Below are 72,089 nucleotides of genomic sequence, written 5' to 3' on the forward strand. Positions count from 1 at the left end.
TATACCAATAATGATGTCTACTAAAAAAGAAAATAAGTGTTGCCAAGTGTGTGGAGAAGCTAAAAATCTCTGTATTGCTGGGAATCTAAAATGGTGAACTTGTTGTGGAAAACAGTACGATAGCACCTCAAAGAAGTAAACAATAATGGTATGATTCAGCAATTTCAATTCTATGTATATATCCAACTGTTTAAGTAGGGATTTGAACAGATATTTGTACACCAATGCTCACAGTAACATTATTCACAGTAGCCAAATAGTGGAAACATCCAAACATCCATTGACAGATGAATGGATACATACAATGTGTTCTATGCATAGAATGGAATGTTATTCAGCCTTAAAAGGGAATAAAATTATGATAAATACTACAACATGGATGAACTTTGAAGTCATTATGCTAAATAAAACAAGAAATACAAAAAAGGACAAATATTGAACCATTTCACTTATACAGCAAGGATAGTTAACTTCATAGAGACAGAAAGTAGCTTCATTGGTACCAGGGGCTGGAGAAGGGAGTAACGAGTTGTTTACTTGGGTGTTATTGTTCAGTCACTCAGTCACGTCTGACTCTTTGTGACCCCATGGACTGCAGCACACAGACTTCCCTGTCCTTCACAATCTCCTGGAGCTTGCTCAAATTCATGTCCATTGAGTCAGTGATGCCATCCAACCATCTCATCCTCTGCCATCCCCTTCTTCTCCTGCCTTCAAACTTTCCCAGCATCAGGGTCTTTTCCAATAAGTAGGCTCTTCACATCAGGTGGCCAAAGTACTGGAGCTTCAGCTTTAGCACCAATCCTCCAAATGAATATGTAGGGTTGATTTCCTTTAGGATTGACTGGTTTGATCTCCTTACAATCCAAGGTATTCTAAAGAGTTTTCTCCAACACCACAGTTAAAAAGCATCAATTTTTCAGTGCTTAGCTTTCTTTATAGTCCAACACTCACATCCATACATGGCCCCGGGAAAAACCATAGCTTTGACTAGATGGATGTTTGTTGGCAAAGTAGTCTCTGCTTTACAATATGCTGTCTAGGTTGGGCATAGCTTTTCTTCCAAGGAGCAAGCATCTTTTAATTATAGATTCAAGGGATTAGATGTGATAGATAGAGTGTCTGAAGAACTATGGACAGAGGTCGTAACATTGTACAAGAGGCAGTGATCAAAATCATCCTCAAGAAAAAGAAATGCAAAAAGGGAAATGGTGGCTGGAGGAGGTCTTACAACTAGCAGAGAAAAGAAGAGATTCAAAAGGCAAATGAGAAAAACAAAGGTATACCCATCTGAATGCAGAGTTCCAAAGAATAGCAAGGAAAGATAAGGAAACCTTCCTAAGTGTACTTGGTAGAGAGTTTTCGTTTCGGATGATGAAAATGTTCTGGAGGTGGATTTAGTGATGGTCGCACAACAATGAGAATGTACTTGATACCACTGAACTTTACAATTAAAAAGGATTGAAATTGTGAATTTTATGTTCTGTATATTTTAACACCACAAAAAATTTAAAACATCAGATAGCAGTGCCTCAGGTACTAAAGCAAAAGAAAAAACATTCAGAGAAAAAACAAGTCACAGAAGAATACGTGCATTCATACATTATGCTTCAACTTCTTTAAAGTTTAAGAATTGGTAATAATAAAAATGTTCTATATATAAACAAATACATCATGGATTCAACTCTAAAGAAAATCAAGATAAAAATTAATAAGAACAATAAGGCTGTACATGTGTGTCTGATTCATACAATTATGATATAGCTCACAAGAAAGAGTTTAAGAGAAAGGCTGGGGAAGAACATTAGTTCTGCAATGTGTAGGCAAGATTTTCCATCTAAAATCACCCAACATTGCCTAGTACAGGAAGAAAATGCTTATTGAGAGACCATCTCTAATATAAAACATTGAAACTTTCTTCAATTCTTCTTTTGTTAATAGCTTACTTTGGAATTAATTAAGAAAATACTGTGCCTCAAAACCTAGCTAACACAGGACTCACTTTATGTACATTCCAAAATTAGTAATAGTGAACTCAATTTTCTACTAAAAATACTTATTACACTTAGGTGACTTCTACATCAAGTGTTTTAGTCACTGGTACTAGCTCTGGTTTTTGTCATCTGAAACACTGAAAATTCTTTTTTCATTAAATGGAAAAAGTGTAGAAAATATTGCCATGGGGAGGAAAACAGCGAAAGAAAAATTTTAGATTTCTGTCATTAACACGGCTTAGACTTTACTTGTAATACAAGTTGTTGTTGTTATTTTTCAGTTGCTAAGTCATGTCTGACTTTTTGTGACCTCATGAACTGCAGCACGCCAGGCTTCCCTATCCTTCACTGTCTCCCAGAGTTTGCTCATGCTTATGTCCATTGAGTCAGTGATGCCATCCAACCATCTCATCCTATGCCTACCCCTTTTCCATTTGCCTTCAGTCTTTCCCAACATGAGGGCCATTTTCAATGAGTCAGCTCTTCACATCAGGTGACCAAAGTATTGAAGTTTCAGCTTCAACATCAGTCCTTCCAATGAATATTCAAGGTTGATTTCCTTTAGGAGGTTTGATCACCCGAAGACCTCAATTCTTTAGCACTCAGCCTCTTGATGGCCCAACTCTCACGTCTGAATATAACTACTGAAAAACCGTAGCTTTGACTAGATGGAACTTTGTTGGCAAAGTGATGTCACTGCTTTTTAATATACTGTCTAAGTTTGTCATGGCTTTTCTTCCAAGGAGCAAGTGTCTTTTAACTTAATGACTGCAGTCACCACCCATAGTGATTTTGGAGCCCAAGAAAATAAAATTTGGCACTGTTTCCACTTTTTCCCCATCTATTTGCCATGAAATGATTGGACCAGATGCCATGATCTTCATTTTTTGAATTTTGAGTTTTAAGCCAGCTTTTTCACTCTCCTGTTTCACCTTTATCAAGAGGTTCTTTAGTTCCTCTTCACTTTCTGCCATTAAAGCAGTATCATCTGCATATCTGAGGTTGTTGATATTTCTCCTGGCGATCTTGATTTCAGGTTGTGATTTGAAAATAAATCTGATAGCATTTCTCTACTTCCATAAAGACTGAATGACTTAATAAATAATTGTAAAGGAGTTTTATGTACAATGTGTCTCTATTAATATATCAACAAACTCTTAGTTTTGTGCCATTTTCTATAAACACCTCAGTCTGACCACCAGCTGGGGAATGAACTGATAATTTACTCTTTTAAAACACCTGATCTCCCTCAGCATCATTTTATAAAGTGCAAAGGAAAAAAAAATGTTAAATCATAGCTATATAATCCTAGCTAAGTTTCAGTAGATGTTTCTGATTCTGCAAAGTAGGAAGGAGTGACAGAAATAATATAATTTTTACAGAATCTTTTAAATAAGATCCCTACCTTTTCATTATGTATAAGCACTTTCTTCTAGAATACAGAAATCTAAATTCATATACTGAATAAATGAGGCAGCTGAGAAATAAAGTGTGATGGTCCTCAGTTAAACAAATGAATTAACAAAAATAAACAAAAATTGAAAAAAATGCTCAAATTTTAATAAGATTTCAAAAACACATAACTCTAGAGACAAATTCCATGTCTCAATGTAACAAAGAAAATTACTTCATATTTATAGAGCACTTTACATACAAACTACTTCCACATACTTATCTTACTCTATACTCATAACAATCTTATAAGTTAATATATTTCATAGCTGATAAAACATCTCAGAGAGGTTTGTGGCTTATCTGGTATCACACAGCTAATGAATCAGAACACCATATATCAGGCCAGATCTTTTTAACCTCAATAGTTTATTATCAGATTCCACACCTTGAAGGGAACAACAAGTCCAGACGCACTTCATATAGGAGAGAAATCACACGCTCATTCAGAAAAAAAAATGTTGCGATGAGGAACCAGTTTGATTAGCCAGATGGTTACTAACACCACCAGATATAATTTAACAATGTTTGCTTTTGAATTCATTGAATAACTAGATTTTTCAGAAAATAATCTTGGTTTTGTAACCAAATTTTAATGAAAAATTTAAAGAGGCAACTATTAGCAACCTAATAATATGCAAAGGGAAAAATAATTGAAACATTTCTTCTCTTCTTTTCTTATAGAATCAACTACCTGTCTTATAATTAAAGAGAATTTAGTGTGTGAGAGCATGTACAATCGTGTATGTGTGTGTGTGTGTATTTGTATAAGACAGAAAATTTTGTATACAGTATTAACATGTCATTTTATGATGCATGTTAACTATCATCTATCTATCCATCCCTGACAAAAATGATAAATATAAGTATCCTTAAACAAATATATAACTTTCTAATCACATATTCCCATTCTGAGTAATAATATTTAATATCTATATTGCAGCCTATGTGCTGGGAAAATCACACTTCAAAATGGTGTGTACTTAGGAATCAGTCAATCAGAAATATCCAAATTTGTATCTTTCAGTTTGAGCCTTAAAAGAATTGCTTCTCAGGAACAATTACATCAAATAATTCAACATCAGTAGTAGTCCAGAATTAGAGCTTCTATTTTTATTTAAATAACTTTGACTATGGTTGAGAGTACAAATATTATTCTATTTGACTAAGATAAAATACTAAATGTCTTTTTAATCTTGTGTTTTTGTGTTTTTCCCCTTTGGGCATGGTGTTTCCTTGGGAATACTGAATGAAAGTCAAGAGAAACATTCTCATAAGAACATGGGGAAGTGATCAGAATGGGACATTATTGTTCAAAGGCAATAAGAAGTGTATGTGTGCACATACATATGCATTTTCACAAAAAGTGCTTACAGTTTAGAAGTAAATATATGGGATTTTGAAGAATGAAATGAGAGCTTATCATCCTTTCATGGAAAAGACAATGGCTGTTAAGAGTATACTGGCCCAGTTTCTGGTTCCACACATGAGAAGATTAGAAGTCATCACTTCATCCTAACACAACTAAAAAGCTTAATGGACTAATAAATTCAACAATTACTTTTGGGCCCTAAGACAAAGGAGGATATCAGGTAAACCAGTACAGTCAATATTGGAGAGACCTAAAGCAAATTCAGGGAGTCACCATGTACCAGAGGAGACTTAGTAGTGGAAACCACCACAAGAACCCATGTTGGGTAGGAAAATCTTAAGTGTAATTGATGAACCTCTGGAGGCTCAGTGTTCACAATTCATAGAGGTAAAATTTCCAAGGCAGTTCAGTCATAAGAGGTCACCGATAACATCATAATATTTACCTCTGTAAGTTTGACCGGTTCTTTACACTAAATATTGGATAAAAATCTCCCTTTGCTTCTGGCAGAGGGAGGGAAAGAGAATCACTTTGAAATATATCAGAAAACTCTATTTTTATTAACAAAAAAAGATAATAAATATCTAATCAGACCCTAATGGAGAAGGCAATGGCAACCCACTCTGGTACTCTTGCCTGGAGAATCCCATGGATGGAGGAGCCTGGGAGGCTGCAGTCCACGTGGTCGTTAAGAGTCAGACATGACTGAGCGGCTTCCCTTCCACTTTTCACTTTCACGCCTTGGAGAAGGAAATGGCAACCCACTGCAGTGTTCTTGCCTGGAGAATCCCAGGGATGGGGGAGCCTGGTGGGCTGCCTTCTACAGGGTTGCACAGAGTCGGACATGACTGAAGCGACTTAGCAGCAGCAGCAGCAGACCCTAAACAGCTGGGTTGTTCTCAGAGACTAACTGGGGAAAGAGAAACACTCAATTCTTGTTACCTCTAGCCTTACATTTGGCCAAAGGGAACTATCTACCTCCAGTTCACTTTGTTCATGTTAATGTCCCACTGAACTGAGGAGAAAAAACTTCAGAAACTCTTGCAAAGTTTACAATGCAGAAGCATATGCTCACTGAGTGACAGACCTAACCATAGGGCTACAAGATGTTTTATCTCCCCCACTGACACATAATACATTAGTGAGATATATTTATGGTAGTTCCTTTTACCCAGTGTATTATGTACAGCTATCAAGAAAAAAAATTGCAAAGCCTACCAAGAGACAAAACACATACACACAATTTGGAGGAATATAGCAAGAATCATAACCAGACATATCAGGATTTTGGAATTATCTGTCAGGGAATTTAAAGCAACTATTATTAATATGCCAGGAGCTCTAACAGATAAAGTAGAATGCAAGAACAGATAGGCAATATTAGCTGGAATATGGAAATCCTTAGAAAGAACCAAAAATAAATTCTAGAAATAAAAAACACTGTAACATAAATGAAGAATGCCTTTGATATGCTCATTAACAGACAACATAATTGAGGAAAGACTATCTGAGCTTGAGAATGTCTCAACAGAAACCTCCAAAACTGAAAAGCAAAGAGAAAAACACTGACTTTGTTGAATGAAGAGAGTTGAATGAAATATTTAAAAGGGGAAAAAAAAAAACCACCAACCTTGAAGTCTGTAGTCTGTGAAATTATCTTCCAAGGATAAAAGAGAAATGAAGACTTTCTTAGACAAACCAAAAATTAAGCATTTTTTTTGCCAGTAGACATGCTTTTAAAGAAAAAGTTGAAAGAAGTTCTTTAGAGAGATGGAAATTATAGGTCAGAAACTGATCTATACAAAGTAAGGAAGAGCATCAAAGAAGGAAAAAGTTAAAGTAAAATAAAAAAATTATTTTTATTATTTAACTAACCTAAGAGATAACATTTTGTTCAAGGTAATAATGCCAACAATGGATTCAATTATGTATGATTGTATATGGTTATGTATACTTAACTGTAACTAGAATAAATGATAGCAATAATACAAGGGACAGGAAGAAGGAATAAGGAACTATTGTTATTATAAGATACTTGTACTACCATGGAATGGTATAAGATTATTTGAAAGTAGACTGACATTAGCTGTAAATATATATTTAATATATATTGCAAACTCTAGGAAAACCACTAAAAAATAAATATAACTGATATTCTCAGAAAGGAGAGAAATGGGAATATGCAATTAAATATGCAATTAAAACCATAAAAAACTGAAAAAGAATAGAGATGAACACAGAAAAAAAAGAAGAGGGGCAACAAATAAAAGCAATAATTATAGCAACAATATCAATGGTTACTTTACACATTAATGGTCTAAATGCAACAATTAAAAAGCAGCAATCATCAGGGTAGATAGATAAAAAAGCAGGACCCAACTATAGGTTGTCTACAGGAAATCCACTTTAAATATAAAGGCACACTTAGATCAAAATAAATACAGAGCAAAAATATATCATGGTAACATTTATCAAAATAAAGTGAGAGTAGGCATATAAATTTCTGACCAAGCAGACACAAAGCTAGAAAAATTATCAATGAAACATAAAGGTACTGAACAAGAATAAAGGGGTCACTTCTACAGGAAGATATAATAATCTTTAATTTATACACACCCTACAATAGCACATTAAACTACATGAAGCAAAAACTAATAGAATTTCAAAAGGATATATGACTCCATTCTTATAATTGGAGACATCAACTACAACATATATAAGATATCTTTATATAAGATATAAAGAAACTGCTTTATAAAAATGGACAGATCAAGCAGGAGGAGAATCAGTAGGGGCATAGTTGAATTCAACAACACCATCAATCACTGGATCTAATCTATACCTATATACTACTTTATCCAACAAGACCAGAATACATGAGTGCACATTCTTTTCAATTTCACATGTAACATTCACCAAGATAGATTGCATTTCGGATCACAAAACAAATTCAAAAATTTAAATATGATAGAAATCATACAAAGTCTGTCCTCAGACTATAATGGAATTAAGCTAGAAATTAATAACATAAAGATAACTGGAAAATTGCCAAATGCATATAGGGATTAAATAACATCCTTCTAAGTAGCACATGGAGCAAAGAAGGAATCTCAAGAAAAATTTAAAAGTATTTTTAACTGAATGAAAATTAAAACACAATTTATCAAATGTGTGAGATATAGTAAAAACAGCACTTAATAGGGCTTCTCTGGTGGCTCAGAGGTTAAAGCCTCTGCCTGCAATGCAAGAGACCTGGATTCAGTCCCAGGATCAAGAAGATCCCCTGGCAACCCATTCCAGTATTCTTGCCTGGAGAATCCCATGGAGGGAGGAGCCTGGTAGGCTACAGTCCATGGGAGTCACAAAGAGTCGGACACAACTGACCTACTTCACTTCCTTCCTTCCTTCTCTTAGCAGGAAAATAATAGCATTTAATGCATATATTAGAAAAGAAGAAATATTTAAAATCAATAATCTAATTTTGCACTTCAGGAAATTAGACAAAGAAGAGCAAATTAAATTCAAGGTAAGCAGAAGAATAGAAGTATTGCATTAGAAATCAATGGAATCAAAATAGGAATTCAATAGAGAAATCAATGAAACTAAAAGGTGGTTATCTGAGAAGATTAATTGCTACATCTCTATCTAGGATAATAAGGAAAAGAGAGAGAACACAAATTACTAGTACCAGAAATAAAAAAGGAGATGTTATTATGGACATTGAAAGGGTGGTGGTGGTGTTTTAGTTGCTAAGTCATACCTGACTCTTGTGACCCCATAGACAGTAGCCCTCCAGGTTCCTATGTTCATGGGAATTCTCCAGGCGAAAGTACTGGAGTGGGTTGCCATGCCCTCCTCCAGGGGATCTTCCCAACCTAGGGATCGAACCCAGGTCTCCACATTGCAGGCAGATACTTTACCTTCTGAGCCACATGGAAGCCATTTATTCAGTAGTGTGTAGCCTATACCTTCTCCAGCAGATCTTTACAATATTGTAAAGCAATAATCCTCTAACTAAAAATAAATACATTTATTAAAACAAAGAAAGTCATTGACTTTTGTATATTAACCTTCTATTCTGCAACCTTGCATCGTGGAGAAGAGAATCACTACTCTGGTAGCTCAATTGGTAAAGAATCCACCTGCAATGCAGGAGACTTCAGTTTAATTCCTAGGTCAGTAATATTGGCTGGAGAAGGGATAGGCTACCTGCTCCAGTATTCATGGGTTTCCTTGTGCTCATACGGTAAAGAATATGCCTGCAATGTGGAGACCTGGGTTTGATCCCTGGGTTGGGAAGATCCCCTGGAGGAGGGCATGGCAACCCATTCCACTTGCTCCTTGAAAGAAAAGCTCTGGCTAACCTAGACAACATATTAAAAAGCAGAGACACTACTTTGCCAACAAAGGTCTGTCTAATCAAAGCTATGGTTTTTCCAGTAGTCAAGTATGGATGTGAGAGTTGGACCATAAAGAAAGCTGAACACTGAAGAATTGATGCTTGTTGAGAATCCCCTGGACTGCAAGGAGATCCAACCAGTCCATCCTAAAGGAAATCAGTCCTGAATATTCATTGAAAGGACTGATGCTGAAGCTGAAACTCCAATACTTTGGCCACCTGATGCAAGGAGCTGACTCGTTGGAAAAGACCCTGATGCTGGGAAAGATTGAAGGCGGGAGGAGAAGGGGACAACAGAGGATGAGATGGTTGGATGGAATCACAAACTCGATGGACACAAGTTTGAGCAAGCTCCAGGAGTTGGTGATGGACAGGGAAGCCTGGCATGCTGCAGTACATGGGATCCCAAAGAGTCAGACATGACTGAGTGGCTGAATTGAACTGAACTGAATTGTGTTAGTTTTTGTCATACATCAACATGAGTCAGCCATAGGACATATGTCCCCTCCTCTCCCTCTTGGACCTCCCTCCCACATCTCATTCCATTTCATCCCTCTAGGTTGTCACAGAGCACTGGGTTTGAACTTTCTGCATCATACAGCAAATTCCCACAGGCCATCTACTTTACATATGGTAAATATAAAATAATTTATGAAACATAATTATATATGTTTCAATGTTACTTTCTTAATTCATCCCTCCCTCTCCAGGCCCCCCTGTGTCCACAAACTTGTTCTCTATGACTGTATCTCCACTGCAATCCTGAAAATAGTACCATCTTTCTAGATTCTATATATATGCATTAATATATGATATTTGTTTTTCTCTTTCCGACTTACTTTACTCTGTGTAATAGGCTCTAGGTTCATCTATCACATTAGAAAGGATTCAAATGTGGTTTTTTTTTTTTTATGGCTGAGAAATATTCCATTCTTTATATGTACCACACTTCTTTATCTATTCATCTCTCGATGGGAATGTTACTTCCATGTCCAAGCTATGGTAAATACAGCTGCAATGAAGATGTGTTTTTCTCAATTATGGTTTCCTAGGGATATATGTCCAGTAATGGCATTGTTGGATCATATGGTAGTTTTATTCTTTGTTTTTTAAGGAATCTCCATACAGTTCCTCATAGTAGCTGTATCAATTTACATTTCCACCAACAGTCCAAAAGAGTTTCCTTTTCTCCACACCCTCTCCAGCATTTATTGTTTGTAGATTTTTTGAAGATGGCCATTCTGACCAGTGTGAGGTGATACCACTTTGCAGTTTTTATTTGCATTTATCTAATAATGACCCAGTGGACTGTAGCCCACTCAGGCTCCTCTGTCCATTAGATTCTCCAGGCAAGAATACTGGAGTGTGTTGCCATTTCCTTCTCCAGGAAATCTTCCCAACCCAGGGATCGAATCTGGGTCTCCTGAATTGCAGGCAGACACTTTATCCTCTGAGCCATCAGGGAAACCCAATAATGACCAGTGTTAAGCATCTTTTCATGTGTTTATTAGTCATCTGTGTGTCTTCTTTGGAGAAATGTCTAGTTAGGTCTTCTACCCAATTTTGATTGAGTTGTTTGTTTTTCTGTCATTGAGCTGCATAAGCTGCTTGTATCTTTCAGAGATTAATCCTTTGTAAGTTGTTCCTTCTTCTATTGTTTTCTCCCATTCTGAGGGCTGTCTTTTCACCTTGTTTAGAGTTTCCTTTGCTGTGCAAAATCTTTTAAATTTAATTAGGTCCTACTTGTTTATTTTTATTTCCATTTTTATAGGAGGTGTGTCATAGAGGCTCATGCTGTTATTTATGTCAAAGAGTGTACTACCTATGTTTTCCTCCAGAAGCTTTATAGTTTCTGGCCTTACATTTAAGTCTTTAATTCATTTTGACTTTATTTTTGTGTGTGGTGTTAGGTGTTCTAGTTTTATTCTTTTACACATAGCTGTCCAGTTTTCCCAGAACTACTTATTGAAGAGGCTGTCTTTTCTCCATTGTATATTCTTGCCTCCTTTGCCAAAGATAAAGTGTCCATAGTTCTGTGGGTTTATCCCTGGGCTTTTTATCTTGTTCCATTGGCCTATATTTTAGTTTTTATGCCGGTATCATACTGTCTTGATGATTATAGCTTTGAGAAATAATTAAGTCAGGCAGGTTGATTCCTCCAGCTCCATTTTTCTTTCTCAAGATTGCTTTGGCTATTCGAGGTCTTTTGTGTTTCCACACAAATTTTTAAAATTTTTGTTCTAGTTCTATGAAGAATACCATTGATAGCTTGCTAGGGATTGCATTGAATCTATAGATTGTTTTGGGTAGTACAGTCATTTTCACAACATTGATTCTTCCAATTCATGTACATGGTATACCTCTCCATGTTCATGTCATCTTTGATTTCTTGCATCAGTGTCTTATTGTTTTCTGCATACAGATCTTTTGTCTCTTTAGGTAGGTTTATTCCTATGTATTTTTTCTTTATATTGCAATGGTGAATGGGATTCTTTCTTTAATTTATCATTATAATTTTTTATTGTTAGTGTATAGGAATGCAAGTTATTTCTGTGTATTAATTTTATATCCTTCAACTTTACTATATTCATTGATTAGCTCTAGCAATTTTCTGGTGGCATGTTTAGGGATTTCTATGTATAGAATCATGTAATCTGCAAACAGTGAATGTTTTGCTTCTTTTTTCAGTTTGAATTCCTTTTATTTCTTTTTCTTCTCTGATTGTTGTGTCAAAAACTTCCAAAACTATGTTGAATAATAGTGGCAAGAGGGGAAACCGTTGTCTTCTTCCTGATCTTAGAGGAAATGCTTTCAGTTTTTCACCTTTGAGAATGAATCACTTTCTTATATACTATCAGTTAACTAGTAGAATTTGCAATTAAAAGTAGAATATGATTTATATTAGTACCCCCAAAATAAAATAATTAGGTATAAATATTTTTTAATATACATAGTATATAAGAAGAACACTACCATACTCATAAATAAAATCAAATAAGAACTAAATCAATGGAAAGACATTCCATGTATATGAATAAGTATACTCAGTGTTATCAAAATATTAGTCCTTCCCAACTTGCAATCTGATTTGAAATACCAGGAAGTTGCTTAGTAAATATGGACAAAATGATTCTAAAATGTTTATGGAGAGGCAAAAGAAAGAATGTCCAACACAATACGGAAGGAGAAGAAAAATTTAAAGGACTGACTCCACTTGATTTCACTATAAAGATGCAGTGATCAACATAGTGTTACACTGGTAAAAGAACAGACAAGTAGATAAATGGAAACAAATGGATAGCCTAGAAATAAAGCCACATAAATAGAGTTAACTGATCTTTGACCAAAGGCAATACAGTGGAGACAAGACAGTCTTTTCATAATTGGGGCTGAAAGAACTAGACACACACAAGCAAAAAATGAATCTAAATATAAATCTTTCCCTTTCATATATATTAACTCGAATTATCTACCTATAATCAAAATACAAAAGTATAAAACTTTAGAAAATAACATAGGAGAAAACCTAGATGATGGCCTGACTTTTTAGATCTAATACCAAAGACACATGCTTCCCAGGTTGCACTAGTGGTAAAGAACCCGCTTGCCAATGCAGGAAACGTAAGAGATACAGGTTTGATCCCTGGGTCGGGAATATCCCCTGGAGGAGGGCATGGCAACCCACTCCAGTATTCTTGCCTGGAGAATCCCACAGACAGAGGAGCCTGGCGGGCTACAGTCCACTGGGCTGCAAAGAGTCAGACACGACTGAAGCAACTTACCATGTACACACATACCAAACACACAATCCATGAAAGAAATAATGGTTAAGTTGGACTTTATTAAAACTTAAAACTTCTGCTCTGCAATAAATAGTATCAAAAGAATTCAAAGACGATACCCAGATTGGAAGAAAACATTTACAAAAGATACATCTGATAAGGGGCTGTTATCCAAAATATTAAAAAAGACTATTAATACTCAGTAATAAGAACACAAACATCCCAACTTAAATATGGGCCAAAGACCTTAACAGACACCTCACTGAAGAAGATATAGAGATTGAGGGCAATCATATGAAAAAATTCTCCACATGTCATCAAGAAAATGTAAATTAAAATAACAATGAGATACCACTGTACACTTTTCAGAATGGCCAAAATCTGAACTATGAAATAGCAAGTGCTAAAAAGATGTGGAGCAACAGGAATAGGTGGTAGGAATGCATATTGTACACTCACCATGCAATTAATTACTGGTGGCAATGTATAATGATTTAATCACTTTGCAAGACAGTTTGGAGATTACTTACAAAGTTAAATATAATCTTACTATACAATCCAGTCATCATACTACTTGGTATTTATCTGAAGGATTTGAAAACTTATGTAACCAGAAATCTACACTTGAATGTTTAATTGCCAAAACACAGAATCATCTAAGATGTCTGTCAGAATGTGAATGGATAAATAAACTGTGGCACATCCAGACAATGAAACATTATTTAATACTAAAAAGGAGCTTACAAACCATGAAAAGATATGTAATGTCCTTAAATATACACTACTAAATGAAATAAGCAAATGCGAAAAGGCTCCATATTCCAATCACAGGACATTCTTGAAAAGGCAAAACTGTGGAGAGAATAAAACGATCCATGGTTTCCAGGTGGGAAGATGTATAGGCAGAACACAGAGGGCTTTTAGAGCAGCACAAATGCTCTAAATATTATTATAATAAAGAAAATATGCCATTATACATTTGTCCAAACCCATAGAATGTACAGCACCTAGTAAACCATATTGGAAACTATGGATTTTGTGTGTTAAAATGTGTTAATGTAGACTCATCAATCATTATGAATGTAGCATTCTGGTGGGAGATGTTGCTAATGGAGGAGGCTATGAATTGGGAGGGGTGGGGCAGGAGCTGTATTAGAACTCTCTGTACCATCTCCTTAATTTTGGTGTAAAGTTTAAACTGCTCAAAAAATTAAAGTCTTAAAAAAGAAGTACTCTGATCTTTCTATCTAAAATGGTGTCACTAATATTTGCATTATAGATAAAGACTAAATGCCTGATTTTTGACTCAACTCCACCCACTAGTTTATAAATGAGTAAAACATGGGCATACTGTCTTGCCTCTGTTTTTGTTATTGAATGAATAGCTAGTTTTACCCTCCACATCTCTTGTCCTTTGCGACCTTTTCTTGAGATATCCATAGAATTGCCTGTCAATTTATCTCTTCTCCTTAATTCCACTGTGCTCAGATTATTATTATAGCCATTTTCCCACTTCCTATCATCTACCTGATTTTGCTTCTTCAATCATAGACTCCAAGAGGTACTGCAAAACTCACCACTAATGGTATCTCTTAAATGGCCCCTAAAGATAAGAACTGCAGGATTATTATTCAAAGTTCTAAGGCAGAACAGGATTTAGAGCCCTAGAAACAAGACTTTACCTTTCTTAAAGAACACATTACATTTCATCAATTGACCTGAGGAAAATTATCACATGATATGATAGAATAGATTGGCTTATATAACAATCATTTTTAAAAACCACAATTGTTTAAAAAGAAATGGCTTAGCTTTTAGGGTATACCATTAAGAAACATAAACTAGTTCATTTCTCCTCAATTGGTTGATTTTTACTGTGTAAATGTACATAAACAGAAATTGTGTCTTACATATACTCTCATTAAATCTATTTGTTGAAGAACGAAGTGAGAAAGGACTTTCCTGCAAGCAATTACATAAAAAGCTGGCCAAATTCACAAAATAGACAGGATATAATCACTTTCACATTTGAAATACAATGTTTTCAAACTAAATAAAATTTATTGTTTTCAAATGTGTTTTTTAAAAATATATAATTCATTCATTCAACTTGTTTCTACACAAGCACAAAGTAACCAGTGTGACTGATAGTTGGTTCAATTACTGAAATGCTATTGAAATTGACTGATAATCCCAGTCAAAACAGTGAAACTATATCAGTTCAGTTCAGTCACTCAGTCGTGTCCGACTCTTTGCAACCCCATGAATCACAGCACGCCAGGCCTCCTTGTCCATCACCAACTCCCAGAGTACACCCAAACCCATGTCCATTGAGTCGGTGATGCCATCCAACCATCTCATCCTCTGTCATCCCCTTATCTTCCTGCCCTCAATCTTTCCCAGCATCAGGGTCTTTTCCAATGAGTCAGCTCTTGGATCAGGTGGGCAACATATTGGAATTTCAGCTTCAACATCATTCCTTCCAATGAACACCCAACTGATCTCCTTTAGGATGGACTGGGTGGATCTCCGTGTAGTCCAAGGGACTCTCAAAAATCTTCTCCAACACCACAGCTCAAAAGCATCAATTCTTCGGCACTCAGCTTTCTTCATAGTCCAACTCTCACATCCATACATGACCACGGAAAAAACCATAGCCTTGACTAGATGGACCTTTGTTGACTCCAGTTTGTGCTTCTTCCAGCCCAACGTTTCTCGTGATGCACTCTGCATATAAGCTAAATAAGCAGGGTGACAATATACAGCCTTGACGTATTCCTTTCCCAATTTGGAACCAGTTGGTTGTTCCACGTCCAGTTCTAACTGTTGCTTCCTTACCTGCATCTAAGTCTCTCAAGAGGCAGGTCAGGTGGTCTGGTATTCCCATCTCCTTCAGAATTTTCCACAGCTTATTGTGATCCACACAGTCAAAGGCTTTGGCATAGTCAATAAAGCAGAAATAGGTATTTCCCTGGAACTCTCTTGCTTTTTCGATGGTCCAGCAGATGTTGGCAATTTGATATCTGATTCCTCTGCCTTTTCTAAAGCCAGCTTGAATATCTGGAAGTCCACGGTTCACGTATTTTGCTGAAGCCTGAAACTAGATATATCCCCTTAAATCTCCGTTTTACCAAACTAACACTTTTGTACCATTTTATACAGTATCCCCACTAGATGGCAAACTTTAGTCATAAATACAGAAGTCATTTTAAAACCATTATAAGGTTTTTTGTTATAATGTGACAAAAATGGCTAGCAAGATGTTAACATTAATTTTAATCATAGACATCAAATTATCATGCTTAAGATAAAAAGATTAACAAGATATTTGGAGAAGTAGCTCTAAAATACTAAATTTGAGAAGGCAAAAGAAGATAATCTCCAAAGTAAGACATAAAATAAAAGGTGTGGCAGTACCAAGAAATCTTTCAAATCCTTGCTAAATCTAGCATTGCTGAACCCCTCTTCAGAGGAAAGATTGATCTTACACAGATGAGAAAGAAAACTATAAAAGAAATTATTTTACTAATTTGAATTCAGTTTCCATGATGCTTATTATAATTTTCATATTGGTAACACTTGATTGTCAGAAACACAGATAGTTGATAACAGGTTTAAAAAAGACAAAATATGGTAAAGGAAAGCTTCATGTGAAGTGTGAGTTCTAAATAATAGAACCTAATTTTCTGGTGAATTTTAAAGTTAGAGATACTTGAGAGATTTTGTTTGATTGCTTGTCTGTTTTCACTTACTATTCAATGCAATTATAACCAGATACATCTTTGAAAAACCATATGGCCACACATCTGAAAATCTAGCTGATTTTTTATTTACATTCCATAATACTAATACAAATATTTTGAAAGGTTTTCAAGTAGAGATTTTCTATCAGTTCAAATGCTAAATCAAGAAAGAGAACGTTTATGTGTTTGAAAATCATATATTGATTTTGAACATGATTACCTATACAAATATTACAAGATTTTCCGACAAGACTGTCTTACTGATTGGAAGTTAGCATTCTGTGTTTAGATGAATTTTCATTTATTTCTGTTATGCAAATATGAATAAGATAAATGAAAAAGGCAACCCAGATTGTTACTTAGAAATGTCCACTGACATAGTCTCTGGCTGTTAGTTCATTATATTTTCACTGGAAAGTAATTTAATCTCTGATTTTGCAGCTTTAAAGCAATTGTGCTACCTAATCAACCACTACCATCTACAATTCTTGATTCAGCAGATGCTGAAATTATTAATGAGAGAATATGTAATGGAATTATAGAAACTCACTCTTGCAGTTAGGTACAAAAGTATTTAAAGGTTATAATTCATAAGAAAATTGATAACTTATGGCTTTTTATAACATGCAATATAATTTATAGAATGTAGTACATTGTTGTGTATGCCCAGAGTGATATAAAGCCACTGGTGTTCCTGGATTCTGCTTAGGACCTCATGGATTGCATTGTCCAGAAGAACAGTTCCAAAAGGGAAGCACACTTCTATAATCAAACACGTAAACACACACACAAACACAGAGGAAAGGTAGAATTATAGCAATCTGTGTTACACATTTTTGGTATTTTTATATAATGGGTTTAGTTTAAAATGTAAAATTCTGCAATGCTTTTTAAGTGTGTTACATAATAGGAGAGAAAGCAGTTAGCTATTAAATAAAAATAACTTTATATCTGTTCAGTTCAGTTCAGCTGCTCAGTCATGTCCGACTTTTTGTGACCCCATGGACTGTAGCACTCCAGGCCTCCCTGTCCATCACCAACTCCCAGAGTTCATTCAAACTCATGTCCATTGAGTCAGTGATGCCATCCAACCATCTCATTCTCTGTCGTCCCCTTCTCCTCCCGCCCTCAATCTTTCCCAGCATCACGGTCTTTTCCAGTGAGCTAGCTCTTCGCATCAGGTGGCCAAAGTATTGGAGTTTCAGCTTCAACATCAGTCCTTCCAATGAATATTCAGGACTGATTTCCTTTAGGATGGACTGGTTGGGTCCTCTTGCAATCCAAGGAACTCTCAAGAGTTTTCTCCAACACCACTGTTCAAAAGCATCAGTTCTTCAGTGCTCAGCTTTCTTAATAGTCCAGCTCTCACATCCATACATGACTACTGGAAAAACCATAGTTTTGACTAGATGGTCCTTTGTTGGCAAAGTAATGTCTCTGCTTTTTATATGGTGTCTAGGGTGGTCGTAACTTTTCTTACAAGGAGCAAGTGTTAAGATTTACTTTATTATTATCAGAGGAATATATAGAAAAGTTTTTATTTGATATATATAGTACACTTAATCACAAAACAACACTTAAAAATCTCTTATGTCAAAAGAAAGTGTAACTACATTCATCCACCAGTATTGACCCCAAATATGAATTTCCAATGCTGCAATTGCAAACACACAAAACCTAAATTGTACAACTTTAATTATTATGAATATCAAACTTAGATGTAAAGGTTAGTGGTGACAATATTTTTATACTCACCCAGTCTTCACTTCCTTTTCATGTGCTTCAATTACCTACCCCTCCCTCCCTTTACCCCACTATATGTAGGAATATTGAATTATTTTTCAGATCCAAATGCCAATTTATAATGAAAAAGTAAATATCTTCTCTCATTATTTATTTCTTCTGGACTTCAGCCATTAATAGAAAATTGTCTTTAACCTAACCTGGTCAAAAAATACTTGTGGGATTAATTACTTCAGTATATTATTGGCATAATTGCTGGAGATAATTTGTCTCATTACATATTTATTGCTCAATGAAGAAAAGAAAGTCTGGTACACATTTGAAGGCAATGGATTGATTGATTTTTTTCAGAGACCGAGCATAGGTACAAAGTGGGAAGCCTTTCCATGGGTACCTGATGATTACTTCCCTTCTTTTTCTGTACTCTCTTTTCTAAGTTAATTTGTGGTTTACTTCTAGTTAGACTCAGGTTTTTGTTCATTTCAGTCATTTTTAATCTCTGTTTTTTTTTTTTTGGCTTTGTTTTGCTTTGTCATTGTCTTGTTTCAAATCTAGTCTCTCTTTTTCACTCTTCATTGAAATTTTAACAAATGGAAAATAGTGTAACTATCAATCTTACTGACTCATTAGGCAAATCAGAAAAAAACAGAGAAGCAAATATTTGTAGACTGGGTTTTCCACATAATCTCTTCTTCCTTAGCTATTTTTTTTCCTATTTCCACACATAGAAAATGTTTTTAATCTTTTGTCCCACTTTCAGGAAAACTCATATTTTGTCAGTTTTGAAAATACAAAAGACTCAAAGTATAATATAGATATATAGATCACAGCAGGTCAGAATATGTTTATGTCTGTTTATTTGACTCTCCTCACATTCCATCCCAAACACATGGGAAAAAAAAGGGTAGTAAAAAAAAAAACCTCAAAATGAGTAACCTAAATAGATTGTTGCACAGCCAAAATAGCAGGTAGAGTTTATTTTTGGCTGCTAAGAAAAAACTGTGTTAATCCTACGGTACCAGGTTCAGATAAATTTTAACCCATTTTAACCATCTCTCTGATACATGCACATATTTTCTTACTTGTAAATATAATCCAAGAAAAATCAGTGAGGTGTCTCTGATTTATAAAATATAAACTCATTATCATATGTATTGGTGCCACTAATTCTTACTGATAAAGCAGCATGTGAAGAGAAAAGAGAACTGGGAGTATAGGAATAAAAGTTAATTTTATAGTTTGATATGATATATGCAAACTGATTAGAATATTGGCTAATAATTTATTCCCATTGAGTTGTTGTGATTTTACATAGTCAGAACCATAAACATACAAGATATTAGAGAGAGCTCATGTCCCCAAGGACCCAGTCTTTTTTTTCCTAGTATGACCATTATGACCCCTTTTTCTCTGTTTCTTCTTCTTTATTGGACAAAAGGATAATATATGACTCCAAATTCACTCACAACCAGTTCTATTGGTAAAATTCATTTTTGAGAAATGGGAAATAAGCATCCCTCCTGATTTTTAATGCTGAACCAAATTAATGCCCAAAATTCATTAAAGCCCATGAAGAGTTCCCTATTTTCCTTTAAAGCAGAAATTAAAGGGTCATTTATAAGATGGAGTTCAAAACATACAAATTAAGCACATTATAACACTGAACCTGGAAAAGAAATCAAGACTACTCAGTGAAATAAAATAGACTAAAAGATGCCTTGCTTTTCTGTTACTTTGAAACAGCAAGGATTCTCCTGAAAGCACAGCTCTCACAGGAATACATCCACCTTTGTTTACCTCTAATTAAAATTGGAGGAGCAGAAGCAAGGGCATCTCAGCTGATCCTAATTACTAGGCAGATGTAAAGGAGCACTTGGAAATAGTTTCAGATCCATATACTATGGTTTAAAGCAATGAATAAACACTTGTATGCTGAAAAGAAAAGGCATAATCATACCCTCTTAGGCTGTCTCAAGCGGACCTATAAAGTGGCCTTTGAGGATGGGGTCAGTCTGCTGCTATCCTGTCTATTAGATTGTGTAGACTGCTTGAAAGACACAAGAAAAATTGTTGTAACATTCATCTTAATACCATTGGATGACAGCTCTCCATAGCTGCCACACAGAAGTCAAATAGCAGCTGTAAAACTCAGAATATTTTGAGATGGTGAACTTCCATGCCAGGGAATAAACTAGGCACTTCAACTGAGGGAGCACAAATCAGGGCTGTCATGGGCACTTGATGTTCCTCTTCTTGGAATGACACCTGTTTGGGGGTTATGCTTAGGTCAGGATTACTGACAACTTTTAAATGCATAAAACCCTAAGCAATCTTTATTTTGTTAACCCACTCATACTTTGAATACTGTTAAATTTCAGTTAGAAACAAATCCTTGAGATTAAAATTGGTCATTTGCACACTGTAAATAAGGTGTTCTTATCAATTTTTGGTTCACAGACCTCTGAATATCTCATGAAAATTTTGACTTTTTCTCGAGCAATTTCATATATTCATAAAATGTTGAATGCAAATATAAACACTTGCTGTAGTCTCTTAGGTTTGAGACAGGCTGCAACCTGCAAACTCTACTACAGTCCTTGCACATGGACAAACACTTCTTCCAGCAACAGAATATGAAGAGACTATAAGGGACTAAAAATAATTGCATATGTGTGCAGTTGGGACAAATTATGAACAACAAAATGCAAAAAAAAAGGCCAAAACCCAACCACCACTTCTGTGGTGAAATGAGCAAAAGCAGGATACCATGCATGATCCCTGCACACAGCACCACCAAGAAGGCGGACAGATCACCTAAGTCACCCATACAGGCCAACCTACTGATTTGCCCCACCCTCATCCCATTTAAGTGAACCAGCTAGCCCCCCTCACCACCATGAGGGACCAAGCAAGGGAACGTATTACTTAGTTTTGCTTCCTCTTGCTGCAGCACAAGTCACAATAAAGCCTTGCCTGAGTTCCTTCTCTGTTCTCATATTAATTGCTATTGATTAAAGAATTCAAGAACCCAGGGCAGTAACAGGCCCATGGACCTACATTAAGAACTGCTGATACTCAGTAGCAAGTGTGGAAATAAAGCATTCAAATTTCAAGGAAAATAATTTAAAATCATTGGCTTTCTTTGGCCAAACTATTCTGAGAAGATGATTTTGACAATGCTAAAATAGCTGAGCGCCAAATAATTGGTGCTTTTGAACTGTGGTGTTGGAGAAGACTCTTGAGAGTCCCTTGGACTGCAAGGAGATCCAACCAGTCCATTCTGAAAGAGGTCAACCCTGGGATTTCTTTGGAAGGAATGAGGCTAAAGCTGAAACTCCAGTACTTTGGCCACCTCATGAGAAGAGTTGACTCATTGGAAAAGACTCTGATGCTGGGAGGGATTGGGGGCAGGAGGAGAAGGGGACGACTGAGGATGAGGTGGCTGGATGGCATCACAGACTCGATGGATGTGAGTCTGAGTGAACTCTGGGAGTTGGTGATGGACAGGGAGGCCTGGCGTGCTGTGATTCATGGGGTCGCAAAGAGTCGGAATCGACTGAGCGAGTGAACTGAACTAAACTGAACTGAAAATAGCTGAAGTAAAGTGCCTGTATAATTCCATGATTCAAACCATATAAATTTATAAATTCTTTGGAGAACATATTGATTGAGTGACAAATCTTCTGCCAACAAGCTGAGGATGTCCAACCATTGGCTTGAATCAAAAACAGCTAGTGAAGATCAGCAATTATGGTCTGGATCAGAGAATGAGCACTATGTTCCCAAGGTGTACTTTACATGCATAATTACATGCAGTGCAAAACTTACTTTCTAAGAGTATTTGAATTAGGAGAGAGTATAATTAAATGCATAGTACTAGTTTTTACCTTGGAAATTTAAGCTGCAACTTAACAAAATGATTCTCTTCATCTTGTATTCCTCAGAAGATTCTAGTTTCAAGTTCCCTCAAGCACTTCAATCTGCATGATGATGATAAAGGTTTGAATTCCTGAGATTTTAAAAATAATTAACTCCATTCAGTTTTACCAGTTGTAAAATTAAAAATTATCGCCTCAACCAAGTCCTTACTTGAATAGTATATTTTACTGTGAACCATATTATAGCACTAAGCTAGATGTTTGATTTACACTTTTCTTTTAAACCTGTGCTTAATCCCAGTGCCCACAGGAGTATCTTATTCAGAAATGCATATAGTCCCGTAGAATATGGGACAATGTATCTCCCTTTTGATAGCACCTTTGTAATAAAACTCTACGGTCAAGTGTTCTCTGCTTTCTACTTCTAAAACCTACACACTATCTAGGTGAAACAATTTTTATATTGTCTTTAGTTGCTTTAAATAAGTGAAACAATTCACCACATCCAACCCTACTTTTATCTAAATCTTTCCTTGGTTAATACAACACACTCAGCTATGACCTCAATAAATCAAACATGACTGGTTACTTAATTGAACCACTGAAGAACTCTGATTATGTATTTTTTCAATGATTATGTCTGAAACTGATAGATATTCTTCTATGTAATACTTATTTAACATTTAACAGGAAGTTACTGCTCTGTATAATTCATCCCTTATTAAAGTGATGAATTCTTGTAAGGCATGAGATGCTAAAAGAATTGAAATGAGATTCAAACAAAAGTATTTTCTTGTACTTTTTTTGGGGGGTGTTTATACAGAGAGTTGAGAAGTCTATGTTAAGTGGAATGAAAGCAAGCCCTATTAGTTTCTTAGCAATTTCCAAAGAAAATAGTTCAACTCTTCTCAGCTTGAATCCTGATGCCTATGTCAAGCAAGCTTGATGAAAAATCCAAAATAATAGAAGCCTGACAATTTTAATTGTCCTATACCCCTGACCTCTGAACATAATAGCGGCTGAATAAAAATTGGGTATTTATAAACTAAGGAAATATGCACACTCACTATCTAGTTCTGCCACCTTTAACTATGTTGGCACTCATTTGGATTTTGCCTTGTTTTCATACTACAGCACTTGCTTTCTGGATGGATCACTTTTCTATTAGGCTTATTAATTGACTAAACTTGGTTTTTGCTTTCAATGATATTCCTTTGGGTTTGGTGAGTGTTGTTTCATAAAATAGCATCACAGCTGTGCAGTGACTAAGAGAAGCCTCATTGTACTATTGATTCTTTGGTTACCACCTAGCCCAGAAACTCCTCTCACTTAACTGAAAAACCAAAGTAATTTATAGTGGAATTTTCCTTCCTACCACTGACCTGGGTTCTTGTGTCTCTGGCATAAACACTCACATCTTCCTTACTATAATCTGAATGTTCATGTCTCTCTCTGTGAACAAAGAACAAAAAGTATGCTCACCAACCAGTTTTGTAAAGGTTAAGTCATAGCCCGCTGCATTCACTGACCAAAGTGCACACTGAGAGGAAATTAAGATAGTAACATGAAGAGGCACTCTGTGCTTCGGATAATCAGGCCCCTCACATAGTTTGATGTATATCAGAGGAAGAATATTAATAACCCCAGATTTTCACATCTTCTCATATGTAGAAAAACACTAAAATCACTAAATTGAGTTATCTGTTCCTTGTGATTAGCAGTAATCTTTTACCACTGTGTATGCTTGATTGTACATATTTCTTAGGCAAAAATCATATATAAACTGGATTTTTCTCACCTGTTCACAAGTGTTTCATCAGAGCTAACTGAGCAGCTGTCCCAGGCTATAGTTCCCAGCATAAACAAATAACTTATGAATTATCTGAATAAAACTTAAACTCACATTTCTTGTGTTGTATGTTTTTCTTTAAGCTGACACCCTCAAATTTGTATTTTGAGATCCTGACCCCTAAAAGTGATGGTATTAGGAGGCCTGGCCTTTAGGGGGTCATGAGGGCTTGGCCTTCAAAAATGAGGTTAGTGCCATTATGAAACAGGACTAAGAGAACTCGCTCCCCACTTCCACCACATGAGGATACAGCAAGAAAATGAACCAGGGTGAAAGACCTCATTAGACACTGGATTTGCCAGGATTTTGGTTTTGAACTCCCCAAGAATTTGAGAAATAAATCTCTGTTGCTTATAAATGACCCAGTGTACAATGTTTTGTTATAGTAGCCCAAATGAACTAAGACATTCTTTGGTGTTCAGACCAAAGAATTGGGATTTTGCCTCAATTCAACCTGACTTACACTCTAATACTCTGTAGGAACCAAGTTGTAGTCTATTGGACCATTTCCAGCTGTTTTTAAAATACATGGAGAGGGAGGTGGGAGGGGGGTTCAGGATGGGGAACACATGTAAACCCATGGTTGATTCATGTCAATGTATGGCAAAACCCACTACAATATTGTAAAGTAATTAGTCTTCAATTAAAATAAATACATTTTAAAAATAAAATTAAATTAAATACACTAGGGAAGGGATATGAAGATCAATTGCATTGTTAGTCTCCCTTGTCAATTGAAGGGATGACACTGTAAGTATACTGAGTACTCATTCAAGAAATGTCTCTCTCTTACAATTCCAACATCACATCCTTTTCACCACATTAGATTCTCTTGGACATTGATGCCTGCATTTGCCAAATTCCATTTTGAAAATGTATCATGGGACACTAGGCCAGTCCTCCTCAGCCCTTCTCTGAGAAAGCCTCTCCCCATGCTTCAGAAGCTTAGGTATCAGAAATTCTCAACACATTTCACGTAGGAACTCATCTCTATTATTCCACAGGTGATATTCTACTGCCACACATCTCCCTTCTATTCAGGTTCTAACGGTATCCAACCTGGGCTCAGGCTCATTGTCTGTGTTAATCTATCCTCACTCTAGCTCCTATCCTTTTCCTCCATAAAATTTCCTTGTATCCCTTCAGAGAACTGATCTTGCAATTTTAGTTGGGCATTCCCCAAAACATAAGAAATTCATAAAATGCCTCTGAATATTTGAGTCCAGTTATCTACAAGAATTAGTTCAGGTATCTAAAGTTAAGCTAAAGCTATGGAATTCAAACTTTACAGGCTCCATCATTACTTGAACAAAATATTTTACTACAAAGATCTATTTGACGAAATCCAAAGATCATGGCAAACAGTATAACAGTAATGTAGCTAAAAATCTGTTTTGAAAATCTGTATTGAAAGAAATGGTGATAGTATATAGATAAATATTGTGTTTATTTTTTCTCTAACTGTACAGTGATAACTGACATTTTTTTGTTTTGTAAGGGTACTAAACAACATGGATCTTGAAAATATTTTATTTTTTTATTATTTTTATGAAGGTTATTAAAAGTAGAAAACAGAGTTTTAAAAATTCTTGTCATAATAAGAGATTTACCTTTGAGACTCCCTTTCAAAATCACAAGGTCAGGGCCTTAATCCACATAGCAAATTTGCAATTTATCAATATCTCATGAATCATCTGATCTTCAAGGTTGTGTCTGCTGTTGCTGCTGCTAAGTCGCTTCAGTAGTGTCCGACTCTGTGCAACCCCATAGAGGGCTGCCCACCAGGCTCCACTGTCCCTGGGATTCTCCAGGCAAGAACACTGGAGTGGGTTGCTATTTCCTTCTCCAATGCATGAAAGTGAAAAGTGAAAGTGAAGTCGGTCAGTCGTGTCCGACTCTTAGCGACTCCATGGACTGCAGCCCACCAGGCTCCTCCATCCATGGGATTTTCCAGGCAAGAGCACTGGAGGGGCCATTGCCTTCTCCACAAGGTTGTGTCTAGGTTCTACTAAAAGCACTATACTTCATTTGCATTTACCTCTACAGCCATGAAATTAAAAGACGCTTACTCCTTGGAAGAAAAGTTATGACCAACCTAGATAGTATATTCAAAAGCAGAGACATTACTTTGCTGACTAAGGTCCGTCTAGTCAAGGCTATGGTTTTTCCTGTGGTCATGTATGGATGTGAGAGTTGGACTGTGAAGAAGGCTGAGCGCCGAAGAATTGACGCGTTTGAACTGTGGTGTTGGAGAAGACTCTTGAGAGTCCCTTGGACTGCAAGGAGATTCAACCAGTCCATTCTGAAGGAGATCAGCCCTGGGATTTCTTTGGAAGAAATGATGCTAAAGCTGAAACTCTAGTACTTTGGTTACCTCATGCGAAGGGTTGACTCATTGGAAAAGACTCTGTTGCTGGGAGGGATTGGGGGGAGGAGGAGAAGGGGATGACAGAGGATGAGATGGTTGGATGGCATCACTGACTCGATGGATGTGAGTCTGAGTGAACTCTGGGAGTTGGTGATGGACAGGGAGGCCTGGCGTGCTGCGATTCATGAGGTCGCAAAGAGTCGGACACGACTGTGTGACTGAACTGAACTGAACTACAGAACAAATGATGTTGTATTGCCCCATCCAACTTGATTCTAATGAGGCTAAATGCAATGATGATTATAAAAAAATCGTCATGATGTGGCTTTACTGACTTCATACCCACAGCACTGTTAATTTTATCTCTGCTCCCTGTTTCCTTGATTTTATTTTTACATATTTCTGTAACATGTTTCACCCTACCATCTCTTATATAACAATGGCAGTATGGATATCAAAGTCTTGAGTCCTGAGCTTAAAAAATATATATATCCTTTCTTAAATTCAGGGGAAGATGTATGCAGGTATGAAGTATTTATAATAGAACATACTCTAGTTCAGCATAATAACATATTAATCAAATAATAATTTATTGAAACCTTATATATTTTGTTCTGTAATATTTTTATTTGTTATTTATTTTAGAAATTGCAAGTACTCTTGGAAAATTTGATGGAAACAATAGTGAGACAGAGAGAGAAAAACTTTTACAAAGTAAGCAGGGAGAGACAATTGAGATCACTACTCAGAGTGACAAAAGAAGTGTTCCATTTCCGTGGCTTGTTCTGCCTCTGGCTTAGCTGGTGTACCAATTAGTCTGATTTGTGACGTGAACACCAAATCACCAGGAGTTGTATTGATTGACATCAGTGAGTAAGTGGTAGTCACTCAGTCATAATTGACTAAACTTCTTGTTCATATATTCATCATCTAGAAAATTCTTGAGCAAACTTATTTTTCAGTGTCATTTTCACTGTGTAGAGATACTCAAGGCTACCTAGGGATTCTATTGATTACTTGGGAGAAAATGTGACATGTTTACAAAATTTGCTGTTCAGTCACAAAGTCATGTCCAACTCTTTGCAACTCCATGTACTGTAGAAAGCTAGGCTTCCCTGTCTTTCACTATCTCCTTGAGTTTACTCAAACTCATGTCCATTGTGTCAATGATGCCATCCAAGCCCCTCATCCTCTGTCACTCCCTTCTCCTCATGCCCTCAATCTTTTCCAGCATCAGGGTCTTTTCCAGTGAATCAGCACTTTGCATCAGGTGGCCAAAGTATTGTAGCTTCAGAATGAGTCCTTCCAGTGAATATTCAGAGTTGATTTCCTATCGCATTGATTGGTTTGATTGCCTTATTGTCCAAGGGACTCTCAAGAGTCTTCTCCAGTACCACAACTTGAAACTATCAATTCTTTGGTGCTCAGCTTTCTTTAGGGTCCAACTATCACTCCTAGAAAAATCATAGTTTTGACTATATGTACCTTTGTTGGTAAAGTGATGTCTCTGTTTTTTAATATGCTGTCTAGTTTTGTCATAGCTTTCCTTCCAAGAAGCAAGCATCTTTTAATTTTGTGGCTATAGTGACCGAGTGCAGTGATTTTGGAGACCAAGAAAATAAAACCTGCCACTGTTTCCACCTTTTCCTCTTGCATTTTCCATGAACTGATCTTAGGTTTTTTAACTTTGAGTTTCAAGCCAGCTTTTTCACACTCCTCTTTCACCCTCATCAAGAGGCTCTTTAGTTCCTCTTCACTTTCTGCTATCAGAGTGGTAACATCTGCATATCTGAGGCTATTGATATTTCTCCTGGCAATCTTGATTCCAGGTTGGGATTCATCCAGCCTAGCATTTCCCATGATGTCCTCCACATATAAGTTAAATAAGAAAGCTGACAATATACAGCCTTGACATAATCCTTTCCCAGTCTTGGATCAGTCCATTGTTCCATGTCCAGTTCTAACAGTTGCTTCTTGACTTACATACAGGTTTCTCAGGAGACAGGCAAAGTGGTCTGATATTCCAATCTCTTTAAGAATTTTCCACAGTTTGTTGTGATATACACAAAGTGCTTTACTGTAGTTAGTAAAGCAGAAGTAGATGTTTTTTCTGGAATTCCTTTGCTTTTTCTATGTTACAGCATATGCTGGCAATTTGATTTCTGGTTGCTCTGCCTTTTCTAAATCCGTCTTGTGCATCTGAAAGTTCTTGGTTCATGTACTGCTGAAGCCTAGCTTAAAGGATTCTGGGCATTACCTTGCTAGCATGTTTAATAAGTGCAAATGTATGGTAGTTGGAACATTCTTTGGCATTGCTCTTCTTTGAGATTGGAATGAAAACTAATCTTTTCCTGTCCTGTGGCCACTGTTTAGTTTTCCAAACTTTGCTGGCATATTGAGTGCAGCACTTTAACAGCATCATCTTTTAGTTTTTGAAATAGCCCAGCTATTTCAAAAGGATGGTGGAATTCCATCACCTCCACTAGCATTGTTTGTAGTAGTGCTTCCTAAAATCCACTTGACTTCACATTCCAGGGTTTCTGGTTCTAGGTAAGTGACCATACAATAGTGGTTATCCATCCAGGTAATTAAGACTTTTTTTTGGTGTAGTTCTTCTGTGTATTCTTTTTTATTATATTTATTTATATATCCAACCAGTCCATTCTGAAGGAGATCAGCCCTGGGATTTCTTTGGAAGGAATGATGTTAAGCTGAAACTCCAGTGCTTTGGCCACCTCATGCAAAGAGTTGACTCATTGGAAAAGACTTTGATGCTGGGAGGGATTGGGGGCAGGAGAAGAAGGGGACGACCGAGGATGAGATGGCTGGATGGCATCACTGACTCGATCGATGCGAGTCTGAGTGAACTCTGGGAGTTGGTGACGGACAGGGAGGCCTGGCGTGCTGCGATTCATGGGGTTGCAAAGAGTCGGACACGACTGAGTGACTGACTGAACTGAACTACTGAACTGAACTGATTATATATATATAAATATATATATATATATATATATAGAGAGAGAGAGAGAGAGGCTGTGCTGGATCTTCATTGCTGCATGGGCTTTTCTCTAGTTGCAGCAAGCTGGGACTACTGTCTAGATGTGACGCATAAGCTTCTCACTTCAGTGGGTTCTCCTGTTGTGGAGCATACAGGGTGTGTGGACTTCAGCAGTTGTGACATGAGGGCTCAGTAGTTGCGGTTCCTGGGCTCTAGAGCACAGGCTCAATAGTTGGGGGACACAAGCTTAGTTGCTCAGTGGCATGTGGGATCTTTTTGGACCAGAATCGCACCCATGTCACCTGCATTGGCCAGCAAATTCTTTACCACTGAACTACCAAGGAAGCCCTCTTCTCTGTATTCTTGCCACCTCTTTTTAATCTCTTCTGTTTCTGTTAGGTCCTTGCCCTTCTGTCTTTTTTTGTGCCCATCCTTGCATGAAATGTTCTCTTGGCATCTCCAGTTTTCTTGAAGATATCTCTAGTCTTTCCCATCCTAACACTTTCCTCTATTTCTTTGCACTGTTCACATAAGAAGGCTTTTTTTTTTTTTAATCTCTCCTTGTCATTCTCTGAAACTCTGGATTCAGTTTGGTATATCTTTCCCTTTCTCCTTTGCCTTTTGATTTTTTCTTTCTCTCTTTTCTGGTAGTCTATAAAACTACTGGGAAATAATTCTCAGTGGGCTATAAACAGGCAGAAATAACTTGTTTCTAGCTGGAAAGAGTTTTGTAACCCAAGGAGAAAAAAATAAAAAAGGTCTTGTGCATACCAGTAACAAGAATAATTTACTTAATCTAGATAGGAAGCATATAGTCCTTTTTTTTTGCTCCACCATAAGTTCTCAGAGAGATATTCAGTTAAGCTAATGATCAACATTTTGTTCCTAAATAAAATATATAGGAAAAGAATTAGGACAAAAGTTTCATTCTTCCAATCCACAAGTATCAAAGGTTATAACTCTCTTTATGGTTTCACATGATACTACTCATGCTGTCATGCAGTAAGTTACAAGCTGGTTAGAGTTCAGCCACTTAAGCCAAATTATTATATACTTGATACTAAAGAGTGAAAAATCTAAAATGGTATGCTGGTTTTAATTTTTTCTAATATAGAAAAAGAATTCCTAATAAAATAAATGTATATAGATGAGTTACCATCTTTCAGTTCAGTTCAGTCCCTTAGTTGTGTCCGACTCTTTGAGACCCAATGAATCGCAGCACGCCAGGCCTCCCTGTCCATCACCATCTCCCGGAGTTCACTCAGACTCACGTCCATCGAGTCCGTGATGCCATCCAGCCACCTCATCCTCTGTCGTCCCCTTCTCCTCCTGCCCCCAATCCCTCCCAGCATCAAAGTCTTTTCCAATAGGTCAACTCTTCACATGAGGTGGCCAAAGTATTGGAGTTTCAGCTTTAGCATCATTTCTTCCAAAGAAATCCCAGGGCTGACCTCCTTCACAATGGACTGGTTGGATCTTCTTGCAGTCCAAGGGACTCTCAAGAGTCTTCTCCAACAGCACAGTTCAGAAGCATCCATTCTTTGGCGCTCAGCCTTCTTCACAGTCCAAATCTTACATCCATACATGACCACAGGAAAAAACATAGCCCTGACTAGACAGACATTAGTCGGCAAAGTAATGTCTCTGCTTTTGAATATTCCTATCTAGGTTGGTCATAACTTTTCTTCCAAGGAGTAAGTGTCTTTTAATTTCATGGCTGCAGTCACCATGTGCAGTGATTTTGGAGCCCAGAAAATTAAGGTCATCCACTGTTTCCACTGTTTCCCTATATATTTCCCATGAAGTGATGGTATCAGATGCCATGATCTTCATTTTCTGAATGTTGAGCTTTAAGCAACTTTTTCACTCTCCTCTTTCACTTTCATCAAGAGGCTTTTTAACTCCTCTTCACTTTCTGCCATAAGGGTGGTGTCATCTGCATATCTGAGGTTATTGATATTTCTCCCGGCAATCTTGATTGCATCTTATGTTTCTTCAAGTCCAGCGTTTCTCATGATGTACACTGCATAGAAGTTAAATAAGCAGGGTGACCATATACAGCCTTGATGTACTCCTTTTCCTATTTGGAACCAGTCTGTTGTTCCATGTCCAGTTCTAATTGTTGCTTCCTGACCTGCATACAGATTTCTCAAGAGGCAGGTCAGGTAGTCTGGTATTCCCATATTTTTCAGAATTTTCCACAGTTTATTGTGATCCACACAGTCAAAGGCTTTGGCATAGTCAATAAAGCAGAAATAGATGTTTTTCTGAAACTCTCTTGCTTTTTCCATGATCCATGGGATGTTGGCAATTTGATCTCTGATTCCTCTGCCTTTTCTAAAACCAGCTTGAACATCAGGGAGTTCATGGTTCATGTATTGCTGAAGGCTGGGTTGGATAATTTTGAGCATTACTTTACTAGCATGTGAGATGAGTGCAATTGTGTGGTAGTTTCAGCATTCTTTGGCATTGCTTTTCTTTGGAATTGGAATGAAAACTGACGTTTTCCAGTCCTGTGGCCACTGCTGAGTTTTCCAAACTTGCTGGCATATTGAGTGCAGCACTTTCACCACATCATCTTTCAGGATTTGAAACAGCTCATCTGGAATTCCATCACCTCCACTAGCTTTGTTCATAGTGATGCTTTCTAAGGCCCACTTGACTTCACATTCCAAGATGTCTGGCTCTATATTAGTGATCACAGCATCATGATTATCTGGGTCGTGAAGATCTTTTTTGTACAGTTCTTCCATGTATTCTTGCCATCTCTTCTTAATTTCTGCTTCTGTTAGGTCCATACGATTTCTGTCCTTTATCGAGCCCGTCTTTGCATGAAATGTTCCCTTAGTATCTCTAATTTTCTTGAAGAGATCTCTAGTCTTTCCCATTCTGTTGTTTTCCCCTATTTCTTTGCATTGATCGCTGAAGAAGGCTTTTTTATCTCTTCTTGCTATTTTTTGGAACTCTGCATTCAGATGCTTGTATCTTTCTTTTTCTCCTTTGCTTTTTGCCTCTCTTTTCACAGCTATTTGTAAGGCCTCCCCAGACAGCCATTTTGCTTTTTTGCATTTCTTTTCCTTGGGGACGGTCTTGATCCCTGTCTCCTGTACAATGTCACGAACCTCATTCCATAGTTCATCGGGCACTGTATCTATCAGATCTAATCCCTTAAATCTATTTCTCACTTCCACTGTATAATCATAACGGATTTGATTTAGGTCATACCTGAATGGTCTAGTGGTTTTCCTTACTTTCTTCAATTTGATTCTGACTTTGGTAATAAGTTCATGATCTGAGCCACAGTCAGCTCCTGGTCTTGTTTTTGTTGACTGTAGAGAGCTTCTCCATCTTTGGCTGCAAAGAATATAATCAGTGTGACTCGGTGTTGACCATCTGGTGATGTCCACGTGTAGAGTCTTCTCTTGTGTTGTTGGAAGAGGGTGTTTGCTATGACCAGTGCATTTTCTTGGCTAAACTCTATTAGTCTTTGCCCTGCTTCATTCTGCATTCCAAGGCCAAAGTTGTCTGTTACTCCAGGTGTTTCTTGACTTCCTGCTTTTGCATTCCAGTCCCCTATAATGAAAAGGACAGACCCACCCATCTTGTGTTGCACCACAGGCATGGCTTGGTTTCACTGAGTTAGACAAGGCTGTGGTCCTAGTGTGATTAGATTGACTAGTTTTCTGTGAGTATGGTTTCAGTGTGTCTGTCCTCTGATGCCCTCTTGCAACACCTACCATCTTAGTTGGGTTTCTCTTACCTTGGGTGTGGGGAATCTCTTCACGGCTGCTCCAGCAAAGCACAGCCGCTGCTCCTTACGTTGGATGAGGGGCATCTCCTTACCACTGCTGTTCCTGACCTTCAACATGGGATAGCTTCTCTAGGCCCTCCTTTGCCTGCTCAGCCACCGCTCCTCAGGTTGCTCCTCCCAGCCGCTGGCCCTGGCTTTGGGCATGGGTAGCTCCTCCAGGTCACTGCCCCTGGCCTCAGGCGCAAGGTGGCTTCTCCCGGCCCCCCCGACTTCGGAAGTGGGGTGTCTTCTCCCGGCCACCACTGGCCTCGGACACGAGGTAGCTCCTCTCGGCCACCCCTGACCTCGGACGTGGGGTGGCTCCTCCCGGCCGTTCCTGTGCCATCACAGCCTGGCACTCTGGGCCGCATTAACATCTTTGCATGCTGGAAATTTTCAATAATTATGGTTTATGTTATACTGAGTAATATTTATGCCTAGTAAATGTGCTAACACAAGGCCACTGTGCTCATACAATTATTGCTCTGCTAAAAGTATTGAAAATATTTTCTATATAAGAAATGATGCACAATGTCAAGATGTATAGGCCCTGTTCTTAGAAGATGGGAGTTCACAATCTGGCACTGTCTACTTGAGGGTTGTGTGTGTGATCCTGTGTGCTAAACCACTTCGGTCATGTCTGACTCTCTGCCATCACCAGGACTGTAGCCCACCAGGCTCCTCTGTCCATGTGACTCTCCACACAAAAATGCTGGAGTGGGTTGCCATTTCCTCCCTCAGGGGATCTTCCCAACCCATGGATCAAGCCCATGACTCCTTAGTCTCCTGTACTGCAGGCAGATTCTTCATCTACTGAGCCATCGGGGAAGCCCTGTGTGATCCTAGGAAAGCTTTTGAAATTTTTCTCTGTTTCTTGGTTCCATCATTCAAAAATAAAGAGAAGATAATATCTACCTCATAAGGTTATTTCAAATATTATGTAAAATAATCCATGCAAGTGCTCAGAAGAATGCTTAACATAGTAAATCCCAATGACTGTTATATAAAATTCATATTGTTATTATTATTATTATTAATGTGGTTTCATTGATAGCTACTGTGAGTTATCTAGCTAGGACTCAATGACTGATAAAAACAATTCTATAAATGTTCTTTATTGTAATTTGTCCAGAAATACTCTTTCAAGTAAAAGATCTCTAAGAAGGCCAGTAGTCCAAAAGAAAACACTAAAAAAAGAGGAATATGAGAAAATCAAGGACAATAGATTGAGTCAAGACAGTTTTGGAGGAGATCCAGATGTAGCAACAAGACTTTTTAAAGTCTAGACTAAGCCTTATGCCTGTTATATTAATCATTTTAATGTAGGAAATAGTAAATATAGTCATTCATGGTTGATTCTAGAGAAACGTGTTTTCAGCATCCCTTACTTCTCTATTTGAATTTTTTTTTTTTCCAAACTGCAAGGTCCCTTTGCACAGATGTCTAATAATCTCACCAGGTTGATTACTACTCTTAAAGAAATTGAAATGAGGAGCTCATTTAAATATATTGGTAGTTTAAAGTGTGAATCATCCCAAGAATATTAAATACTAAAATAAGAATGTCAGGTGAAGAAAATGCTTGATATAAAGAATTGTCAAGGACAGCATTTGACTTCAGGTGGGGATGTATTTTGGGTGGAGCGCTTTCCTAGTATGAATCAGGCATGCAAATTCCCTTCCATAAGTGATTTAAAAATCAAGACTTCAGCCAAGGACACTAAGCTCTCTTTATATTGTGTTGTTTATTCCTCAAAGAGGTCATTTTTCTATGTTAAGTCTCAATTTCTAAAATTTAAGGCAAGGGAGGTATTCCAGACTCAAAGCAATAATGTTTTACATAGATGTATTTTATTTCATTTTTAAATTATTAAAATAAGAGTGTGAATTTGGGAAAAAATGTAAAATTATTCCATCTAAGAAAATCAATAATAATTAAACAAATATTGAAAATATATCAACTCCAAAAAAGGGGAAAATGGTAATTTTATCTTTAAAAATCTACTCATTTTTAAAAGGCTCAAAATGCCCTAATTCTAAACTTCCAATTCTAAGTTGTAAGATAGCCAAGAATGCGTGACTATTTGATAATAACCATTAAAATTAATAGGAACATTTTTATTTTTTACCTGTGAGTAGAATTGAATATATAGGACTTTTTGAATCATAAAATATCAAACCTCCTAGGAATACTTGTAGTTAATAAGGATGTTTTACGGAAACAGAATCTATGAATTACATTCCATGCAAATCCTCTATGGGATTTATCCAGCACTAGTTTTCAGTTGTCTGTTTACACTGTATTATAAAACATATTTCATCTAACAGACACAACAACTTCCCCTTAGTCTTTTCTTCCAAACTGATTAACTGCACATTTACCAAATACTAGTTATTATTATAATATCTTTAATACCTTTGAAGGAGCTTACAATGTATTAATGAAATGCAAACTTTAGGGTTCTCCATTTTCTTGGGTCCTTTACACACTGTAGTGGGGAGACCAGCAAATTTATAATCATAACTTTGTATCATTTTTCTTAAACAGCACTCAAACAAAATCGTATAACCTTCAAACCTATAAATTCTTGATTTCTCCCTGCCTTAAAAGTGAATTAGTTTATCAGTTGCCACTCTTGACATCACGAAAATTAGCAAATGCATGAAAGAAGTGCTAAAAAGATGATTTCTTCCTCATTTGCTTTTAGTAAACTTGAGATATAATTAATATGTAACATTATATCAGTTTTATGTGTGCAGCACAGTGATTTGATATATGTATATACTGTAAAATAACTACCACAAGAAGTTTAGTTAACATTATTACCACATATAGTTACATTTCTTGTTGTGATGAGAACATTCAAGATCTACTCATAGTAACTCCTAAATATAAAATACAGCATTGTTAACTATATTCACTATGCTGTACATTACGTCCCCACAGCATATTTATTTTACAGCTGGAAGCTCTTACCTTAAGACCACCTTCACCCATTTTGCCACCTCTTATTTCCACCTTCCTCCTCTGGCAACCACCAATCTGTTTTTTGTATCTATGAATGCAATGCTTTTTTTTTTTTTAACTCTCATAAAAGTGAGCTCATACAGTATTTGTCTTTGTCTGACTTATTTCACTTAACATTAATGCCCTGAAATTTCATCCATGCTGTTTCAAATGACAGGAAAAACTTTTTTCATGGTTAAATCATATTCTGTTGTGGATATATAGTTCTTTTCTAATACATGCATCTGCTGACACAAGATTATTTCCATATCCTGAGTGTCTTAAATAATGCTGCATTGAATGTGGAGGCACAGATACTGCCTTGGAATAGCATTTATGTTCTCTTCAGATATAACCCAGAAGTGGAATTGCTGGAAAACATAGTAGTTTGATTTTTAATCTTTTGAGGAACCTCCATAATGGCTGCAACAATTTACATTCCCACCAACCATGTACAAGGGTTCTTTTTTTTTCACACCCTCTCCAACACTTCAGAACAAAACACTGGTTCCAATTAGGGAAAGGAGTATGTCAAGGCTGTATATTGTCACCCTGCTTATTTAACTTATATGTACTCCAGGCTGTATATTGTCACCCTGCTTATTTAACTTATACGTAGAGTACATCATGTGAAATGCTGGGCTGGATGATGCACAGCTGGAATCAAAATTGCTGGGAGAAATAGCAATAAACTCAGATATGCAGATGTCACCACCCTTATGGCAGAAAGTGGAGAAGAACTAAAGAACCTGTTGATGAAACTGAAAGAGGAGAGTGAAAAAGTTGGCTTAAAATTCAACATTAAGAAAATTAACATCATGGCATCTGGTCCCATGACTTCATGGCAAATAGATGGGGAAACAATGGAAACAGTGAGAGACTTTATTTTCTTGGGCCCCAAAATCTGCAGATGGTGACTGCAGCCATGAAATTAAAAGATGCTTGCCCCTTGGAAGAAAAGCTATGGCAAACCTAGACGGCATATTAAAAAGCAGAGACATTACTTTTCCAACAAAGGTCTGTCTAGTTAAAGCTATGGTTTTTCCAGTAGTGTAGTATGAATGTGAGAGTTGGACCAAAAGGAAAGCTGAGGGCTGAATAATGGGTGCTTTTGAACTGTGGTGTTGGACAAGACTCTTGAGAGTCCCTTGGATTGCAAGGAGATTCAACCAGTCCATCCTAAAGGAAATCAGTCTTGATTATTCATTGGAAGGACTGATGCTGAAGCTGAAACCCCAATATTTTGGCCACCTGATGCGAAGTAATGACTCATTGGAAAAGACCCTGATGCTATGAAAGATTGAAGGCAGGAGAAGGGGATGACAGAGGATGAGATGGTTGGATGGCATCACCGACTTGATGGACATGAGTTTGAGCAAGCCCTGAGAATTGGTGAAGGACAGAGAAGCCTGGCATGCTGTAGTCCATGGTGTCACAAAGAGTTGAAAACTGAGCCACTGAACTGAACTGAACTCCAACACTTCTCTCTTGCCTTGCATTTCCTTGATGATTAATGATGTTGAATACCTTTTCATGTATTAATTGTCCATTTGTATGTCTTCTTTGGAAAATTTTCTCTTTAGTTTCCTTGCCTGCATTTAATTTGATTCATTTTTGGAGGTTGAGTTCTATGAGTCCTTTATATATTTTAAATATTAATCCCTTATTAGATAAATTTGCAAATATTTTCTATCTTATAGATTATGTTTCATTTTGTTGATAGTTTCCTTTGCTGTATAGAATTTTTTTTCTTAGTTTGATGTGGTTGCACTTATTTATCTTTGCTTTTGTTACCTTTAATTTTGGAGTCAAATATGAAATTTGTTATCAAAACCAATGTCAAGGAATTTTTTTCCTATATTTCTGTCTAGCCATATTATGGTTTCCAATCTTATATTCAATTCTTTATTCATTGTGAGTTTATTTTTGTGTATGATATGTTAGTGTTTCAGTTTTTATCTTTTGTGTATCTGTTCGGTTTTTTCAGCACCATTTATTGAAGAAATGCAAAGTAACTTCCTCTTAACCTGGTCTACTAAACTAATACATTTCATTTTTATGAAAAGTACTAATTTTAAATTGCTAAAGTTTGCACATGCAAAATTGAGAAGATCACAGTCTGACCTAATGCCTTTCGGATATTGATCTGAGGATGGCCAGTTACTGCCGAGGGCCAGCACAGGAGATCCCACCCATGACAAGGAGACCTGACAAGCAAGGCTTCAGGACTCGAGGGAATCCCTGGGCCGATCCCACCCATGACAAGGTCATGTGGAGAGACCTAATCAGCAAGGCAGATCAGGACTCAAGGGATCCCCTGGACCTGCTCGAGCATCCACCCCAAAACCAGAATCTGTCAGTCTTACTATTTTATGCCTTTCACCAACTCTTCTGACATTAACAGGGGCTATCCCCAACCACCTTTTTCTGGAAAAAATATTAACTTATGGCTCCAGTTGATAAATCTCCTGGGCATGAAAGGAGTATTTCAAACCCCCTGTTAGCATTCTAGCTTACTTGGCAGGTTTATCCAGACTCTTGCAACATTGTTGAGCCAATGCTTGCTGTCAAATTCCTGCATCCCTTTTCCATTGTGTTCCTGGGAGTACTTATAGTCAGGATGTAGAAAAAACAAGCAGTAGCCTTAACATTAGCAACATTAGACTTTGAATTAATAAGTTCTTTCTTTGCTGTAATGCACTAAATCTTTGCTCCATAAAAATGTAACTCTGTACTTTAAGGGTGATGCAGGCTAGGAATTTAAGAAGAAACACTTCAAGGGAAAATTATTTTTCTGGCTGACCAACCTTTATCAAAAAGAGGTCATAAAATATCAATAGGCCTCCGGGCCAGAAGATAATGTACAAAAAATAAGACTCTTGCAGGAAGGTACCTGGTATTGATAAAAGTTAATGCAGATGGAATGTTGAGTCAACTCTGCATTTTTCACGTTGCTCAATGTACAACTCAGGGTATAAAAGCCCTCTCTAAAAATAAAGTGACGAGCCTCGCTCACTGAAGCTTGGTCAGCCCGTGTCATTCATTAATTCATTCACCAACGTCGTCCATCCTGAGGATATCCCTGGACTCTGCTGAGGCTGGACCCTGGCAAGTGATCATATTACTTTATGCTTATAAAACTACTGCCACTCAACCAGGAGTCATGGTTCTGTATTTACTTTTCTTTCCAATAAAGGTACTGTTTATCATATGAAGATATGTGATAAATCATCACTCTCCTTGGAAACCTTCTTACTCAACACGGGATATTCTAAGCTGAAAGAGCCTCTTTGAATAGCTAAGTGTTCTTCAACATTTCCTGGAAGTTAAGGTGACATGTTCATGGAAGTTTAAAGGAAAATATATCTTATTCATTACTACATCTGTGAGGAAAACGGTCTCAAAAATGAGAAAATGCAACTTCTGTATGAACATTCAGTGTTATGAACAATGTAGAAGTAGTTTTCAAACTGGTTACATTTTCAACTGTTTTATCTGCATTGATCAGTTACTCAATATGCAATGAACAATTTAATAAAATGTCCAGACATTACTATAAGTTACTCAAATTAAAGTAACAGCTTTGAAAATAACAAAATTAAAACTAAATAGAAACTTGATTACAAGTTTATGGAATATTTATCATGCATCATTGTGGGATCTTCAAGACACTTGCTTTTTTCCTTTACTTCTACTATCTAGGGTTACTATCTATGGTAATAGAAAGGAAGGGCTGTAAGTGGTTTGTTAATAAGGGAAAGATTTTCACTATTTTCTAAAAATAAAGCAGGGAAGAAAAGATGAGAATAAATGACTCTTGAAGATAGTCATCTCATTACTGCTATGTTCATAATAATCAGTACCTCTCAGATTGTTTACTGTTTTATAATGTAGAGACAACTTTCAATAATCTAGTTTTCAGTTCAGTTCAGTTCAGTCGCTCAGTTGTGTCCGACTCTTTGCGACCCCATGAATTGCAGCACGCCAGGCTTCCCTGTCCATCAACAACTCCTGGAGTTCACTCAACCTCATGTCCATCGAGTCAGTGATGCCATCCAGCCATCTCATCCTCTGTCGTCCCCTTCTCCTCCTGCCCCCAAATCGCTCCCAGCATCAGAGTCTTTTCCAATGACTCAACTTTTTGCATGAGGTGGCCAAAGAGTTTCACCTCCAGCATCACTCCTTCCAATGAACACCCAGGACTGATCTCCTTTAGAATGGACTTATTGGATCTCTTTGAAGTCCAAGAGACTCTCAAGAGTCTTCTCCAACACCACAGTTCAAAAGCATCAATTCTTCAGTGCTCACCTTTCTTCACAGTCCAACTCTCACATCCATACATGACTACTGGAAAAACCATAGCCTTAACTAGACGGACCTTAGTCAGAAAAGTAATGTCTCTGCTTTCGAATATGCTGTGCAGGTTGGTGATAATTTTCCTTCCAAGGAGTAACCGGCTTTTAATTTCATGGCTGCAGTCACCATCTGCAGTGATTTTGGAACCCAGAAAAATAAAGTCTGACACTGTTTCCACTGTTTCCCCATCTATTTCCCATGAAGTGATGGGACCAGATGTCATGATCTTCGTTTTCTGAATGTTGAGCTTTAAGTCAACTTTTTCACTCTCCTCTTTCACTTTCATCAAGAGGCTTTTTAGTTTCTCTTCACTTTCTGCCATAAGGGTGCTGTCATCTGCATCTCTGAGGTTATTGATATTTCTCCCAGCAATCTTGATTCCAGCTTGTGTTTCTTCCAGCTCAGCGTTTCTCATGATGTACTCTGCATAGAAGTTAAATAAGCAGGGTGACAATATACAGCCTTGATGTACACCTTTTCCTATTTGGAACCAGTCTGTTGTTCTATGTCCAGTTCTAACTGTTGCTTCCTGATCTGCATACAGATTTCTCAAGAGGCAGGTCAGGTAATCTGGTATTCCCATCTCTTTCAGAATTTTCCACAGTTTACTGTGATCCACATAGTCAAAGGCTTTGGCATAGTCAATAAAACAGAAATAGATGTTTTTCTGAAACTCTCTTGCTTTTTCCATGATCCAGCAGATGTTGGCAATTTGATCTCTGGTTCCTCTACCTTTTCTAAAACCAGCTTGAACATCAGGAAGTTCACAGTTCATGTATTGCTGAAGCCTGACTTGGAGAATTTTGAGCATTACTTTACTAGTGTATGAGATGAGTGCAATTGTGTGGTAGTGTGAGCATTCTTTGGCATTGCCTGTCTTTGGGATTGGAATGAAAACTGACCTTTTCCAGTCCTGTGGCCACTGCTGAGTTTTCCAAATATATAGGTATATATTTATAATATATGTATATATATATAATATTTATGTGGCTGATTATAAGTAGGAATTTTGTTTTCTGTTCTGTTTCCTGAATGAATTAACTACTATATACTCATCATGTCTGGATAAGAAGACTAGACTAAAACTTGAATTACACACTTTGTCATCTGAAGTTGTATTTCCAATACTTTTCTCTATGAGTTCACCAGACAGATTTGATATCTCTGCCATGATCACACAAGGATGTCATACTAGTTTTCTATGACCATGTAATAAATTACCACAAATTTAAATTCCTTTGTGGGAAGTTGATAGACATTACATACATGATCTTCAGAATGTAATCTTGAGAAAGACTACAACTAAAATCTGAATTTCCTCATCAGAGGTTTTGGATAAAATCTATGTTCAGAGTTTTCTAAGGGTTAAATGAGATACCATATGCAAAGTACTTAATGTAATTCCTGGAATATTATAATAATAAATACTATTTATCTTTCCTCCCTCCCTACTTGTTAAAATTGGGAAGCAAGTTCAATGGTGCTAAGGCTTCTAGCCCATATTTTCAAGATTGTTATGCTTGAAAGAATGACCAAAGAAGGACATTTTTGAAATTTATATATAGCCAAAAAATCATTGGCTGACATCGTCTTTAAAAACAATCAGATTTTGCTGCAACCACTGAAGACCATCTACCTAGAGACTGTGCCCCCCAGCAAGAGAAACCACTGCAATGAGAAGCCCAATAACCACAGCAAAGTATAGCCCCCACTTTTTGCAGTTAGAGAAAGCCCTCAGGCAGCAATGAAGACCTAGTGTAGCAACAACAATGAAAAACCGTAAGCTTCAATAAAAAATGGGCAAAGTACCTGAGCAGACATTTTACCAAAGAAAGCGTAAAAATGGCCAATAAGACCATGAAAAATTGCTCAACATCACTAATATTTCACTTGGTTTCCTTATTTACAAAACTGATAGAAAACTAATGCCTACTTCAACAATTTGTAAGGTCAAATACAGTAGTGTATGTAAAAGTGCTTGTAAATTGTGACTGATTGAGGACTCCCAAAATCTGCTGCCAGAATATGTGTGTTCAAAGATCAAAGAACTAAAACCATTACCTCCATTTTTTTTAGCAACAAAATTTATCAATTTTTTTTCTAAAAATATATTTTCCTGAAAAAAAAATTCATCAGAATATTTTGATGAGTAACTCTGATGGCAAAAATTTTATGTATCACTTATAACATGAGAGAGTTAAGCAAAGTTCACTAATGAGATAACCAGTCTCCAGTAATTATTTCAAAAAACATTTTCTGATGAGTTTTTATAGAAGTACTTCTTATGAAACTTTATTGGGTTTTAAAAAACCTACAAAGATCAGAAGAAATATAAAATAATGGGGAAGAAGCATAGTTTAATCTTCCACCTACCTCTGGATTAGAGCAAATAATAAAAATTATGTTTTGCCATATAGCCTAAAGGAAACATCTGTGTTGACTGAACACTGTAAGGCTGAAAAACTGATTAAATAGTAGAGTTCCTTGTATCTCCAGCAATCTATGATTTCCACAAGTAAATTAGGAGCAAGGGAGTAATGATGGTAAAATCTATTATACTGAAAGGACAGCATTTAGAATGAATGGGCAAGTATAAAATGATAGGTTAGTTAAAAGTTACTTGTTAGTGGATATTCCATCCACGGTGACCAATTAAGTAAGAAAAAATAAACACAGTCAAAACAAAGATAAAATCCCCTGAATGTCACATTTACCAAGTGTCCTAAATAAAGACATAAGTAATATTGTCTAACTACCTCAAATTGATGTCTCAAAATTTGCTCCAGAGATTGTGCCTTCTCCTGTTTAGAAAAGTGTGATGTGAAGGCATGCTTTTTTTAGAAATGGACTCATCATTTATTTGTTTTTAATTTAAACTCTATTTTAGTTTAGACATTTAATTATTTTTTCCAGTTTCTTTGAGATATAATTGACATACAACACTGTATTGGTTTAAAGTATACAATGTAGTGATTTGATACATGTATATATTACAAAATGATTACCACAAGTTTAGTTAACATCTATCACTGTACAGTTATTTTCTTTCTTGTAATGAGAACTTTAACGATCTACTTTCTTAGCAACTCTCAAATATAGAGTATTGTTAACTATATTTACCTTGCTGTACATGATATTTCCAGAACTTATTTATTTTATAACTGGAAGTTTGTACTTTCTGACTTCCAAAAGGTCCCCTTCACCCATTTCTCCCACCTCTCACCTCTCACCTTTGGCAACCACCAATCTGTTCCCTGTACTTATTTCACTTAGCCTAATGCCCTCAATGTTCATCCATGTGTGGCAAATGGCAGCATTTATTTGTTTCATGGCTGGATAATATTCCAATGTATGTGTGCATGTGTGTGTGTATAATATTTTCTTAGTCATTTATCCATCAGTGAACACTTAGGTTGTTTCTGTACCTTGGCTATTGTAAATAAGGCTGTAATAATAAATATAAGAGTGCAGATAGCTCTTCAAGATAATGATTTCATTCTCTTCAGATATATACCCAGAAGTGGAATTGCTATATCATGTGGTAGTATTATTTTTAGTTTTTTCAGAAACCTCCATAATATTATTCATAGTGGCTGTACCAATATGCCAAATATAACAAAGGTAAGAACTAAAAGAAAAAAAAAAAGAAAAGAAATATTTTTCATGACAGTGTTTAAAGAGCAAAAATAAAACTATCCTATTAGATGAATCTGATTTACTAAAGACACTATTAGGCTGAACTACGAGCCTAGTTTTCTATAAAACATTCACTCAGTCTCTCAATCAGTTGGTGGTTGCTAATGTCTAAATTATTTTTATCTGCCTCATAATAATATTAGCTGCAGAAATGACCAGATGCTGACCTAAATAAAAGAAAAATGTAGAAAATATATTTGTACCCAAGATAGGTTTAGTATCTGTTATGACTACCCTGTTTAAGTTTTTTGAGTCTGATATTTTAAGTTTAGCAGTTTCTATTCATAATTTTGCTAAATAAGGAATTGTCTGTTATCCTTAGGATGTATCGAAGTTATCCTACACAGGGGAAAAAAATGAAATCAACAAGATCAATGCTTAAGTGCCAACAAATCTTTGTGGTTGAAGGACAAAGGGCACAGATTGGAACTTTGCAGTATTTCCCACTAAAAGAGAAGTTTCCGAGTGCATCCTGAGTTATTGCAGAAAAGAGTCTTGGTAACCTAAATGCTATCTTAAAAAAACATGTTTGGAAACTATAAAAATAGTAACTTCATTAGGAATGAAAGCAAAAGTATATGAGATCTTTAAAGATATCCAGGAGTACATGGCCACATTACTTACACTTATAGTCATTTCCATTTATATTTAAGTTCTAAAATGCACCTTTAAAGGAACAGAAGCCTGGCATAGAAGTAGCCAAGTAGTGAGAATGTCATTATCCTGAAAATCATTTGATAACTGTAGCAAATTAAAGATGACATATTCTTTGACACTCTTCACATTTTAAAGGTAGAGTCTATGCCTCTTCACCTTGAATCTTGTACTCTGCAATTGTTTTGACTAAAAGAATAGCAACACTGACTTGGGGTTAGTTCATATGACCAGATTTTAAAACACTAGTAGCTTTCATTTCTGTTACAACACTCACACTTGGAGCCTTGAGCTGTCATATAAGAAGTCTGACTACAATGTTGAAGAGACTGTAGAAGGACTCTGATACTACATTGAGACAGAGAAGAGCCAGTTGTCATCATTAATGTGCCTGGGTCTGTGATCAAAGCCATCTTAGACTTTCCAGACCAGATGAGCCACTAGATGAGAATCACTGAATGACCTTGGTCACACCAAGGAAAAGCATTTTATTTAACCAGCAGTGCCCTATCTGACAGAGAAGGCAATGGCAACCCACTCCAGTATTCTTGCCTGGAAAATCCCATGGACGGAGGAGCCTGGTAGGCTGCATTCCATGGGGTCACAAAGAGTCAGACACGACTGAGCAACTTCACTTTCACTTTTCACTTTCATGCATTGGAGAAGGAAATGGCAACCCACTCCAGTGTTCTTGCCTGCAGAATCCCAGGGATGGCAGAGCCTGGTGGGCTGCCGTCTATGGGGTCACACAGAGTTGGACACGACTGAAGCGACATAGCAGCAGGAGCCCTATCTGAATTCTTGAAACACAAAAATTTTATATTTAATAAAAGGTCTATTGTTTTAAACTACTAAAATTAGGGGTAGTTGTTACACAGCAGTGGATATCATGGCACAGTAACTATTACATATACTCAGCATTTTACTTCACTGTCATTTCCATAAGCATCAGACAAAAAGGTAATGAGATGTATTTTCCAAGATATACTGTGTTAGAATTTTGAACTTTTAAAACTAAAAATAGTTCACAGTCAATAGTTTCTCTACAAACAAAGGAACTTCAATGTCCCAGTGTTGGACAACAATAGCCTTACTGGGGACACAATGTTTTGTTAATGAGACACATGTCACCTATAACAATTATAGAAAAATCCTGAAAGTAGTTGCTTAATTTGAAAGGACTTATCTGCTATTACTCATGATTATTTAGGTGAAGTAACATCATGCTTTATGGCTGAAAAACCTTTGCCTGTTATGTGTAGTCATTTATATTCATGCCAAATGGCAAAGGAATTCTGCTAAATAAGGGTGTATCTTATCTTCTACCTGTATCTATTGGGAAATTCATTACTTTCATTTTTAAACTAGCCAGAAAGTTCTCAGGAAAGATCAGAGATAAAAGGTAATATCTGCAAAAGAAAAAACAAAACTCACAATATCAACCATATCATACTATTTCTGAAAATAATAGATCACTTTTGGAGGAATAAGACTATAAAAGTGAAAAATCACATGTGTCATAGAATAGGCAGGCATAGGTTTTGAGAACACAAAAAGTTAGATAGTAAACCTAGTTTCTTTTTATGTAATGCTGGGCTCTATTATAAGTATATATTATAGAACAAAAGGCCTTTCATTAAGAAGCCTAAATCCCTTGGTAGTATATACTATTAACTTGAACAAGGGGACATATTTTCTTGGAAAAAACATATTTTAAAGATTAATGTATGGCAAAACCAATACAGAATTGTAAAGTAAAATAAAAAATAAATAAAAAAAAATAGAACAGAAATGGTGTTTGAACATAATAGATCAATAAACATTTACTGAATAAACTTATTAAGGGCCTGGAATAGTAATAAAAACATTGTAGATACTGAATAAATATTTGTTAACTGAAAAAAAATAAAAAAATAAAGATTAAGATACTTTTAATTTCAAATAATATTAATTTAAATTCATAAATATTAAAAAGTATTATTTAATTTCAAATAGTATTAAAAAACTTATGATTTGCATTTAAAATTTTTAGAATCATTTTTACATGAATTCTTCTATGATTGAATAGCAGAAATGACTGCAAAATACCTTCTAAATGGTGATTTATTACTAGAAGACCCTCCTTCTCCAATTGTGGTGAGGTAGAAAGAGCTCTGAACTGAGAATTAATAGTCTATTATTTGCCACTAACAAGCACTAAGACCACAAACAAGTGAATTTTTCTCCCTGGCTTTAGTTTCCTTAGTTTTGAAATAGGACATTTTCACAATATTTCTAAGGTCAATTCCAACAGTAATATTCGATGACTAAACCTTCCCTGATAGTTCTTGCTAAAATTCCTCTATATTTGCTCCTTTGGGATAAAACACTGAGTCCTTTATTAAAAGGCAAATATTATCTGAGAAGAGCATAATAAGCCATTATTCATCATTAAAACCTCAACTTGATTCAGTTTATTAGATTAGCTGACAGGGACCTGAGGAAATAGAAATAAGGAAAGGAAAGTTTGACATGAATGGAAAAGGGCAGAAAAACAATGGAAGGATGCTCCAAGGAAGAGAGAGCTTGCAATATAGATATGGGCACTGGCCTAGACACCTTTAATGCTTGCCTAGGAAAGTTCTTCAGAGAAGGCAATGGCATCCCACTCCAGCACTCTTGTCTGGAAAACCCCATGGACAGAGGAGCCTGCTAGGCTGCAGTCCATCAGGTCGCTAAGAGTTGGACACGATTGAGTGACTTCATTTTCACTTTTATGCATTGGAGAAGGAAATGGAAACCCACTCCAGTGTTCTTGCCTGGAGAATCCCAGGGACGGTGGAGCCTGGTGGGCTGCTGTCTATGGGGTCGCACAGAGTCGGACACGACTGAAGCAACTTAGCAGTAGCAGCAGCAGCAGCAGGAAAGTTCTTAATGATATATCCATGGGTTTTCTGCAATAATATTATGAAATATCTTAATTGGGACCACTCTAAATATGAAAAAGGAACTACTTTTGCATCTTTGGGTCTCAAATATTTTATTCTGTATTTACCATCTCAAGGATAGCTAGTGATGTGCTATTATTTTGCAGGGCTTCCCTGATGGCTCAGTCCATAAAGAATCTGCCTGCAATGCAGGAGACTCACGTTTGATCCCTGGGTCTGAAAGATCCCCTGGAGAAGGGAATGACAACCCATTCCAGTAGAAGTGGAGTAAAATGCCTAACTGGAAGAGAAAAATACTGGTGTCCAGCTCCACAACGAAGTGAACTATGGTAAGACGTAATTTTGCTGCACTGCCACAGGAAACAAAACTTATCCAGGGTGGAGTAGATGTATGCTTCTATGGAATGTTGTAAGGATTTTCACCAGCACTAAATCTGCATTCTACTACGAGATAGGAAAGTATGAGCTATCTCCCTCCTATTTAATAAGGTTTTCCAAAATACTTGCATAAAACTTGTGCTTAAATCTAGCCACATATAACTGCCAGAGATTCAGGAAAAAATGCATTTCATTCTGAGAGTCAATGCATTTTGATAAGAATTAGGATCTGTTTACTCTGGATAAAGAGCACGATGTACATTGGAGGCCAGCAGCAGTTTTGACCACTAAATGCACTATCATAGAGTCTGAGATCCCTACATACTTTAATAATTTTTATTAAGGATATTTTCACCTTAAGTTAAAATAAAAATACAGTTCAAGGAGAAGCCTTAAACTTTGTGATATAACACTACCATAATTATCTAAATGAACAGTAATAGCAGACTAGAAACCCCAAAGAATATAAATACTAATATAAAGCCTCTAATGCTAAAAAGCATAGTAAAACACAAGTAAAAGCAATATGAAACAGCATGTAAAAGTATACTTTCTCTCTTGGATTTTACACAGTTATTCCTTTGAAGGACCAGAAAGCATTCAAATTAGAGAACTACTGATTAGACATATCTTTCACTATAATAAACCTTATAGGTCTAGTGTATTAATGTCTGCCAAAATTCAGGAAACAAAATGATTTCCAAGTAATTAAGTATTATAGTAACTCCTACAGGTTTCTATAACATTGCCAGTAGTGTTTGTTGACTTTTAAGATCAAAAACATATTTCATATAGGATTAATTATTTTTGTATCTTAATTGAAAAACTGTTTTATGTGTCATTTTTACCTATAGAAGAAATGTCAAAGAGAAACATGTCTCAATTGTAAAAGCATACTTTACATAAAATCAAGAATATTTTATAGTAAGTGGCTAATTTGTTTATTCATTCTATATGCTAACTTAATGAGGAAAATATACATAAATAATTTAGAACAGAGGGGTTGTAGTAATGTATTTATTTAAAATAAGCATTCTAAAACCATAAGAACCATGATATGAAAAGCAATAGCCAAGAGGCCTCCTAGTGTGCTACAATCAGAGGTAACTCATTTTAAACAAAGGCTTCAGAAAATCTGTGAGGCAAACAGAGATTGAGCCACAGCAGTGACAGCTCTGGGAAAAGGTAACTATAACTGTATAACAAGCCAAATGTAAGGTGTCAGAGCAGCAGGTTACCTACAGAGTGCCATTTCAGGAGTACTAAACAAGCATATCTTCCCCCCTAGCCAAGACATGGAGCCTGAAATGTCCAGATGAGTGAAATACCATGTGAATTACAGAGGAGAGATATCAGAATGACCCAGTTTCAGTCACTAATGATGAAACACAGGTTTATTTATGTCTTAACACCTATCCAGTAGGATTCTAAGTGGAACAGCTCCGGGATAGGTAATGTTGATGTTAAGAAGGTAGTTAGGAAAGGTATGAAGAAAAGGGAAACTGGCAGGGTTAGATGCAAGACTGGCAAGAATTTGATCACAGGAATATTTTCTAGAGAGCATGAGATAATATTTTGGGAAGTTATTAGAATACATAAGATTAGCATGTAAATAAAATAAGATATGATCTCAAAATTATGATTGATTATGTTTGCAAAATAAATATTGTAATCCATACATATAAAACAGGTAATAGTTATCTTAAGGCTGTGAAGAAAAATATGAAATGCCTACTAATCAGGCTGTTAATCTACACTTAATCAGGAGTATCAATCCAAATATCAATCTTTATACCAATCAACAGGTATTTATTAATTTCCTGGGCTAGCAGGCATTGGAGATCCAAAAATGAAGAAGGGCACATCACTTTGCTGACAAAGGTCCTTATAGTCAAAGCTATGGTTTTTCTAGTAGACAGGTATGGATGTGAAAGTTGAACCATAAAGAAAGTTGAGTGCTAAAAAATTGATGCTTTTGGATTGTGGTGTTGGAGAAGACTCTTGAATGTGCCTTGGACAGCAAGGAGAACAAACCAGTCAATTCTAAAGGAAATCAAACCTGAATATTCATTGGAAGGACTGACGCTGAAGCTGAAGCTCCAATACTTTGGCCACCAGATGCAAAAAGCCCACTTATTGGAAAAGACCCTGATTCTGGGGAAGATTGAAGGCGGGAGGAGAAGGGGGTGGCAGAGGATGAGATGGCATCGACACAGTGGACGTGATCTGGAGCAAACTCCAGGAGAGAGAGGGCAGGAAGACCTGGAATGTTGCAGTCCATGGCGTTGCAAAGAAGTGGACACAGCTTAGTGATGGAATGACAACAACAAGGTCACAAAGTAGATTACCTAGGCATTAAAAATTCCCATTAAATTGAAAATAGCATTACCATTACACTAATAATGTATTAATTATTCCACATTTAAAAGCCACTTTCAGACTCTAATTCCACTTTTCTTTCGAGAAATGGTACAGTCTCTGTAGATCTCCAAGGAAAAATCAAATCCCCAAAGCAATATTGATCATAATGACCCCACTCCCACTGCTGTGTCACTTGACAGAGCATATAACAGTTGAAACATCATTAGGAAATCCTTCGTTACTCAATGCATGTTCCTTTGTAGTCAGTAAATTGTCTTTTGTTCAATAGTAAGCCCTTAGCTTACTCCTTGGAAGGAAAGTTATAACCAACCTAGATAGCATATTAAAAAGCAGCGACATTACTTTGCCAACAAAAGTCCGTCTAGTCAAGGCTATGTTTTTTTCAGTAGTCATGTATGGATGTGAGAGTTGGACTGTGAAGCTGAGCAACAAGGAATTGATGCTTTTGAGCTGTGGTGTTGGAGAAGACTCTTGAGAGTCCCTTGGACTGCAAGGAGGTCCAACCAGTCCATTCTGAAGAAGATCAGTCCTGTTGTTCATTGGAAGGAGTGATGCTAAAGCTGAAACTCCAATACTTTGGCCACCTCATGCAAAGAGTTGACTCATTGGAAAAGTCTCTGATGCTGGGAGGGATTGGGGGGCAGGAGGAGAAGGGGACGACAGAGGATGAGATGGCTGGATGGCATCACGGACTCGATGGACGTGAGTTTGAGTGAACTCCGGGAGTTGGTGATGAACAGGGAGGCCTGGTGTGCTGCGATTCATGGGGTTGCAAAGAGTCGGATACGACTGAGCAACTGAACTTAACTGAACTGACTAAGCCCTTTAGTCAGCAAACATGTCTTTTCTTATATAGTTCTGGGTATACTGCCAGGACTTTGCAAATAACAAAATTATAATAATGAAACAGTTATTCATGAGTGTTTTAGTAGAAAGGGTAAGAAGAACTAACATATTAGTTAGCAACAAACACCAGATGGAAGGGTGAGTTTTTAAAATATTATTTGAAACAAAGTGTACAGGGACAGTCTGAGAGACCCAAATTCCTAAATCCAGCTTTCTGGGGCAGAAGCCAGAGAGGAGAAACAAATTTTTATGCATACATATGCTTAATTAAGGTTTAAGTAATAATGTGCATGAGGTGCTATTTTGTTTTTTCCTTATCTCAGGAAAGCAGAGAGCTAAGGGCTCAGTGAAGCATGTGGTTGATAGCCCCTCACTTAACAGCTTACCATGAGACAACCCAAAGTTCAGAACCAATAGCTATGTATTTAGTCATTTTTGTTATATTCTATTGCATGTTCATTTTAGGAATTTTTCAACATAAAAACATAAAAGACAAAAGCACTCAATCCCAATGATCACAATTGTTCACAAAATGTTAGTGAATTCTGCCTAGTGTATATTTTTGTCACTCTCATACACATGTATGTGTACACACACATAACAAAGTTATTCTTTACACACAATTTTAAGTTTCTTTAGGCTTAGCATTATAATATAGATAGTTTCTCTTGTATTATGAATTCTTTGAAAACAGTATTTTTATATATTTTCTACTTAAGTCTAATTCACATAAAATGAAATACACATATCTAGTTGGCACAGTTCAATGACTTCTGATAGTGAATACATCCATATAATCAACACCTTTATCAAGATTTAGAATACGTTCATCACTTAGGAGACTTCAACACTCCTCTGCTCTCTGTGGTGATTTCTATTCACGAGTCGCTGCTCTAGCAAACTGCAACTCCTGTATTCATCTGTTTCTCCAATCTTGGAGTCTGTTGATTTGTCCTGTGTCCTCCCCTTCCTTATGGGTCCTAGAAGAAATGTTCACTTTTCAGTCTTTCAAGTTGTTTCTTCTTGTTAGGATGTAAAGGTAACTTCCAAGCTCCTCACATGTGAAACTGGAAACCAGAAGTCTAAGTTGTCTTTTCTCTTGGTTGATTGACCTTTTCCTGTGCAGAAGCCTCTCAGATTTATATAGTCAAATAAACAATACATGATAAATAAAACTGAGAATATCTAATCTATTTTTAATATAAGAAATATTTGTAATTGTTTTTACATAATATGCATCTTTATTATTGATTCTTCAGCTAACTATGCAAACTAATTTTCTTTGTGAGAACTGTAGTGACATGTATTATGTCACATTTATTGATGCATTCCTTCAAACCTCCATCTTGCTCTAATCTGATATGCATATTTTTAGCTAAGAAAATTATAAATTGGAAAAGACTCTGATTTGGTTAATATATCTTGAAATTCATTTTATTCTAAAACACTCTTACCATTATTTTTTAGTAGGCAAACTTTGTTTTTGGAGTTTTATTACTAAGACTATGATGATATGAATATTTAAAATATTTCTAGAAAGTTTAGAAATTATTTTCCAGATATTTCACACAAAATATAAGAAGACTTGTTTCTTGATAAGCTAGCTCTAGAATAAAGTCCAGGATTTTAAACATAAAATACTAACATTTCCATTATTGTCTCTGCCATATTCTCTAGCCACATTGACCTACCCTCAAATCTGACTGACAATATACACTCCTAATCCAACAAGCCTAAACTGCATGTTCAAACACACACACACACACACACACACACACACACACGCACACACACACACACACACATACACGCACACACACACACCACACACCATGATTGTTCTCATCTCCATGCCTTTGCTCCTTCTTTCCTATGACAAATTTCCTCTTGTTTTACTCTAGTCTATTCATTGTCTTCTACTTTATGTATTAAATCCTTCAGGATTATTTATCTGACAGCCCTTTTCACCCCAAGCTAGGTATTGTAACATTGTTTTGTACTCTCTTCTATTCCTTCTTCATATTCATATCATAACAATATGACACAGGAAATAGTGAACTTTTAATGGCTCTTTCTAGGTCATAATACCCTTGAGGTTCCTAATTCATGTTTGTATGAGTGCATCATTCTGTTACAACAACATATGAGATATTCAATACATTGTGACTGAATAAATGGATGGATGGATAGGTAGATTTTTGTTCTTTAGTCACTCAGTCCTGTCTGACTGTTTGTGACCCCATGGGCTGCAGCACTCCAGGCTTCCCTGTCCTACACTATCTACTGGAGTTTGCTCAAACTTATGTCAATTGTGTCGATGATGCCATCCAACTGTCTCATCCTCTGTCACCCCTCTTCTCTTCCCGTATTCAAACTTTCTCAGCATCCAGGTCTTTTCCAATGAATTGGTTCTTTGCATCATGTAGCAAAGTATTGGAGCTTCAGCTTCAGCATCAGTCCTTCTAGTGAATATTCAATGTTGATTTCTTTTAGGATTAACTGGTTTGATCTCCTTGCTGTCCAAGTGACTCTCAAGAGTCTTCTCCAGCACCACAATTTGAAAGCATCTATTATTCAGTTCTCAACCTTCTTTATGGTCCAACTTTCACATTTGTACATAACTACTGGAGAAACCATAGCTTTGACCATATGGACCTTTGCTGGCAAAGTGATGTCTCTGCTTTTTAATATGTTGTCTAAGTTTGTCATAGCTTTTGTTCCAGGGAGCAAGTGTCTTTTAATTTCATCGCTGCAGTCACCATCCACAATGATTTTGGAGCCTAAGAAAAGAAAATCTGTCACTGTTTCCATTCCACCCCCCCCATCTATTTGTCATTAAGTGACAGGACCTGATACCACAATCTTTTTTTTTTAATGTTTAGTTTTAAGCCAGTTTTTCACTCTCCTCTTTCACCTTCATCAAGAGGATAAGCAGATAGAATCCAGAATAAGCTCGTTCAATGGAAAAAAAAGAATTTATTAAAAACTTTATTACTGAAGTAAAAGGAAACAAAACAAAACCAGGAAGTGGAGGCACTGACTGCAGATATCCAGAATCTTAAGCAAGAATATGCTAGGGAGAAGGAAACTATTTCCAATATTAACAAGTGAAGAGAGGTTAAAAAGGCTACAGAAATCTGCAGGTTTGTATAAAGATCAAATTGGACTAGAAATTCAAAAAATTTATGGTAATAAATTGCAGATTATATTCACTAATATTGACCCTAAGCATCCTGATAGCCCATGTATGTTTTTCCTGTGCCTAAATGAAGCAAGAGACTATGAAGTGTCCGAGAGTGCTCCTCATCTTGAGTGCCTAGCATAATTTCAAGAAAATATAAGGAAGACCAACAATTTTTTGGCTTTTCTTGACAAAGTTCAGAAAGCTCTTGCTCCTATGGTTTATAATTAATATATGAACAGTATGCAAAAACCATAAAAAAAGAAGATAGGCAGATAGACAGATGAATGTATGACAGTTGTTCAAATTGTGGCCTTAGACAAGTAAGTCATTAACCTAATATCTCTGGGTAAGAGAACTGTAACCTATAAAATGGAAAAGACTAAACGCTTTTTTCCAGGTCAAACTTCTCCATTTTCCTACTATAATATTGCATCCCTATTGTGTCACTTCTTAGAATCCTTAATTATTCACTGCATGTGTGCTCAGTCCCTTCAGCTGTGTCTTACTCTTTGCAATCCTATGGACTGTAGCCCTCCAGGCCTGCCTTGTCTATGGGATTCTCCAGGCAAGAATACTGGGGTGGGTTGCCATGCCCTTTTCCATGGAGATCTTCCCCACCCAGGGATGGAAACTGCATCTCCTACAGCTTCTGCATTGTAGGTAGATTCTTTACTGCTAAGCTACTGGGGAAGCCAATTATTCAATAGGTTTATCTAAAAAGCAGAAAATGTTTGAACAATAGGCAAAAATGGTGTTTCATTATTAAAACTGATGGTATGCTATGCAAAGAAACGTTAAGGGCCTGAAAGCTGTTTCATACCAATTTTTGTTTATATACCATGAGCACTTTATAAATAATCAAACAGATATCCATTGATTTGGCCCCTGTATCCCACTGAGACAAAATTCCTTGCAAAACCCAGCATGGCATGATTTGGGGAACATTAAAATGCCCATTCAGACCAAAAATATTCTAAACTTGCATTGGTTTTTCTTTTTCTTTTTAACTTATACCAATTCCATTGTACATGGAGAGAGATACGGAGAGAGAAAAAAAAAGTATAAGTCATACTGGTAATTTGCCTGCCAATGCATTCATTGAGAATTAGACTAAGAGAGAAATGTTTTCACCCTTTAGTCAGTGGCCTTGAACGCCATTTAGGATGTAAATTTTCTGACATCTTAGATGCAAATCTAAGTGTTCAGAAGTATATTATTTTGTAGCCATGATCTTTTACAACAAGTCAATGGATTCTTCTACACACAAGCAAGGGAAATAGTGATATATTCCATATACTAGCAGATAAAATAGTCATATAGATCTAATTTTGATTCTATTTATAATTTGTAAACATATGTCTTCCTATGGTATTTTGAGAGTAGTTTTGAACATATACCCCTTTCACTTAACAGGCTGATTTTATAATCTATTATAAAGTTCTTGTTCCTTAGGAAACTTTATTTTCATCTTTGAAAAAGATTTCATATTATATTTATTTATTTAGACCAAGACACTTTAGTGCTATATTTCAGAAATTTGTAGAAAATATACAAGTCCATGATACATACAATGTAACTGGTACCCCTTTTATGTCCAGTGCCCTTGTGAAGTACATAATCTAAACGACAATGCACAGCAGCCTTGATCTCAGGACTTAAGGAAGAGACATCAAAAGGATAAGACAAGAAGATTAGAAGTAGGGGAGGAACAATATAAAAGCAATAAAAAAAAAACAATAAAAAAGCATGGAAAAGCAACAAACACAAATTTGTCAACCTTATCAATTTTTCCAAAACCTTCTGCTGGCTCCTGACACAGAATCATGCCTCCTCCCCTCCAAGAGATCAGCTTCCAGCACAAGATTCTTCATTTTCAGTTTTGTTATGCCCACTGGTAAGAAATATCAAGAATAATTAAAACAACTAATCAAAGGTTAACAAGAATTCATAATGTTGCTTCTAATTTCAATTATATGCATTACTAATAAATTCTTTGGTGTATCTCATTAAATCCATTTGATATATCAGAAATAAAGCTGAATTGGCTTTCCAGAAAGATATTAAGTGCCTCATAGAAATTAAATTTGTCTTGGACTTTTGTAACTTAAACTAGCACATTTCAAATGTATATTTTTCTAGCTACCAAGATTTATAATCTCACTTATTATTTCTTAATCAAAGGAAAAAACCAGAAAGTGACAGATGATTGAGATAAATGCTAACACTCATATACCACAAACACAGACATGCATACACACAACTACTAGCCTAGAGCAATTTTTTTCAGTTTCTTTAAAACTTGCAGAATTTCATATTAGAGCTTATCAATGAATAAAGTCACAGGATATAAAAGTAATACACAGAAATCCCTTGCTAATGATGAAAAATCAGAAAGAGAAATTAAGGAAACAATCCCATTTACCATCACAATGAAAAGAATAAAATACTTGGAATAAATTTACCTAAAGAAACAAAAGACCTGCATTCAGAAACTATAGAACACAGATGAAAGAAAAAAGATGACACAAATAGATGGAGAAATATACCATGTTTGGAGATTGGAAGAACCAATATCGTGAAAATAAATATACTACTCAAAGCAATCTATATATTCCATGCAATCCCTATCAAACTACCAATGGTATTTTTCATAGAACTAGAATAATAATTTCACAGTTTGTATGGAAACAAAAGATCCCAAATAGCCAAAGCAATCTTGATAAAGAAGAATGGAACTGGAGGAATTAACTTTCCTGACATCAGACTATACTGCAAAGCTACAATTGTCAAGTCAGAATGATAGTGGCACAAAGACAGAAATATAGATCAATGAAACAAAATAGAAAGTCCACAGATAAATCCATACAACTGTGGACACCTTATCTTTGACAAAAGAGGCAAAAATATACAATGGAGAAAACATAGTCTCTTCAACAAGCGATGCTGGGAAAATTGATCCACTACGTGTAAAAGAATGAAGCTAGAACATTTTCTAACACCATACACAAAAATAAACTCAATGAATTAAAGACCTAAATGTAAGACCAGAAACTATAAAACTCTTAGAGGAAAACAGAGGCAGATAACTCTCCAACATAAACCACAGCAAGATCCTCTATGACCCACTTCCCAGAGTAATGCAAATAAAAGCAAAAATAAACAAGTGGAACCTAATTAAACTTAGAAGGTTTTGCAAAATGAAGGAAACTATAAGCAAGGTGAAAAGACAGTCCTCAAAATGGGAGAAAATAATAGCAAACAAAACAATTGACAAATAATTAATCTCCAAATTATACAAGCAGCTCATGTGGCCCAATTCTAGAAAAATGAACAACCCAATCAAAAAGTGGGCAAAAGGTCCAAAAAGACATTTCTCCAAAGAAGACATACAGATAGCTAATAAATGCATGAAAAGATGTTAAACATCACTCATTATTAGAGAAATGCAAATCAAAACAATAATGAGGTGTCATCTCACACTGGTCAGGATGGCCATCATCAAAAAGGCTAGAAACAATAAATGCTGGAGAGGGTGTGAAGAAAAGGGAATCCTCTTACACTGTTGGTGGGAATGCAAACTGGCACAGCCAGTATGGAGAAAAGTATGCGGATTCCTTCAAAACCTGGGAATAGAACTGCCATATAATCCAGCAATACCACTGCTGGCCATATACCCTGCTACTGCTGCTGCTAAGTCGCTTCAGTCGTGTCCAACTCTGTGCGACCCCATAGACGGCAGCCACCAGGCTCCCACATCCCTGGGATTCTCCAGGCAAGAACACTGGAGTGGGTTGCCATTTCCTTCTCCAATGCATGAAAGTGAAAAGTGAAAGTGAAATCGCTCAGTCGTGTCCGACTCTTAGCAACCCCATGGACTGCAGCCTACCAGACTCCTCCATCCATGGGATTTTCCAGGCAAGAGTACTGGAGTGGGGTGCCATTGCCTTCTTCGATATACCCTGAGGAAACCAGAATTGAAAGAGACACAAGTACCCCAATGTTCATTAAAACACTATTTACAATAGCTAAGACACAGAAGGAACATAGATGTCCATCAGCAGTTGAATGGATAATGAAGTTGTATATATACATAATGGAATATTCAGTTCAGTTCAGTTCAGTCGCTCAGTCGTGTCCGACTTTTTGCGACCCCATGAATCGCAGCACGCCAGGCCTCCCTGTCAAAAAACAACTCCCAGAGTTCACTCAGACTCACGTCCATCGAGTCAGTGATGCCATCCAGCTAGCTTATCCTCTGTCGTCCCCTTCTCCTTCTTCCCCCAATCCCTCCCAGCATCAGAGTCTTTTCCAATGAGTCAACTCTTCTCATGAGATGGCCAAAATACTGGAGTTTCAGCTTTAGCATCGTTCCTTCCAAAGAACACCCAGGGCTGATCTCCTTCAGAATGGACTGGTTGGATCTCCTTGCAGTCCAAGGGACTCTCAAGAGTTTTCCCCAACACCACAGTTCAGCTATAGAAAAGAATGCATTTGAGTCAGTTCTAAGGAGGTGGATGAACCTGGAGCCTGTTATACAGAGTGAAGTAAGTCAGAAAGAGAAAGACAAATACTGAATATTAACCCATATATATGGAATTTAGAAAGATGGTACCAATGATCCTACATGCAGGGCAGCAAAGGAGATACAGGTAAAGAAAAGACTTTTGTATTCAGTGGGAAAAGGCGAGGATGGGATGATTTGAAAGAATAGCATTGAAACATGCACATTACCATACATAAAATAGATGACCAGTGTACTTTGGATAATGAAACATAGCACCCAAAGCCTGTGCTCTGGGACAACCCAGGGGGATACGGGAGGGAGGGAGGTGGGAGGGGGCTTCAGGATGGGAGAGACACATATATACTTGTGGGCAATCATATCGATGTATGGCAAAAACATAATATCCTCCAATTAAAATAAATTAATTGATTAAAAAATAAACATTAATAAAAATGCTACAAAATGAAAAAAATAAAACTTGCAGAATTTCAGAAGTGATGTGTTAACCAGAATTGAGCTATAGTCCCCACAGTCAAAGGCTTTGGTATAGTCAATAAAGAAGAAATAGATGTTTCTCTGGAATTCTCTTGCTTTTTCACTGATACAGTGAATGTTGGCAATTTGACCTCTGGTTCCTCTGCCTTTTCTAAAACCAGCTTGAACATCAGGAAGTTCACGGTTCATGTATTGCTGAAGCCTGGCTTGGAGAATTTTGAGCATTACTTTACTAGCATGTGAGATGAGTGCAATTGTGTGGTAGTTTCAGCATTCTTTGGCATTGCCTTTCTTTGGGATTGGAATGAAAACTGACCTTTTCCAGTCCTGTGGCCACTGCTGAGTTTTCCAAATTTGCTGGCATATTGAGTGCAGCACTTTCACAGCATCATCTTTCAGGATTTGAAACAGCTCAACTGGAATTCCATCACCTCCACTAGCTTTGTTCGTAGTGATGCTTTCTAAGGCCCACTTGACTTCACATTCCAAGATGTCTGGCTCTAGGTGAGTGAGCACACCATCGTGATTATCCGGGTCATGAAGATCTTTTTTGTACAGTTCTTCTGTGTATTCTTGCCACCTCTTCTTAATATCTTCTGCTTCTGTTAGGTCCATATGATTTCTGCCTTTATCGAGCCCATCTTTGCATGAAATGTTCCCTTGGTTTCTCTAATTTTCTTGAAGGGATCTCTAGTCTTTCCCATTCTGTTGTTTTCCTCTATTTCTTTGCATTGAGTGCTAAAGAAAGCTTTCTTATGTCTTCTTGCTATTCTCTGGAACTCTGCATTCAGATGCTTATATCTTTCCTTTTCTCCTTTGTATTTCACCTCTCTTCTTTTCAACAGCTATTTGTAAGGCCTCCTCAGACATCCATTTTGCTTTTTTGCACTTCTTTTCCATGGGGATGATCTTGGTCCCTGTCTCCTGTACAATGTCACGAACCTCATTCCATAGTTCATCAGGCACTCTATCTATCAGATCTAGTCCCTTAAATCTATTTTTCATTCCACTGTATAATCATAAGGGATTTGATTTAGGTTGTACCTGAATTGTCTAGCGGTTTTCCCTACTTTCTTCAATTTAAGTCTGAAATTGGTAATAAGGATTTCATGATCTGAGCCACAGTCAGCTCCTGGTCTTGTTTGTGTTGACTGTATAGAGCTTCTCCATTTTTGGCTGCAAAGAATATAATCAATCTGATTTTGGTGTTGACAATCTGATGATGTCCATGTGTAGAGTCTTCTCTTGTGTTGTTGGAAGAGGGTGTTTGCTATGACCAGTGCATTTTCTTGGCAAAACTCTATTAGTCTTTGCCCTGCTTCATTCCGCATTCCAAGGTCAAATTTGCCTGTTACTCCAGGTGTTTCTTGAATTCCTACTTTCACATTCCAGTCCTCTATAATGAAAAGGACATCTTTTTTGGGTGTTAGTTCTAAAAGGTCTTGTAGGTCTTCATAGAACCGTTCAACTTCAGCTTCTTCAATGTTACTAGTTGAGGCATAGACTTGGATAACTGTGATATTGAATGGTTTGCCTTAGAAACAAACAGAGATCATTCTGTCATTTTTTGAGATTGCATCCAAGTACTGTATTTTGGACTCTTGTTGACCATGATGGCTACTCCATTTCTTCTGAGGGATCCCTGCCCACAGTAGTGGATATAATGGTCATCTGAGTTAAATTCACCCATTCCAGTCCATTTTAGTTCACTGATTGCTAGAATGTTGACATTCACCCTTGCCATCTCTTGTTTGACCACTTCCAATTTGCCTCGATTCATGCACCTGACTTTCCAGTTCCTATGCAATATTGCTCTTTACAGCATCGGACCTTGTTTCTATCAGCAGTCACATCCACCACTGGGTATCGATTTTGCTTTGACTCCATCCTTTCATTCTTTCTGGATTTATTTCTCCACTGATCTCCAGTAGCATATTGGGCACCTACTGACCTGGGGAGTTCTTCTTTCAGTATCCTATCATTTTGCCTTTTCATACTGTTCATGGGGTTCTCAAGGCAAGAATACTGAAGTGGTTTGCCATTCCCTTCTCCAGTGGACCACATTCTGTCAGACCTCTCCACCATGACCTACCCGTCTTGGGTGGCCCCAAGGGCATGGCTTAGTTTTACTGAGTTAGACAAGGCTGTGGTCCTAGTGTGATTAGATGGACTAGTTTTCTGTGAGTATGGTTTCAGTGTGTCTGCCCTCTGATGCCCTCTTGCAACACGTCCCATCTTACTTGGGTTTCTCTTACCTTGGGCATGGGGTATTTCTTCACAGCTGCTCCAGCAAAGCGTAACCACTGCTCCTTACGTTGGACGAGGGGTATCTCCTCATTGCCACTCCTCCTGGCCTTGAACGTGGGATAGCTCCTCTAGGCCCTCTTGTGCCAGCACAGCCAATGCTCCCTGGATGTGGGGTTGCTCCTTTCGACCGCTGCCCCTGGCCTCGGGCATGTGGTAGCTCTTCCTGGCTGCTGCCTCTGTCCTCGGATGCAGGGTAGCTCCTCTCTGCTGCTGCCCCTGACTTCGGATGTGGGGTAACTCCTCTTGGCCACCACCCATCGGGCACGGTGTCCTTCCGGCTTCTGCTCCTGACCTCGGAAATGGGGTGGCTCCTCTCGGCCACATTAAGTGCTCCAGTCGCAGATGTTAGAAATGTTAGCCAGAAGCAACAGTTAGAACTGGACATGGAACAACAGACTGGTTCCAAATAGGAAAAGGAGTACATCAAGGCTGCATATTGTCACCCTGCTTCTTTAACTTATATGCAGAGTACATCATGAGAAACGCTGGACTGGAAGAAGCACAAGCTGGAATCAAGATTGCTAGGAGAAATATCCATAACCTCAGATATGCAGATGAAACCACCTTTATGGCAGAAAGTGAAGAGGAACTAAAAAGCTTCTTGATGAAAGTGAAAGAGGAGAGTGAAAAAGTTGGCTTAAAGCTCAACATTCAGAATACGAAGATCATTGCATCTGGTCCCATCACTTCATGGGAAATAGATGGAGAAACAGTGTAAACAGTGTCAGACTTTATTTTTTTTTTGGCTCCATAATCACTGCAGATGGTGACTGCAGCCATGAAATTAAAAGACGCTTACTCCTTGGAAGAAAAGTTATGATCAACCTAGATAGCATATTCAAAAGCAGAGAGATTATTTTTCCAACAAAGGTCCGTCTAGTCAAGGCTATGGTTTTTCCTGTGGTCATGTATGGATGTGAGAGTTGGACTGTGAAGAAAGCTGAGTCCCAAAGGATTGATGCTTTTGAATTGTGGTGTTGAAGAAGACTCTTGAGAGTCCCTTGGACTGCAAGGAGATCCAACCAGTCCACTCTAAAGGAGATCAGCCCTGGGATTTCTTTGGAAGAAATTATGCTAAATCTGAAACTCCAGTACTTTGGCCACCTCATGTGAAGAGTTGACTCATTGGAAAAGACTCTTATGCTGGGAGGGATTGGGGACAGGAGAAAGTGACGTCCGAGGATGAGATGGCTGGATGGCATCACTGACTCAATGGATGTAAGTTTGATTGAACTCCAGGAGTTGGTGATGGACAGGGAGGCCCGGCGTGGTGCAATTCATGGAGTAGCAAATAGTCGGACACAACTGAGGGACTGAACTGACTGACTGACTGAGCTATAGTCAGAAAAGAATATCCAGCAACTGTGTTACAGTTGTATCTTTCTTTTCCATGGAAATTCTTCTTGGCTCCCAGATAAATACATTTGTGTTCTAGCCATAGGATTTTCAGATCTTACGATATTTAATTTGGATATTTTAATAACCCACATTATTATGCCTTAATGGGATGAAGGTTAAAAAAAAAAAGATGCTATTTGTCACATTATGAGGCTTAAACCATACCCAAAATCACTTAAAATTATATTTCCAGAAGTGATGATGTCTATATTCCTTTTTTTTCAAGGCACATTCCCATAAGACACCAGCTTTACATGATGGGGTGCTTTTCTGATGTCAATATTCTACATGCAGCAGGATGATGTGATTAAGAGAATAGGTTGGTAATAATACTTCACAACATTACCAAGCTGATTAAATGAGATAATTCACATTAAATGCTTAGCACACAATAAGCACTCAGTAAATAAGAGCAATTACTACTGCTGCTGTTTTAGGAGGATCTACCCTGTGATATTGGCCTAATTAGCACTATAATATATAGCATTATAATAATTATATTAGCATAGATATATCACTGATTGGAAATGTGGACACAAGTGAAACTTTTGAATGTAGTACTGCCTAGTTACCCTAAAGCCAACCTTAGAAGGACTCTAATAGACCTCCTTCCAGAAAACAGGGCAAAATAATAAAAATTAGTGATGTTAACAGAAATTACTCAACTAGAGGCAGCATTCTATTTGCCATAGTACTTTATCCCCTGGAATTGACTCTCTTTCTCACTGTTATCTCCACTTACTGAATTTCATTATCTATTTTTTATAGGATAATTATAGGTGAGACTGAATACATAAAAAAAAGAGGTTTGCAATCAAGTTATCTATTAACAGAGAGAGGTCTGAGGTCATTCCTCAAAGACAAAAAAGAGGGAGATGATACATTAGGCAATCCAACATAATGACAAGTCAAATTATACCCCCCTTCCAAGACAGAGATTTTCTTATTAGAGACTTTGGCACCTTGCATAGACCAGATTGATAAGTTTAAAGGGGGACAAATTCAACTTTCAGGTGCCCAACTCACTGGCTCCTACATTGACTTAAAAGCTGTCATTTCTCTAGTGGAGGGATGTAAGAGGTGCAAAAAATCATGGATGTATGTGAGTCTCCCTGAATTTATCTCTAATTATAAAATTCTTTCTCTTTTCTTTCCATAAGGATTTGGATCATTTTAGCAATGATCTACTAGAAAGTCACCAAGAAATGGAGAAGATTAGCCTGCTTGTTAGAGTTAAGCCTTAATAGATGACCAAAATGATCTATTTCCAGTAAAGAGAATCTGTGTCTGGTAGCCCAGGTTGAGGAGAAAGGTAAATGCCCTATTTGAACAGGCTACTTTCCTAATATTAAATGATAAGTCCATTTCAATATGTCTTGTGTTGTTACTTTATAGAAAATAAAATCTTAAACTAAAATTAATTTCTATCCATTCAACAAACACCAAATAAGCATGGACTAGAGCCTAAACTTAAGGTACAGGGAAACATGTACAGTTATTGGAACAAAAGGCAATGGGTGAAAAGGATAGACAGACTTGAGAGTGATTCCAAATGAAGGATAAATAGGAAGGCCTTTTATAGTAGGCAAACTGAGCAGTCTTGTCTTGCCATCTTACCTTAAAAAAAAAAAAAAGTTACACAGACATTGTTCCACTTGCTCCCAAATGCATTGTACAGAGCTACCTTTAACCAATTAACAATACTGAACTTAGTCTCATGCCACATCTGACATTTCAACTATCCTAAACACTAATCAATAACCTCAGATACGCAGATGACACCACCCTTATGGCAGAAAGTGAAGAGGAACTAAAAAGCCTCTTGATGAAAGTGAAAGTGGAGAGTGAAAAAGTTGGCTTAAAGCTCAACATTCAGAAAACGAAGATCATAGCATCTGGTCCCAACATTTCATGAGAAATAGATGGGGAAACAGTGGAAACAATGTCAGACTTTATTTTTTTGGGCTCCAAAATCACTGCAGATGGTGACTGCAGCCATGAAATTAAAAGACGCTTACTCCTTGGAAAAAAAGTTATGACCAACCTAGATAGCATATTCAAAAGCAGAGACATTACTTTGCCGACTAAGGTCTATCTGGTCAAGGCTATGGTTTTTCCAGTAGTCATGTATGGATGTGATAGTTGGACTGTGAAGAAGGCTGAGCTCCAAAGAATTGATGCTTTTGAACTGTGGTGTTGGAGAAGACTCTTGAGAGTCCCTTGGACTGCAAGAAGATCCAACCAGTCCATTCTGAAGGAGATCAGCCCTGGGATTTCTTTGGAAGGAATGATGCTAAAGCTGAAACTCCAGTACTTTGGCCACCTCATGCGAAGGGTTGACTCATTGGAAAAGACTCTGATGCTGGGAGGGATTGGGGGCAGGAGGAGAAGGGGACGATAGAGGATGAGGTGGCTGGATGGCATCACTGACTCAATGGATCAGAATCTGGGTGAACTCCGGGAGTTGGTGATGGAGAGGGAAGCCTGGCGTGCTGCGATTCATGGGGTCGCAAAGAGTCAGACATGACTGAGCAACTGAACTGAACTGAACTGAACTGAATGTCTCAGCTATAAATATAAGACTAAATGCACAAACCACTGCTTTATTACCAAGAAGTAAGAAAGCTGCAGTCTCTGCTCTGTACATTACTCTAGATCTATAACTTTTAAATGAGTTCTTACATTTTCTTTCTCCCATAGCAAAGAATAACCAGCATCTCAGCATAATTCTAGAAACAACCCATGATATACTTTGATGAATTTCATCCTATGTACAAAATCTTGGACTAGAGCCATGAGCTATAGAATAGTATATTGGCATAAACACATGCCCATTTATGCCAATTAATTTATCATTTTGAATTTGCTTAATATACCCTAGGGTTTAGTGTTGAAAAGGCATGTTTTAAATGAAGAATAAATGACTACAGTTTAAAAATTGCTCGGCTATGTAACAAAAATTGAATACATCTGCGTATTTTGAGGAAACAAAGAGAAATTACATGCAAGTTTCTAGCTGTTAAAATTGGTCATATTTGAGTTTGCCATATATAGCTATTCTCCAAGTGTATAATTCAGGGACAGATACTGGACATTTAAAGGAAAAAGTCAAGGTTCAAAAGTATTTGTTTCGATTTTTAAGTGGATTTACTCATTCCAGAGCAATTAACAAGTGCTGAAATGATCTTAGCTCAGTGTATTAGCTAAGATTGGAAATACTTCCTCTAGGTAAAAGCACAGTTCACAGATCCATTCAAATAAATAAATGTTAACTGATATCAAATATATAAGACTGAAGACTTAAGCATTGAACATTTTTTAAAAAGAGCTATGTTTCATTCTTTGTTATTTAATATTATCAATTAGTTTTATACAGTATTATTTTATTGGAGTCAAATGGTTCATTTCAACTGTCCTTCCCGTATCACCTCCTCTGGGTCTCTACTGCTACTCAAGTAAGTACAACTCTACTTGCCATTAATGTTATAAGAGCTTGATTTTCTTTTCAGCCTAGCCTAAGTCTGATTACATCAGTTGTTTTGACCCAGCTCTTTCTTTTTGAAATTTATTCTTGTTTACAGGCATTCACAAAGTCAGAATCTGTTGCTCACTTACTTTAACAAATGTAAAGCAAAGCAGAACATTTTCAAAAATAAATTAAAAAAAAAAAGACCTCACTAAGCAGAACCCAATGGACTAATTGATTAATCCAATGCCTTGTAGGAAAACTCAAATCATAACCAAACAGGGTAATAATACAGACTTTTTTTTAAGCAACTATGTACTCAAGTCATGACATAAGAGCACTTTGAACACTCAGTTAATTACTTCTTTCTTTCTGTTCCCATAACTTTTTTCATATGCAAATATGTAATGATATTCTGGCCTGAAGACAATCCAAATTTGTCAATACTCAAAAAGAAGCTCACGAACAAGTAAAGTACTAAAGCCTAAACATGAAACAGATGACAATTAAAAGGAAAAAGGAGACAATATCAGATATTAGAAATGCAAATTAGAAATCTTATGTTTACTTAATCAAGGGTCTGAAGCTAGAATTGAAACCGAAGAAACTTTGTGAAAGTCATGAATATATTCTGTGTCTGTAGGTATTTCCTGCCTGGGATTCTGAAGCCTTCAGAGTTAAATACTGTCTTTAATACCTGATAATAATATTAGGAAATAAGGCATTGTTAATTAGGTTCTCCCACTAATTTATGAATTCTAACAGCCAAAAATCATGACATATTTGGCACACAGAAAATACTCAATATATGTTTGTGAATGACTCAATCACATTTAATCTAGTTTCTTTCATTTATTTTCTACATGTTTACTCTGTGAAATTTTTTAAAGAGAAAGTGATAGTCTACAAAATATGCATTTATGCTCATTTTAGTGTAAGCACAAATACACAAGAAAACTTTTAAACAGCAAATATTGAAGCAAAAGTCTTTTTACTTAGGCCTGGGTCAATTGAAAATTATATATATATCAGACCACCACACTCACAAACCTAGTCTATAATCTTCTATAAAGAGTTGGGGGACTGTAGGAAACAGAGACTCTGCTATTAAAGAATATGCACAAAATCTCATATCCTTCTTTCAATTCCCAGTTCAGAGTTTGAAAAGAACCTGGGTCAGAGTCATTTGATGATCTTGGAGAGTCTCCCAGAGAGACAGGAGGGAACTAGGATTTCTCTTGGGTCACAGACACTGGTGGAAACCATGGTGGGAGCTTATTATACCATGAGGACACTGCTACTGGAAGCAAAAGTTTGGAGCTTTCCTTCTAGCCTATTAGTCTCAGGGGCTTACCCACCCAACAATAAGCCAGCACCAGTCCCTGGCATCCCCAGCGCCACAACCAGATGGCCAAGGACATGGACCTGCCCACCAGTGGGCGAGCAACAGCTCTGGGAACTACTAGGACATGTAGACAGCCACACCAGAACCCAACCCAGCAAGGGCCAGCATCAGCCCCAGGAAATGCACACTGTGTAGCCAGTAACGCTGGGTCTCGGCCCTACTCACCAGTAGGTTGTAGAAATATACTGTGGTAGTGAATTTGAAGACTCAGTATTGTTAACCTGTCAATTATTTCCAAAATTATAACTTATATTATTGAACTTCTAATCAATGTCTCTGAAGGAAGATTTTGTGGAACTTGAAAAGCAGATTCTAAAAGTTATGTAGAAATGAAATAGAACTATATACAAAGGAACTTTGAAAAAGGAGAACAGAGATTTGAACTCAAACATCCTGATATGTGCATATATTATAAAACCTGAATAGCTCAGAAAAAAAAATATTAAAGGATAGGAATATGATGAATCAATGAGACAGAAAAGAAAATCTACAAATTTACCCACAAGTCACCTCAATTGATTTTAGTATAAGAATGCAAGTGTTTTTCAATGCAGAAAGGACAATCTTTTCAACAGATATAACATAAAACAATGAACCATATAACAATGTCCATATAACAATGAACTCTAATCTACCCTTCACATCTTATATAAAAATTGCTTAAAATAGATTATAGGCTTAGTCATAAAACTATAAAACTTTGCAGTGAAAACAGAAAAAAATCTTTATAAACTTCGATTAAAAGTAAATATTTTAAGGACAACTCAATTTTTCCTGTAACAGAAATTTCCATTAATTTTTTTTGGTTGTACCATAGTTAAGAACTTACATTCTTCAAAAGACAATATTAAGAGAATAAAAAAGTCATAGTATGAGAAAATATTTCTATATAAAATATGTGATAAAGTAATCACATCCAGAATAATAAATAACTCTCAAAAGTCAATAATAAGAAACACCATCCTAAACAACCTGGGCAAAATTTTAAACAGACACTTAACTAAAAATTATAAGGATGGAAAATATGCACATAAATAATTATTAACATTATTATGAAATGCAAATTAAAATCACAGTAAATTATTATTGCAATATATCAATATATGAATGCTTATTGTGCTTTTTAAAAACTTATAATACCAAATACAGTCCAAGATTTGGAGTAACTGGCACTCTCATACAATCATTTTGAAAAACAAATTGGCTATTTTTCAAAGTGTTAAATACAGACCAGTAATATCTCTCCTGGGCTTCCCTAGTGGCTCAGCTGGTAAAGAATCTTCCTGCAATGTGGGACATCTGGGTTCGATCCCTGGGTCGGGAAGATCCCCTGGAGAAGGGAAAGGCTACCCACTCCAGTATTCTGGCTTGGAGAATTCCATTGACCATATAGTCTATTGGATCACAAAGAGTCCGACACGACTGTGCAACTTTCACACAATATCTCTCCTAGGTATATACCCATGTGAATTTAAAGCAGATTCTACACATTCTCATATAAATTAAAAGTGAATGTACACACAGAAACATGTGTGTAAATGTTCATAATAGCTACATTCACAATCATCCAAAACTGAAACAACCTAAATGCAAAAAGAAATAAATTAGTGGCATACACAATGCAGAAAAACCTCAAATGCATTTATCCCCAAAAAATTAAGACTCAAAATGTACTGTACAATTCTATGTTTATGGCATTTTTGGAAAGTCCAAACTAAAAATAATTCATTTAGGTAATAACATTGTTTTATATCTTGATTGGATACGTGGTTACATGAGAGTACACACTTGCAAAAACTCACAGAATTATACATTTAAAATGATGAATTTTCTTATATGTAAATTATAAATTGAAGAAATAAAAGGTAAATAATTGTTGAATAAAACTACCTCGTGATTGAAATCAAATAATTGGTACTTTTGATATTGCAGAGGAGACTGTTGACTGAAATGCGGTACTAGGGAAGTCTCTTAATTGATGATACTGCTCTGTGTCTTGATACATAGTATCAAGATTGAACAGTATACTTAAGATTGGGATGTTCACTATATATAAATTATACTTCATTTTAAAAATTAAATATTAAAATATAATTTACTTATAATTTATTTATTATTTATTTCTAACTTTTCATTTTATATTGGAGCATAGCTGACTAACAACATTGTGCTAGTTTCAGGTGTACAGTAAAATGATTCAGTTATTATATATATAAATATATTCTTTTTCAAATTTTCCAGTTAGGTTACATAATTTTGACCAGAATCCCCTGTGCTATATAGTTGGTGCTTGTTGGTTATCCATTTTAAATATAGTAGTGTGTAGGGGGTGGTCCTAACATGGTGGAGGAATAGGATGGGGAGACCACTTTATCCCCCACAAATTCATCAAAAGAACATTTGAACTTTGAGTAAATTCCACAAAACAACTTCTGAATGCTGGCAGAGGACATCAAGCACCCAGAAAAACAGCCCATTGTCTTCGAAAGGAGGTATGAAAAAATATAAAAGATAAAAAGAGAGACAAAAGAAGTAGGGACAGAGATTCGTCCTGGGAAGGGAGTCTTAAAAAAGAGAAGTTTCCAAACACCAGGAAACACTCTCACTGGTGAGTCTGTGGTGAGCCTTGGAACCTCAGAGGGCAACATAATTGAGAGGAAAAATAAATAAATAATTAAAACCCACATATTATGCACCCAATGCTAACTCCCAGCACAAAAGCAGAGCAGATGCCTGCATTTGCCATTAGCAAGTGGAGGCTGGGCAGGGAGGCACTGGCTGCATTCCTTAGAGTAAGGACCCAGCCTGAATGCCCCGAGCGCAAGCTGAGGGAACTAACTTGAGATAGCAAACCAGACCGTGGGATAGCTACCGCACTAGAAGCCCTAAACTAAGACACTGCCAGGCTTGCTCACAGAACAAAGGACTGACTAGAGCTAGCTGGCTGTGGACTGGCCCATCCCCTGCTGGAGACAGGCAGGTGAGGGCAGCCAGAGTCAGAAGGGGGCAATGGTGGCCCCAGAGAGGCATCATCTACCAAACTGCAAGTAGGCTTCATTGCTAACCAAGACTTCCTGGGATTCTGGATGATCAACATCCGCCTGAGAAGGTGCGCCAGTTGTACACCCATAAAACGGAGTGGCAGGGACAGGGGAGGTGATAAGTTGCAGCAACCGCACTTGCCAAACACCTGGTCACCTGAGCTGCTCGGACCTGGGAAGGGCACAAAACGCAGGCCCAACCGAGTCTGTGCCTCTGAGGACTACTGGAGTACCTGAACCTGAGCGGCTTAGACCTGGAAAATGCACTCAACCCAGGGCCTGCCTCAGAGAGTTCCCAGAAGAGCAACCTAGAGCCTGAGCAGTGTAGACTGGGAAAGTACACACGCCGTGAGCGGGGGCAAACCTAGTGTGACCAAGACACTGGGAGGACTCCCCACAGATGCCAGTGACATTTGTTTGCAATGTTCTTCCCACCCCACAGCATGATTGAACAAATGGAGAAGTCTTGAGGCTACTGTAAGAATAAGAATGAAAACCAGGGCAGGAGGCTTAAGTACAAATCCTGACAACACCAGAGAACTCCTAACTCCAGGGAACATTAATCGATAGGAGCTCATCAAATGCCTCCATACCTACACTGAAACCAAGCAACACCCAACGGCCAACAAATTCCAGAGCAAGACATACCATGCAAATTCTCCAGAAACACAGAAAC

At 37.0% G+C, this 72,089-nt stretch overlaps 1 pseudogene; it reads left to right on the forward strand.

Moving 5' to 3' along the window:
- Positions 1 to 27,094: 27,094 nt before the first annotated feature.
- LOC120882498 lies at positions 27,095 to 55,025 on the forward strand (annotated as a pseudogene).
- The last annotated feature ends 17,064 nt before the right edge of the window (positions 55,026 to 72,089 follow it).

This window comes from Oryx dammah, unplaced genomic scaffold (genome assembly GCF_014754425.2).
Source record: "Oryx dammah isolate SB20612 unplaced genomic scaffold, SCBI_Odam_1.1 HiC_scaffold_23, whole genome shotgun sequence".
In the NCBI taxonomy this organism is placed as follows: Eukaryota; Metazoa; Chordata; class Mammalia; order Artiodactyla; family Bovidae; genus Oryx; species Oryx dammah.